The following is a 72,089-nucleotide window of genomic DNA, read 5'->3' as shown; positions in this document are numbered from 1 at the left end:
TGGAGTAGGAGAGCACGGGGGGAGGAGGAGACATGCAAACTAACCACATGTGTGGCTATTCCCCCCCCTTAAAACCTATAAGAACCTCCCCCCCTTAAGCTTGAGGGGAAATGAGGGATCATGGGGACAGCGTCGTGCTGCCCGCCAGAGAAGCTACCGTCACCATATTGCCGTCACAGGCCGTTGCCGCCAGGCCGCTGCTGCCACGCCACCTCGACCATCATCATCGTCATCATCATAATCATTATCCTCATCATCATCTCCTCCATCATTTCTTTCTCTCTCCACGTCATTCTGTGGAACAAAAGCTTGGAAGCTTCTTTAGAAGCTTCTAAACAAGGCTTCCATAAGCCTTATTCATCCACACCTCTCGGGTTTTTCAAAAATCGCGACTGTAAGGCCCATTCTTGCACAGAAGAAGGAAACCCCGGGCAGAAAGAGACTTGGACACGTTACAGTTGGTATCAAAGTGAACCAACGAGGATCTAATATTTTCAAGGAAACTTAATGAGGAGAAGAGAGCAAATGTTGCTGTTAAGAACATTTTCTTACCTTACTTATCGATGCTGGCCTGCAGAGTCGCAAAGCGTGGAACAAATTCTTAGTGTTCCAGGTTATGTTTATGACTGTGATGTGTGCTTCAGATTATCGATGAAAGCTAGGTATGATGAATATCCTAGACCGCATCTACAATCCTTCACCCCTGTACATGGAATGGAGATGGACGGGTGATTTAGGAATTTATTACATAGCTGCCCACCGACTTGCGTACCTTCGAACCAACTTGAAGAGAATCAAGTGGATGGAGGACTTAAAGATCGTGAAGCTGTTCATCTTTGTTGAAGCTCACGCAAACGCAACCCTACATGTCAGCGGTCGAAAGATCAAGAAGAACAAGTATGTGTATGAGGAAGAACAAGTATGTGTATGAGGAAGGCCAATGAATTCCCATTTCATTTGGGGAATGCCAACACCAACAACTGTCAAAGAAATACGTAGTTTTCTTGGATTGACAGGATGGTACAGGGTCTTTATCAAAAACTATGCCTTGATTGCAACTCCTCTGACCAATCTACTGAAGAAGCAAGTATTAATTGTACGGTCACCTGCTGAACAATCGAACTTTGATAAACTAAAGTAAAGCTTGGTATCAGCACCTATCCTGAAACTTCCAGGCCTTAGTAAGGAGTTTGAAGTGATAACTAATGCTAGCACACTTGCCTTAGGATGTGTGCTTATGCAAGAAGATCATCCTGTAGCATACTCTTCAAGGAAATTGAAGAGCCATGAAAGGAACTATGCTACCCATGATCTGGAGCTGTTAGCTATCATCCATGCTCTCAAGCTTTGGAGACACTACTTGTTGGATAATAAGTTCACCTTAGTGTTAGATCATAAAAGTCTTAAATGGATTTTTACCCAGAATGAGCTCAATATGAGGGAATGTCGATGGATCGAAGTGCTGGAGGAATATGATTTTGAAATCAAATACCGGCCTGGAAAGGAGAATATAGTTGTCGATGCACTCAGTTCGCAAAGCATTTCTAAATTCTCTGATTTTGCAAGATCCATCAAAACAGCAAGATCTCTAGCCACAAAGGTATCCATGCCAAACAACCCAATCCTTGACCTAGCTAAAGAAGAGGCATGCCATGATCCAACCTATCAAAAATTGCTAAGGGAGATCCCTATCAAGGATCAAGACCCGAAGCTACAAACAAAGTATCTAGAATTCTCTATCAATAGTAGACTTGTCTACTACAGGATAAGATTATGTATACCGGCAAGCCAGTCACTTAAACAGAAGATACTTTGGGAAGCCCATGACTCCTCTTTCTCAGGACATCCTGGCTATGCCAAGACCCTTAATGCGGTCAGAAAGAGCTATTATTGGGAGAGGCTTAAAGGTGACGTTCTCAAATATGTCACGGAATGTTTGTCTTGTCAACGCATTAAGGCCGAACATGTCAAAATGCTTGGGAAATTGCAACCACTTGACATTCCCCAAATGAAATGGGAATTCATTAGTATGGACTTTGTTATTGGCCTGCCCCAAGTTCAGGGAGGATACAACTCCATTATGGTTGTGGTAGATATGCTTACCAAGGTTGCACATCTTATCCCTGTTAATACAAACTATAAAGCCTCAGACATTTCAAGGTTATTCATTAAGGAGATATTCCAAGTGCATGGGTTACCCAGAAGAATCATCAGTGATCGTGACTCTCTCTTCACATCACACTTCTGGAGGGCCATCTTCGAGGCCATTGGGACTCAACTCTGTTTCAGTACAGCTTACCATCCCCAAACCGATGATCAAATGGAGCAAGTCAACCAAGTCATTGAGGATATGCTAAGGGTACACTACTGTCGCGAACCCAAAAAGTGGATTCAATATTTCCCTACACCGCTGGTTGAGTTTGCCCACAATGCTTCCTACCAACAAAGCATCCAGATTGTTACAACTATATATATCATCTCTCACTTGACTTGGGTCTCACCTATATATACTAACTCTACATCAATATGAATCATTCTTTGGGAGCATGTCTTGTGTATCTCTCTCGTACTCTCTCTCTCTCTCTCTCAACATGGTATCAGAGCTATGGATGCGTAGCAACAACAAGGAAGATAAGTTGTTTCATTCTTTATACTTGATTGAATTCTTTGCACAAGTGATGATTTGATACATAAACTTGTTCAAATTAGAAGTATTAGTTAATTTTGTCTTTTTAAAAAAAACCAGGTGCGTAGCTCTCGTCGTGCTCTCGAATCCTGTCAAAATCGCTTGTCAATCGGAGTTCTGGACCAAAAGTTATGACAGTTCAGGATTCAAGACAGCAATTCTGCTCGAATCTACGATTGTTTATTTAAAACTGTATTTCTAATTACCGTTCGTTAATCCCCAATTACAGTTTATTAATCGCTCGTCTTCGTTAATGATATTGATTACGACAAGCAAACATCTTGCTATTTTTAGCGATGTTTTATTATCGTTCACGTTCTTTGCTCGACCGAAATAGCACTTTTCTTATATGCGTCATCTCGTCTTGCACGTTACGCCTCTCTATTTCGGGCTTTCTTTTTAGTCACTCAATACTTTTCGTTGTTCTTACGTGCATATCCCTATTTTGATTGTCATGCATCTCAACTACGCTCGTCTTGATCATGGTTTGTAGATTCTGTGATCTCATCTTATTTGTTTTCTCTCGACATACAGGCATGGCCAATTGCATAATTGTTAATGGATATCCATCTGGCCAGCGTTCGGTTCCCTTCTTCCAAGGACAAGGCTTTTCTGGGTAGAAAGCAAAGATGATGCTAATTCTTGAAGATGACGAATTATTTGATATTGTTTTGGGCGACCTGTCTTGCCCAGTTCAACCTATTGATGTGATGAATAACAATTCTGTGATTACTGATGGTCCATTATTTGAACAATGGAAAATTGATCATACTGATTGGATTCATCCTGACAAAGCAGCTCGTCGTTATATATTGTCTGCACTTCCTGACTCACTTATGTTGGATGTCTTTCATCTGGAAACCTCTCATGCTGTTTGGGAGTATCTTATCTCAACGTTTGAGAAGAAATCGGTCACCGAAATTTTATATCTCCAAACTTGTTTGAAGAATCTTCAATATAAGGTTGGTATTTCTATGCACTCTCATATCGAGGCTTTTAAAGACATTATCAATCAGCTTGGTGCTGCTGGCACTCCTGTTGCTAAAAATCAGATTGTTACTCAACTTCTTCATACCATCAAAGATCCTTTATATGACAATATCATCACTATTTTGTCTAACAAGGATGATATCCACTTTGACAAAGCATGTATATCTCTTATTGAATATTCTCAACGTCATGAGCATCATTTGGAAAAATCTGATGCTGTTTTGGTCACTCGCGAACAAAGGGATTTTGATGCTGCTTTTGTTGCTCGCAAGCGTCCTGCTTCACGTTTTCAGCAGGGTGGACGCCCTAATCCAGGTAGTAGATCTTCTCGTCTTGCTTATCCTAACAAGCATTGTTCTTATTGTGATAAGAAAGGTCATGTGGCTTCTGATTGCTGGGCATGTCAATATGATGAGGAGCATGGAGTTACTACAAAGCAACCTCGCTTGTCCAAAAGTTTTCCTACGTGTGATTATTGTGCACATACAGATCATCCATCTCGCCGTTGTTATAAACGCAGATATGATGAAGAACGTTCTCGAGCTTATATTGTTCAACAAACTATAACTGATGATGATATACTCATCAGGAGCTCAATTTCGTCCATTATGATATCTCTCCAGAAAAGGTACTTCATGTTCATGATGGTTCTCTATTCATCGTTGATTCAGGTGCCACTGGAAACATGGCATACCAATCACAGTGGCTTCACAATTATCATTCTCTTCCTGTCAAGAAGTTTATTTACCTTGCGGATGATACGACTTGTCAAGTCAAAGGAGTGGGTGATTTATATCTGGGGACTATTTCATCCACTAGAATATTAAGAGGAGTTCTTCATGTTCTAGATTTGCAAAGAAATCTTCTTTCTGTTGCTCGTCTAGTTGATCTTGGTTTGTTTGTTGGCTTTGATCATAATCAATGTCGTATAGAGAAAGACGGGCATACTATAGCAGTGGCTCCTTGACATGGTAATCTATTTGAGCTATCATTGAACGATACAGTTGCATATTTGAGCTATCATTGAACAATACAGTTGCAAATGTTGTTACTGCCCCTAGAGATGCAGATTGCAAATTATGGCATCAACGATTTGCACACTCCGATTTTGCCAAAATTCTTGATCTTCATCGTCATGGTCTTGTGCAAGGTATGGATCTTAAATCTCATCCACGTATGGGAATATGTGAGTATTGTACACTTGGAAGACACCATCGTTCGCCTTTCCACACTTCTACTTCATCACATTCCTGTGCTCTCTTGGATTTGGTTCATACCGATATTTGCGGTCCTTTTCCTGCCTCAAAGTCTCAATATCGATATTTTATAACTTTCATTGATGATTTCTCACGGTACACACATGTCTATCTTCTTCGACATAAGTCTGAGGCTTTAACTATATTTAAACAATACAAGATAAGTGTGGAGCTTCAAACTGGATTCTCTATAAAGACACTTCGCAGTGACAATGGCGGTGAATATGTATCCAATCTATTTGATGACTTCTGTAAGGATCAAGGTATTCATCATGATTTTACAGTTCCTTATTCTTCTCAGCAAAATGGTGTTGCTGAGCGCAAAAATCGCACGATTCTTAATGCTATACGTTGCATGCTTATACACTCTGGTTTGTCTCGAAAGTTTTGGACTGAAGCACTTCTAACAGCTGTTTTTATTCAAAATCATCTTACAACTACTGCACCTGCTTCCTATAACAATTTGGACAAGGAAGACACCTTCAGTCTCTCACTTTCGCACATTTGGCTGCATTGCTTACATTCATGTGCCCAAGGATACTCGATATAAGTTGGATCCTCCAGGTTTGAAGGTTATTTTTCTTGGTTATTCAGATCATTCCAAAGGTTACAAATTTTATGATCCTTCTTCTCAAAAGGTTATCATTAGTCGTGATGCTATATTTGATGAGAAGACTATGGGTGGCACATGGTCGTCAGATGTTTTAGATGATACACAGTCTTTGCTTAGTGCATTTCCTTACTTGCTTTGTGATTCTACTAATTCTGATGATCATAAACCTCCTTCACCTCCAAAGAAGATTGATGAAAATTTGGAGATCTATGTTGATCTTCCTATTGAGATAGAACATGGATTCTATTCTATTGAATATGATGTCTTTGATGATGCTATGTCTGTCCAAGAGGATCCAATATCGTATATGGAAGCTATCAATTCGTCTCAAAGGGATCAATGGCAAGAAGCTATGCAAGCTGAGTACGATTCTTTAATCTCCAAAGGTACATGGATTCTTGCTGAACTCCCCCCAAATCGTGTTCCTATCAAATGTAAATGGGTTTATAAAACCAAGACCAAAGCTGATGGTTCGTTTGATAAGTTCAAAGCACGACTTGTTGCAAAAGGTTGCTCACAGGTTGCAGGAGTAGATTATCAAGAAACATTTTCTCCCGTTGTGCGCTCCACAACTGTTTGTATGATTTTGGCTTTTGCAACACTATTTGATCTAGAAATTCACCAAATGGATGTTAAAACGGCTTTTCTCAATGGAGATCTTGAAGAAGAAATCTATATGGAGCAACCTGAAGGTTTTATGATTGCAGGAAAGGAGCATCTTGTATGCCAGCTTCATCGTGCATTATATGGATTGAAGCAAGCCTCTTGTGCTTGGTATATTAAGATTGATCAGTTCCTCACATCTAAAGGTTTTGTTGCATGTTTTGCTGACCCAAATCTTTACATCAAAAGGGAGGATAAATATTTTATTATTCTTGCTCTATATGTTGATGATACTATTCTTGTGTCAAATAATATTGCTTTTTTGGATGCTATGAAGAAGCTTTTATCGACTGCATTTGAAATTGTGGATCTTGGTGAGATACATTCTTGTTTGGGTATTCAAGTTCAACGACACCGACAACAAGGCATTCTTCTTCTTCGCCAAACAAAGTTTATTGATGATATTGTTAAGAAGTTTGGGTTGACAAATGCGCACTCTGCCAACACTCCCATTCTTTCAAGCTCTACCAAGGGTACATCTACAACACGCAATGAACAATCAGCCATTCATCAACCTTTTGCTAATCTTGTTGGTTGTCTTCAATTTATTGGTTTAAACACAAGACCAGATATTTTATTTGTAGCTAATTTTTTGGGACAGTATCTTTCTTCCCCTTCCACTATTCATTGGAGTACTGTAAAACGTATTCTTAAGTACCTCAAGGGTACTAAGGAATTTGGTCTTATTTATCGTCGTCGAGAGGATTCTTCTTTATCTTCTTCAACTTCTCTTGGCCTTATTGGATATACAGACGCTGATTGGGCAAGTTCACACTTATCCATGCGATCTACAAGTGGGAATTGTTTCTTTGTAAATGGATGTTTGGTTTCTTGGTCCAGCAAGAAACAACAATGTGTTGCGGTTTCTACAACTGAAGCCGAATATGTTGCTGCATCATTAGCAGCTCGCGAGCTAGTTTGGCTTCGACAACTACTTGTAGATTTGGGACATCCTTCATCATCTAGTACACCTCTTCGATGCGATAACCAAAGTGCTATTAGTCTTACCAAAGACTATATACAACATAGTAAATCAAAGCATATTGCTATTCATTATCATTATGTTTGACATGAAGTCAAGAAAGGTTCCATTATGGTGGAGCATTGTCCCAGTGATCAAATGGTTGTAGACATCTTCACAAAAGCTCTTAGTGAAGCTCGCTTTAGCTCATTAAGACATGCACTTGGTATTGTTCCAAGTTCTTGTCTCACTGATTGAGGCATGTATCATTGTATTTAAGAAAACTTTATAGTAAATCATTTTTGTATTGTAGGTATGTGTAGGGGCTCGGGTTTTTCCCTTGTTCTCCCTAAGGGTTTTTTCACTCGCAGCCAGAGACCTTTGTTTGAGTGAGGATGTTACAACTATATATATCATCTCTCACTTGACTTGGGTCTTACCTATATATACTAACTCTACATCAATATGAATCATTCTTTGGGAGCATGTCTTGTGGACGTCTCTCGTACTCTCTCTCTCTCTCAACACAGATGACCCCTTTTCAAGCATTGTATGGGCACAACTACCGTAGTCCTTTAAACTTTTCGGATCCAACCTTGAGGGTTGAAGCTTCAAAGCAGATGCTGGAAGACATGGATGACCAAATCAAGTCAATAAGACAAGACATCCAAGCCGCCAAGGACAGACAGAAGGCTTACGCGGACCTGAAACATCAAGACAGATCCTTCGTTGATGGTGATATGGTCTTCATTCGCGTACGTCCAAAGAAGAGTTCCCTATCCTTGGGGGAATGTAAAAAGCTAAGTCCAAGGTATTGTGGACCCTACAAGATCCTCAAGTGCCTAGGGCCTAATGCTTACAGACTGCAACTCCCTAAAAACCTAAAAGTCCATAATGTATTCCATATCAGCCTACTGAAGAAGTATGTGCCTAACCCTAGTCACGTACTTGATGATCAACAAATTGTAATGCCTAGCCAAGGAGTCCTTGAGCTACGGCCTGATAGGATCTTAGATGTTAGGGAGAGGCAATTGAGATCCAGAACCTTGAGAGAATACCTCGTCCAGTGGAAAGATTATCCTGAAGAGGATGCCACTTGGATGGATGAAATTACTCTCAACCAACAATACCCCCAGTTATTCTCGAGATGAGGAAATCTCGATTCCTCTAAGGGGGAGAGAATGTAATATTTCCACATGAAATATTTATCAACCCTAAACCCCGCACACCCCGCGCAAAAATGCAACCCAAAGTAATCTCCCGCATCGTAAAATGTTGGTGGCTAAGTGCTTACTCCACGCGCATTAATAAACTCCAGCTCCCTGTCGTGTATGGAAGACCGTGGCATGAAACCGCAAGCCCACGCAGGAACACCCTTCATAGGAAAGGAAAAAGGATAATGGATAATTTAGTGCAAATTTTTTTATTAATAACCCCCTCCCCTTCAGCCATTGCATGGTGGGGGAGAGGGAGTGGAGAAGAGTGGGTGTGGAGTAGGAGAGCACGGGGGGAGGAGGAGGCATGAAAACTAACCACATGTGTGGCTATTCCTCCCCCCCCCCCCCCCCCCTAAAGCCTATAAGAACCCCTCCCCTTAAGATTGAGGGGGGAGGAGGGATCATGGGGACTGCGGCGTGCTGCCCGCCAGAGAAGCTGCCGTCGCCATATTGCCACCACGGGCCGCTGCTGCCATGCCATTGCTACCGCGCCACCTCCATCATCATCATCATCATCATCATCATAATCATTATCCTCATCATCATCTCCTCCATCATATCTTTCTCTCTTCACATCATTCTGTGGAACAGAAGCTTGGAAGCTTCTTTAGAAGCTTCTAAACAAGGCTTCCATAAGCCTTATTCATCCACACCTCTCGAATTTTTCAAAAACTGTGACTGTAAGGCCCATTCCTGCGCAAAAGAAGGGAACCCCGGGCAGAAAGAGACTTCGAAACGCGTATGAAGCCAGGGGAAAGTTCACTACGCCAAAAATCTACTGCGTCAATGGCTCCGAAGCTAAAGGCAAGAGGAGCACACGCAGGAGCTTCTACCCTGAGCACACTTATGGACAACACCTCGAACCTCAATGCCTAGGTTCTTCTTTAAAAAAAATTCCGCATGAAAGGGATGCATTAGGCACGTTTAATTTTCGTGGGGAAGTTATGAATGCATTTATTCATTCATCTTACAAGATTTAGCTGCATGTCGTGCATTTGAAATTGTTTGCACTTTCATGATCAGGTTGCAATCTTCTTGAACGTATAATGCATAACTTAGAAGATGATATCGTGCCAAGAAGGATAGAGCTTCTGTCATATGATGCATGTATGAATTAAAGTCATGGACGTGTCCAAATCGTTGCAATGCATGGAAAGGAATTGTGAACTTGCAAATTGCATGCGGGGATGGTTACATTTTAGGTCGGTTAAGTGCTAAAGGACAGGTTAAATCATAAATGGTCTCATGGCATTTGCTCATGCATGGAGTTCTTTTATCGAAGTTTGTATTTAGGAAAGGATGCATTTTCATGTTAAAGCTTGAATTCAATGCATTAAACAAAGGGTTTATAGGCATAGTTCTTGATGAAAATCAACGTAGGGTTTATACAGGTAGCTCTAAATTGTCAATCATTATAGTTTAGGCAAGGAAAAGTAACGATCATTGTAGATCTTATAGCTGCATAGAAGGAAAAAGTCTAAGAATCGCATATTTGCATGGAAAGTTATATCTTGCAATTATTTACATCTTTTGGGAAAAGTATTTACATCTCTAAGGAAATATCACCTCTTGTTGCAAGACAATTAGATCAATTAGGTAAATCACTTGTAATGGTGTAACTCAAATGATGATCACCTCAATGCGCTAGGTAGAGCTAAGCCGCGATAAAATTCTACCTAGTATCGCACTCGAAAAATTGACTTAATATTTCCAACCTCAAAGGTCCTATCCACATTCACGGAATGTTTGGGTTAGTTAAACGCCCATGCAAGAACGATCTAGGGTTTTTACCCTAAGGATAAATTGACCAAATACTAGACTTCTGTATGAATTTTAGAAACCCTAAGGTCAAAACGACTATTGGTCTAGCAGGGTTAAGGTTTGGGTTGGGTCAAGAGGACTCCCAAACCCTACATCTTGACCAGAGTATTCTTGACCCAGGAATACCGTGTGATGGGAGAAATAATCCCACAAGTTAGGTGCGACGCTTGTCTCGTGCAACAAGTTGCAACATCGCATGGTTTTGTGTCTAAATCACAAAGTAGAATTGCCATTCCTTAGGACAAGGTTGGCGAGTTCTAAGTACAAGCCTAATTTTCTAGAGGATGAGTAGACATCCTGCTACATCACCCTTCTTTGAGGCTGATTTGCCAAGTTAGGGTAATTATGAATTGCCTAGCAAGCAATTGACCAATCAAGTTAGGGTGACGAGGTTGCCTAGGAATTATTGTCTTTAATTTAAGAAAACGTCAGGTGGAAACAATTTGGGTTAACTGGGTATAAACCCTAACCCAAGGAAAAAAGGGTAAACAAGCAATGAAACCCTGGGGATCTTGCCAAGTCGCAATTAATCCCAGATCGAATGCTAAATGTATTCGAAGAGAAGGATTCACACCTTAGCAGTTGGCCGTATAAACGACCACTCGAATGCTTGTGTTTGTACACTTAGGAGCACTGTTTGTAGTTCTTTGCTCAAGGAACTAAAGCTGGAAAAATAATTAATGCTTCAGGGTGAAGGCCTAGAGGGAGAGGCAGCATTAGTTACCCCCGACTGTCTGCCTGACCCTATCCAAGGGGGTTGTTAGCCATGCCGGATACGTGGACCGAACTCGTTGCAAGAGGTCTCTCCGTGGGTGCTACTTGGAGCAGGAGGACGCTTGGGTGCCAGGGGGGCTCTGGCCGTAAATCCCTTGCCTCCAAGTCCTACACAAGAGGCCGACGTGACTCGAGATTGGATCTCGAGGCCCACATACTAGTCTACGGGTGGAAACTTGGAATAGCAATCCCTGAGGATTGCTAGAATTGCCTTCGGGTGGATTATGAATTAGCCTACGAGCAGATTATGGATTAGCCTTCAGGCTGGATTATATGATGTATTCCAAAGACTGATAAATAAGATCAATTGTTGAAAAGGAACTTGTTTGACATTGTTTTTCTATGTCAGTGCTTAAGTTACCTGAAGGAACCAGTGATTAATTAGCTAATTAAGGAAGTTGTTTTTGCTTGTCAAACTAAATGTGGTAGGTAATTAGATAACTGAAGCAACCTGAGGAAAGTGAGGTGGATGTGACCATGGGTCCGTCCTACAGAAGGGTGGTCCCAGTTGGCCGAGAACTTTTCTCAATGGAATTGACAACAAGGTAACGAAGACCTAGAATCTAGAAAGCTAGATTCCCGATTTATATTGTTTTAGGGAAACAGAATGGGACTATGCCTTACGGGCTGAGAGGTCGAGCTTCGCATCCCTCTCGTTTTCCATTCTCCTTGAACCAAGTGCAGTATAAATCCACTTCGACCCTGATGTTTCTGCGTAAAGTAGTTCATTTGGGGTTCGAATCTAGTTATCTTCTAGGAACTTGACCATTAGGAAAACCCTGATTTAGGTCGGTCCTAAGTGGGAATGGCCGGAATGCTTCCGCTTCGTGGCAGACTTGGAAAGACCTAGATCGCAAACCCCGTGACATTCCATGGGAGTGCCAAGTGGCACTTTCTGGACTCTCTTCCCGATGGGTTGCTAAGACGTGTCCTACCAGCAAACAGGTGGACACGTTACAATTTTTCAAGTCCTACTTTTAATGAATGTCTTACTTTTGTGAATGAAAGAGAGCATTATGTTTATGTTTATCTTTAAAGGGCACTTTGTATGTTACAAATGTGAGATCACACATCTTGAGAGCTTAAATAATGAATATAAGCTATGTGGCTCTTAGGAGATTTGGATTTCACCTCTATCTTTTCTAGCATACTAACAAAAGATGATGTTGTATGGTGGTGGAAACATCAAGTAGGCTTAACTAGTATATACCTAGGAAATTTCCAAGTTTAATGTAAGAATACAAAGGTTTGAAGGAGTGGAGAGAGAACTTAGAATACAAGAGCCTTAAACATTATATGAAAATATGTTATCATGGCCAAAATTTATAATGTTATGGATTTGAAGATATTATAATATGAGTTTTTTCTTTTAAATATAGCATAATTTAAAGTGGCATGTATAAGTTTCATGAACTATGACCTTAAAAGAGTCACCACTAACTAGTTGTGGTTTAATAACTTGATCTAATACCATATAGAAATAAGTTTGGATAACCTATGATGTGATAGTTCTTTTTTTTGTGTAAACCAATAGACACAAGTATATTAAATAATTACTCACCCCATTTACATTTTCTGTATGTATATGCATGATATATAAATATCTTTTGTTCAAAATTTCTATCTATCTTGACAATATATGGACAAGATGGATATTGGCTTTGGCCAAAATCAACTAGCTTCGCACTTTGACTAGCTAAATGAACTTTCATATCATAAAATAAAGATTTATATACCAAGCTAGAAGTTTATTATTTTTCTAAGACCAAAGATTTAACCTTTGATACTACAAGATATAGACCTTATACCGACGTTTAAAGCGACGAAAATACAAACAACAAAATTTGCCCCCGTCATCGCAAAAAGTATCGTTATTGACGACGCCATAGAAATGTCACTATTGGCGACGCAACCAGTAAATTTGCGATGCTCATAGTGAGGCCAATAGCAACACGAGCAGTAAATTTGCGATGTAAATAGCGACGGTAACAGGGGAAAAAAATTTGTGGCAGGGCAGCTGTGTGCTGTATAAGAGCCATACAAAATAGTTTCTGTACTACTGCATACAAAGCGCATGCAAACAAAAAGAATGTATACTGAAATCATAAAACTGATACATGAAATAAATACATGTTCGCATAAAATGCAATTGGTACAATCATGAAAGGATATCACTAATACATAGAAAATGTCTACATAGATCAGGCGACTAAAAACTAAAGGTGTGTGAGCTCCAAGGATCCAAGGGCGAGCTAGAAATCCTCGTCCCCCGGAAGCTCGTCCCGCCGCAAAGGAGCATCGAACGGATTCTGCAGAAAAAGAAACAACAATATATCAATCCGCCATACAATAATGCATTCAAATATCTCATGGTAACTACGGACAAGAAAGATGAGTGACTTACAGGGCCGCCGCGTCTATACAATCGGTCAATCAATGCATTGAGACCGTGCCTCTCTGCATATCGAGTCTCAAGGCCTTGCGGATTGCGATTTGTAATGGAGTGCTGCAAAGAAAACAAAATGCTAACTGTTAGAAACATGATTGTTAGTACAAAGAATATTTTAAAAAAACAAATAAGCGAAACAAAAGAGAAACTTACAAAGTCCTCCAAATATGTCCTGTGGCCGCCACTCCCAAGATGATGCACCACTCTGGCCTCGAGTCGTATCCTCGCCGCCTCCCGCTGCTGACTCCAACGTCCTGGCAAATCTGTAGCCTCCTCCCTCAGTCGGCGCCAGTCGTTTACATCTAACCACTCGGGCTTTGCAGCCCCACTCTTGATTGCCTTGCGTGCGTCGGATCGTCTATGTGACATGTATGCATGCATGCAATCCATCATCCAGCCCGTAGAGAATCTATCTACTACGGCTGGCACCGGAAACTCCTCGTCCAAGGATGCTACTATGTAGTCCTTGCTCCCCTCCGGTATGTTCTTCCAATGATCCAGGACGTTGTGTCGAAAAACTTGTTGGCACAACTCCCTCATGTGAGCCATCACCCTCCTCCCCTCATCATTCATGATGATGGCTCCTGACCTACTATCAACTAGGTATCCATAACCCCTAAGAGTCTGCCTAAGATGGGTCCTCTCCCATCTCCGTCCACGCTCCTAGGCATATCCAAGAGACCCCTGTACATCTGGTGTACCGACGGGGGTACTCTCACTCGAAGTGCCACTCAAAGGGGTGCCACCAAAGGGGGTGCCACCAAAAGGGGTGCCACTTGCTGACGGCTGCGCAAAAGCCGGAGTAACTGGAGTAGACGTCCCCACAAGTGTGACAAATCCTGGAGGTGACGCAGCTCCAGCTGAACGACGAGACGGAGACACCACGTCGGTGTCTCCACAGCAGCACCCCCTAATCCCGATGCAGTCCCTCCCTCTGGCCTAAGTCATGATTATCGAGATCGTCTGCTCGAAGCTGAAGCATCTGATCGCGCTAAAGCAGATCTAGCAGAGCGCCCTGACAAAAAACGAGACAGCTCTTGGTCTGTCATCTCTCTGAATCTCGCGAGCTAATCTGGAAACATGCGTGCCATCATGTCCTGAAACTCCTCATCGCTCATCCCTCGACTCATCCTGAAAATATCACCTGCACAGATAAAAAATGGTGTTAGAATAATCAATTTAAACTATACAAAGCACAGTAATATAAATCATTTTTGAAATATCCCTCTTAAAATGCATATCTTATGTACCTTTATGGAAGATCTAAACAACGAATTGAGTAATACAATTCTCCAAGAATGAAGTCTTCTATGGTCCCATATTAATCTCCTGACACAACTCTGCATATACTGGAAGGTCGATAGACATGTCACCACAAAAGAACAAGTTTGCCTCGTTCTCAAAAAATTCTTGGACTTCTGTATTTCCATCATTGTTAGCCGATGCGGGCTCCAAACTTGTGGTGGCCTCCACCCCTTGTAATATCGACCCCTCTATTTGCATATTTTCTTCATCTATGCCTGGATCATCGCTTTGATCATATACTCTCGCACTTCGAGGAGTTGAAGAACATACCACCATCGAGGTTGTCGGAGGTTTGGATAGAAGATTACCTGCTCACAAACACGTACAAAGCAAGTTCAAACCATTGTGACATAAACCATGTCGTATTACAATTAGCAAGCAAATGACTCTTTGCACTTGTTCACAATGGGTCGGCAACATAAAGGTGTCACACAAATCCGTCCATTTTTTTTCGGAATCTATTTCGAGAAATCCAGATGGACCTCGTCGAACTGTTGCTCCAGCTCCTCCAAGTACCACTTTGAACCACTACACATCGAATAGTATCATGGAGAAGCTACGGTAATCCATCGTAATAATACTTTGCAAGTTCCCAAAATACTCCATCTCATCCACAACCATGTTCGGATCCGTTGCTCGTCGCCAGCTCTCTTGCTCAAACCTTGCCATGACACCACAGTCCATTGTGGAGCACATTTTGTCAATACGCTCCACGTGAAAATGCCGTCCGCGCAACAACGCTGCACTATATATTTTGTACTGTACATTGAAACACTCAAATTAGATGTAACAAGCAAATTTAGATACGACATATTCTAAACCCCTCATCACCTTTGGACTACATCCCTTCGAGAACTCCCACTCCTCCATTGAGACCTCTATCCCTTCGCTGGATGCTGCGGTCAAGGCTCCATGCAACCATCGTGTTGACATAAACCGCGGCATCTCCTCCATGCCTTCGGGATATCGAATCAGTCGGTGACGCATACTGCATCGGAATTCAGCTCGCGCTTCCTCTCGATCTTGCCTTGCAATCTGGTACTTGGCGAGCCACATCTCCATGGAGGCATGGTGCAACATACAAAAGCGATTCACCTTCTCTTCCATTGAGGCATCCATTCTTTTTTCTACCCCATTTCCAACCACCACATCTCCAGTCAGTCTATCATCGTCCTTCAGCATCCATAGCATTTCATTGTCTGGTTCCACCGTTGGTAGCCATTGTGAGATATGCACTAACGCCTCTGACACCAACCAACCTTCTGCCATGCTACCTTCTGGACGAGCTCGTTGTCACACAAAGCCTTTGAGGGTTTTCATGAAGCATTCCAGGAAGAACATCCATCGCGTATGGACAGGTCCAGCAATCTCCACTTCGTCCACAAGATGCACAAGAAGGTGAACTTGTATCATGAGCATGCTAGTGGGCAGGTATTTCTCAAAGAGACAGACCGTCTCAACTACTCCCCGCCTTGCGGATTCAATAGAGGATGTCTTAATCTCTTTCTGTGAGATCCATTGCACCAAAGTCGACAACTTGTAAATGGCCCCACGAATTTCTGGAGTAAGGCATCCTGCGATCGCGATCGGTAGGACAAACTACCACAAATGAGAAAGCATTATGAATAATGGCCACTTTTCAAATTGCAAAATGCCCACGCTAATTACAATCTATTCTGTTCACAAACCTGACATATCTTATGCCAATCATGGGATTTTAGCCCCGACAATTGGTCATCTTTAGAAAATGCGGACCTGAGAGAACACATCATACCCATCAGAGTGCCGATAGACTTGATTACTTGCTTCACAATGCGCTCTTCTTTGGTAGACAAAACCCAGGGAGCGCGAGGAAGCTGCACTCCCCCTTCAGCACTCGACTGCGGCCAAAGCGCCTCCATCTTACCTACCTCCTTCAAATCCATTTGTAACCCTATAGTGTCTCTCTTTCCTGTGATGTGCTCCCATAGCAAGCTGCCCACATTCTTGAAAATATGCATAGGATCCAACAAGTGGTTGACCTGTAAGTGGGTCCAATATGGCAACTCGTAGAAAACTGAGAACTGTCGCATTCCATTTGGATGTGATTCCGGGTTTACCATTTTCAGCTCATACCAGCTTGTAGCGTTCATACGTGCTAGAGGTCGTCCAAGAAAACCTTCCCTGAGTTCATGATCCTCCAGCAAGAAAGTGGTGTGTCCTTGATATACCATCTTCTTCATGGTTCGTGACCTTCGGGGGTCTAAGTGTGGTCCACACAATGGACATGCATGATAACCTGAGGTAACCAGACCTGTAAGGTGAGCCACGACCTAGTGAATACTTGATTGAATGAAATAAAATATAGATATTACCAGCGAGAACGGAGGTCTGTTCACTTGAGCACTCTCCCAATCCCGGAAAGTCGTGCATCATCCACATGAGAATGGCTCGAATGTTGGCTGACCGTCGACCATCGCGCCTGCTCATATCTTGCACAGTGACCCCCTCCTCCCACAAAATCTTAAGCTCATCGACTAATGGACGAAGATACACGTCCATATTTTTTACTTTCTAGCGGCCCGGGATGAGCAAGCGAAGTATGAGATGTCCTTTCTTCGTAGAAAGCCATGGAGGGACGTTGTAGTTGACAAGCACTATAGGCCACACACCGTAAGAAGTCAAGCGCAGACCGAATGGGTTCACACCATCCATGGCGAGACCGAGCCAAAGATTCCTTGGCTCTCGCGCAAAGCCTAGGAAGGCAGAGTCAATGTGGCTCCATGCGCGTGAATCCGCTGATATTCATTGAACTCCATCCGTGGACCTATTCTGCACATGCCACGTTGTCAAGCTTACCATGCCAGACGTACGAAACATGTGGTTTATGCGGGGGATGAGCAGAAAGTGTCTGAGAACTTTTTGAGGGATGGCTTCCCCTTGCAAGTCCTGTCAATACCTGTGAGCACCACACTTTGGACATGTCTCCATAGTCTCGTATTCATCTCGAAACAGTATGCAGTCGTTGATACATGCATGGATGTTATTGTAGTCCATGCCAAGCTTCCGTAAAACATGTCATGCATCATCACGAGACTCAGGCATGGTATTTGCAGGTGGTAATATATGATATTTCAATAACTTGAAAAAAAATCATAAAACACCTTGAAAAAGCACAAATGTTTGCAATAATACTGTTTTAAAAAAAATCAATGAAGCCTATGTGCAAGGTACCTGAATAACTCAGTCACACTCGTATCGCTCCAATCATATTTTGCTTGCACACTTAAGAGTGCAAGCAATGTCTTCAACCAAGATACTCGGCACCCATCATATAATCGTATGGATGCTTCCTCTCTAAGCGGGTCAGATATCTCAACATCCATGGGAATCAATGCATCGATCATTGCCTCCATCTCAGGCTCCAAGATTGTAGGTAGGTCGGGAAGGTTGTCTGTATCCTCTGGCATTGACGGTATAGATGGGCCTTGCGAGTGGTAGATTGGCTCCTGCAATCCATCCATCGCACGTCCACGAACTCTTCTAATTGGCCGCAAAGAGTGCACTCCCCCTTGGGTCGAGACATCACCCCCTGGATAGAAAATTTGCCAACAAGACCCAATCTTATTGTGTATGGTTTTCAATTAGCTTGCGAGTACAATGCATGATTAATATTAACTTCAAATTACCATTTGCTGAAAATCCGCAATTGCCTGATCAATGATCTCAGATTGAAACTCGCCAAATCGTCGTGCGTGTTCTATAGACAATCGACATTTTCGTCTAATTGCCAACTTGCATTGAGAGCAAGGACATGGGACACGCTGATTAAGATACGTCTCGCGGTCTTGAACAATAAGACCTTCTTCGTTTTCCATATTATCTACATTACAGCAAACGAAGCTTAAATGGATAGCTTTATGGAGATGTACGTCAAGTTGCAAGTTGACCATAAATCTTGCATTGTACATAGTAGTTGAGAGATTTTCCGATGTTATATCTCAGCCTTGTATCATGCTCTGTCCCGGTAGATAATTATTCGTTATTGTAAAAAACTGCACTAGAGGGCTTTGAGTATAAGTAATCCATTTTGAGCATCATTGAGGATCTCTTAGTCTAATAATAAATCAATCTCAACAAAAAGCATCTTAGAAATGTGGTTTTTTTGTCCTAGGATCGCGTGTTAAAATTAATGCCATCTATGAAATTTATCAACTATAGTAATAAAATTTATTTCAATCAATTCTACTCATAGTCATAAGACTTGAGAGAAAATATCATATACTCAATTTAAGGGATTCTTCTTCTATAACAATACTTTTGGGTTCATTTTGATGAAGTACCGTAATGACCATTAGCTAGGGTATCATTTTCTTTTAGTCCTTCCGTTGACTAGTTGGCATGATTTCTAATTTGTTATGCCTATAAAGTTAATACAAAAACAGTGAATTATGCATATCACAATTAGATCCCCTACTTGGACATTATGAAGGACATGACCAATTTTAAGCCATCTTAAAGAGTCACCAATGTACGTGGCCCATGGCAAAGCACATTGCATACCATTATTGATAAGTCTATTATCTTAAATTTCCTTCCCCTCCCTCTCCCTCTCTTTCTCTCCCTCTCTCTCCCTCTCCCTCTCTTTCTCTCTTTCTCTCTCATTTCCTCTCCTAAACAAGCAAAAAAGAAAGTGATTCAAACATTAAACAAGCAAGAGGGAGAGTGAGAGAGAGAATGCACTCTCTCTCCCTCTCCCTCTCCCTCACCCTCACCCTCACCCTCTCCCTCTCCCTCTCCCTCTCCCTCTCTTTCTCTCCCTCTCCCTCTCTCATTTCCTTCCCCTCCCTCTCCCTCTCCCTCTCCCTCTCCCTCTCTTTCTCTCCCTCTCTATCTCTCTTTCTCTCTCATTTCCTAAACAAGCAAAAAATAAAGTGATTTAAACATTAAACAAGCAAAAGGGAGAGGGAGAGAGACAATGCACTCTTCCTCTCTTTCTCTTTCTCTCCCTCTCTCATTTCCTTCCTCTCCCTCTCCCTCTCCCTCTCTTTCTCTCCCTCTCTTTCTCTCTCATTTCCTCTCCTAAACAAGCAAAAAATAAAGTGATTTAAACATTAAACAAGCAAAAGGGAGAGGGAGAGAGAGAATGCACTCTCCCTCCCTCTCCCTCTCTTTCTCTTTCTCTCCCTCTCTCATTTCCTTCCCCTCCCTCTCCCTCTCCCTCTCTTTCTCTTTCTCTTTCTCTCTCTCTCTCTCCCTCTCCCTCTCCCTCTCCCTCTCTTTCTCTCTTACTCTCTCGTTTCCTCTCCTAAACAAGCAAAAAAGAAAGTGATTTAAACATTAAACAAGCAAAAGGGAGAGGGAGAGAGAGAATGCACTCTCCCTCTCCCTCCCTCTCCCTCTCTTTCTCTTTCTCTCCCTCTCCCTCTCCCTCTCCCTCTCCCTCTCCCTCTCTTTCTCTTTCTCTTTCATTTCCTCTCCTAAACAAGCAAAAGAAAGAGAGAGGGAGACTCACCGATGAGATATGGCGAGCGTGGGGCGGCTCCTCTTTGCGATGAAGGCTCCTCCTCTCCTTCGCGAACAACGGCGACGGCGGCGGCGGCAAGTCTTCTTCCTCTCCTTCTCTCATGACGGTCGCTCTCTCCCTCGCTCTCGCTCTCAAAACTCACAATGGAGCAAATGCAAAATGAAAACTGCACTCGGTTTCGGCCACGTTTTTTCCCTACGGCCCGTCGCTATTTGCGTCGCTAGCGACGCTATTAGCAACGCAAATAGCGACGCCAATAGCGACGCCGCTATCCATCGTCGCTAATCGGCATCACTACTAGCTCAAATCCTTGTAGTGTGACCAATGGTTTGTGTTTCCCAAGAAATAGACATAAATTTTATTATTAATTAAGACTTATTTGTTAGCTAAGACATAAAGTACAAAATTAAACTTAAACCACTTTATAAGAAATTTCAACACAATTAGCTAATGTTATTGAAAGACTAAAAAACATTAAGTAGATTCTCTCATTGATATTGGTGGTGTTTAAAATCACCAAGGTAACTACATAAAACACTTTAAATTTTTAACAAGCATATATTTTATAGCCATGCAAAAGCCCTTAATGTAAGGGATATATTTACTATGGAAGTCAAAATTAGTCCATATAGAGTCACTGCCTTGTTGCATCATGTATATTGGAAAAATACAACTTTTGTAGATAGCTGCACTACCATTTATGAAATGTTTGTGATATCCTAACTCATGAGCAAGTTGCATTGCTTCCATATCTTTCAAAGTAGACACTAAAGGAATCTGTTTCAAACTTGTATAATTGTGAGTTGTTCAATGTAAGTGACAGACGACGTGAGACATTTGTTGAGTATGTTTGTATAATAGATGGTCATAAAGTATAAAATAGGTTTTAAACCACTTTATAAGAAATTTCAACACAATTAGCTAATGTTATTGAAAGAATAAAAAACATTGAGTAAATTCTCTCATTGATATTGGTGGTGTTTAGAAACACTAACTTTAAATTTCTAACAAGCATATATTTCATAGCCATGCAAAAGCCTTTAATGTAAGGGATATATTTATTATGAAAGTCAAAATTAGTCCATATAGAGTCACCGCCTTGTTACATCGTGTATATTAGAAAAATACAACTTTTGTAGATTTTGTATAAAACGTTTAGTTGCACTACCATTTATGAAATGTTTGTGATATCCTAACTCATGAACAAGTTGTATTGCTTCCACATCTTTCAAAGTAGAGAGTAAAGGAGTATGCTTCAACATGGATAATTGTGAGTTGTTTAATGTAAGAGAGAGATGACATGAGGCATTTGTTGAGGATGTTTGTATAACAGATGGTCTCTTGAAGCAAAAAGTAATTGAAGGTTGAACATATATATCATCTTTATCAATCATGGTCTCTTGCGATGTTGATGATGAAGATGAAATACCATCATTCTCTGCTCTAGTCCATTCATCAATGACAACCTTGAATTGAGCATACAATTCATGTCCATATTGAACTAGAACATGTCCATATCGATCAAACTTGATGACTTCATGTGCATCATGGTATTTTCTTAAGCGAGTCAAGTATGGTAGAAGTTCTTTGATCAAGATAGAGTCTTCGTGATCAATATCAAATGTTTATGGATAAATGCAATTCTCAACAGGATTTAGATATCCTTTGTAAGGACTATCATCTATGAGAATAGTCTTGGTATGCTGACAAACATCTCCATATTGATCCCATAAATACTTCAGAGGCTTGAACATTGCTACTCCTATCTTATTTGGCCTATATATGATTTTGAGTCGATGTCTATGACATTGTTCTTGGCCCCAAATCATGAAGAAAGAATGCTTCCTTTTTGCATGGATCTCCAAGCACTTCATAATTTCCATGACATTCTTATGTAAAGTTGTTGACCAAACTCCCACTTGGAATCATGCAAATAAGGCTTCAAGAAAATCCATACATCATGGTCAAAGAACAAGCCATTGCTTTCCCATTTGAAAGCTTTGAAACTTTTTAGACTTAGCAAACCATCGTTGTAAAATAAGACCATTGAGATCAAGTATTACACATAATTGTGTTGCATTTCTTATCAAGGACACATCAATCACATCATTGTGCTCTACTGTTGTTGAATCTGTTAGATATCCAACTATAGATATCTTAGTTGAAGTTACAAAGAAGAAAAAGAGGCACATTAGATTAATTTACTTCCTCATCATTCTACTTAATGTTTGAGCTATAAACTGGCATAGAACACTAAAGCAATTTAACTTCACATTGACAAATACATACATAGGTACTACTTAATAAATGATGTCTTAAGAAAAGAGATATTTGACCATGTGAATAAATCTAAACAAGTGTAATATCATGAGGTGAAAAAAATATATATGATGATTTCTTTGAAGTAAAATCTATTCTAATAAAGTCATTTTTTCATACCCACTTTTTATCGCTAATTATAAGTATACTTGAGATACTAACAATAGATTCTTGTAATTAGTTGTAAAATTTATAATATTAATCATACTCAAATTCTAAAAAGGCCTTCAAAATGCCATGTACAAAGAAGGTGTTTATTAGTCCTAATTATTAAAAGAAAATTTAAACATGATACTTTTGACCATGTGACCAAAACTATGTCACATATAAGTGACACATGATAATTTAATTGAGATAAGTTATACTCTACTTGGATAAGTTTTTATGGTTTCTTCTTAAGGACTAACCATTCTATTTTTGAACTAGTTATATTCCATAGATATTTAAACTCATGAATTGTAACAAGAATTTTACCTTAATATTCCATATACACATCTCAAAAGATACATTGGAGTGAAATCTTTGTTGCAATATTTGATACTTAAGTAAAACTCCTTTGGGAGGTGCAATGAATCTTTTTTGGGGTGTGCAATATATTGTTGGCTCTCTTATCCTAAGGTACATGCATAGACATACACTAGTGATGTAGTAAAAGAGGCTATAAGAGATAAGAGATTTGACCATGTGGACAAATCTAACCAAAAATAACATGACAAGATCATTACACAACACATATAAGAGTTTAATTGAAGTAAGATCTAAAATAGACTTAAGTGAATTTTTCATAGCTAGCTCAAACTTTTCATTATGATAAGTATTCTTACACACTAGATTACAATTAAACAGTTATCCTTACAAAGGATGATAAATTTTAATGAGCTCTTTAATACTATTTTAGCAAAATATTTACTTAAATAGATTTTGTAAACCAAACATGCTTGGTACCTTTTGTAAAAAATTTAAAAACTAAAGGCATAGTTTCTTTAAGTAATATCACCGAAGAAAGAAAATATTGCAAATGCTAATGAAAGTAACTTCTCAAGAAAAAAATCAAAATTACATCAATCTGTCTTCCTTGATGAAAGGAGAAGGAATGGAGTTTAAACACCTGAAGTAGCCTTTAATTTCTCTTTCATAATTAGACTTGCTATATCTTAGCTTGATTCTTCTATGCCCTCGGGTGGTACTTCAAGAACTTGAACTTCAGTAGGAGGAACCTCTTAGGAGTTTGAATTTTATTTGGTACTCTCATGGACCCTCCACAATTGTGCTTCAACCTCTCTTTGCTCTTGAGTGTTGCAAACCACTGCAATTGTCTTCATATAATTTACCAATGCCACCTTAGATATAAGTCCACTTGCATATACATCAAATACAACAACCCCATGTGCTACATCTAGAACAACAACCCCAACGGTAATTGGATCTCTGTAAACATTATGTATAAGATCAAAGGTTTATAGATTGCATCCAACAACATATACACACCAAGGGGAAGTAGTGGAGGATTGAAGAGGATTTTGCTTTTTTTTCAATCACGACGTTCACAATATCTTTTGCTCCATTTGGTAGGGACCCTACATCAGCTCCACGTGTGAGCTTCTTTGATACCCAATCATTACAAATACCTAAAATATTTGTGTAAACTTCATCATTGATATTATAATCATCAACAAGCTTTTTGAAACTGAAGCATTGAAAAGAGTGACTAATTCCTCCTTTAGGACCCTATCTTGCTTGATTTGCTTAGCCCTTGTTTCCATGTCAATCATATCTTCCTTATCCCATTTGTTTCTAAGAAAAAGAATATGACCTTCATTAATCTCCTCTTTTAGTGTAAGGATGTCTCCATCATTTAAACCCATAAGGCAACGAAATGCAGCAGGAGAAGGTTTCCTTCCCTTTTTTCTCGAACTCTCCTCTTAGGATATAAGCTCACCTCTAGAGTATCTCTTCATGATTTTGATCCAATTATCAAATATTTCTTGGGAGCTAACAATCATATGGCAATCTCTAGATGCACAATTTTCTCCAACATATGCCACAAATCTCTGCAAAAAAAAAGATAAAAATAGTGAGCATAGAACAAAAGAAAGAGCATCACACTAATCTTCACAAAAAGAGAAGGTAAGCTTATATGTGATTACTCACAATTTTCTCCAATGTATGCCACAAATCTCTGCAAAAAAAAGATAAAAATAGTGAGCATAGAACAAAAGAAAGAGCATCACACTAATCTTCACAAAAAGAGAAGGTAAGCTTATATGTGATTACTTGCCATGGTACTCTTTGAGAGCTTGTCTTAGAAAGCCCTTGTTGGGGTTTTGGTGGAGAACCAAATGCTAGCCACTGATCTCTTAATTGTTGAAGTTGCTCAACATAAGGGGCATCTTTCATAACATTCTGTGATTCCATATTTGTCATTCGTGAAAGCTCAATACACATTATTGTAGCATTTCTTGTGGTGTATAAATGCTTGGTTGCTAGACAACGTGTAGTATTACTCTGAATATATATCTTTGCTGCATGAATTGAGTAAAGCCCCGATATAATCCAATAACTATAAGTGTCCAACTTATTAGCATCCACCTCATCACAATGCATGGGTCTCTTCTCATTGTTGTCTTGTACAAAAAGCATAATATATGCTATTGTTGTTGGATTCATGGGATTCTTTATGAAAGACGTGGTTAGCTTCTCTACATAATCCCAACACTAATCCCAGCACAGTGACCTATAAGCATATAAAGGAGGTGCCTAATAATACCTATCAACGAGAATAGGAAATTGTGTTGTTGGACCAAATGGAAAGAATTTTTCAAACATGTGAAATCTTGGTTCTTCATTCTTTCCCTTCTTCTTAACTATCTTAAGAAAATCGAATGTTCTTTCTACTCCCTTGACCTCAAGAGAAATTATTGGCTTTGCATGTGTAACTTCTAGCATGGAAGGTAAAGTGGCATCATTCTCAATAGTGTTAGCAGCCATACTAACAACAAGAGCTTGTGACAAGGAACTTTGTTGAGGTGATTTTGACTTTGAGCTTGTGGGATTCGGTGAATTATTTTCTTCTTGAGGAGAAGGTGAAGATCTCAAGTCTATTTGTTTATCTTGGAGCTTCATTCTTTTGTTGGGGCGATCACCTTTTCTTGATAGGAAAAGTAGCTCACTATTTTGGACAGCTTAGAATGCTAATATAATGTCTTCTGTGCCCTTTACCTCCTCAAATAAGATCCATCCCATTGTTTTCAAAGAGTATTCTTCATCCTCTTTAATACGGGCAAAGTGAAATGACAAAGATTCAAGTTTGTATACTACATTTTTCCTCTTGATCTTAACAAGATAACATGGTATTCCCTCTTTCCCAGTACATCCATCTATTATCTTCTCTATGACACCATCTTGTTGAAAAAAATGCAATATCACTCTTTAGCGTAAATAAGAGAACATTGTCAACTATTTTTCCTTGACTATCATAAACATCCACATACCATGGATACACAAAATCACCACTAGCTCCATCAATGGTTTGGGTCTCCTTTTTGGATGTGCTATCTTTCTTTGCCATTGAATAGTTCTACAAAGAGAAAAAGTTGTCAGACAAAAGTGGATTTAAAAATATTCAAAATTCACAAAACCCAAAAAAATGTATAAGATTTCTAGGTTGAAAATTGAAAACACAACAACACAAGATTTTATGAAATACAAGACAAATGTACTCCAAAGGGACTCTTCCATAAAATGAAATATTGAAATTTGAGATTAAGTGTGGTATGAGATATCCAACCATAAATTTATGTGCTCATGTATCAAATCTCATGGATTATTCTGGCCCTAAGTTAGCATTAATTATGTTTCTCTTGCAAGAATCATATATTAAAAACTTTGCCATGGACTTCGGTGAGAAGATCAAATTCTATTAATAGTGAGACTTGACCATGGACTTAACCAAATGGTCAAGTGATAATGAAATATTGAGTGTGAGTGTGGTATGAGATATAGTGAAATATCATTGTGATTATGTAGAAAATGTCATGGATGATTTTGTCCCTAAGTTAACATAGGATTTCTTCTCCATGTAAGTTTCCTATGCAAGGATCATACTCTAGAAACTTTACTAAGATTTTTTGCCATGTGGTCAAATCCTATTTAATCAAAGAATGAGATTTATTCCAATATGAGATCCACCCATATATCAATGTGGTTATGTAGCAATCTCATGATCCCATTTGGCCCAAAGTTAACATTTTAATTAGTGCACATGTAAGTTTTCCTTGAAAGGAGCTATATTATAAAAACATTGTCATTGGTTTTAGCCATGTGGTCAAATCCTATTTAGTCATAAGACTTATATATAAGATTAGAAACTTTGCCATGGTTTTTTACCATATGGTTTTTGAAGGCTAGTTAAAGAGAGGATGCGGTTTATTGTGATATGAGATTCACATATAAACAAATATGGCTATGTAGCAAATCCCATAGATATCAATATAAGGTAATGTGAAAAACACTTGAAAGGTGTAGATTTGACCTCATGGTGAAACCTACAAGATAAGACGATTTCTATAAACTGATTTTAACCATATTGCCAAATCTAATTTCATAACCATATGAAGAAAGGGATTCATTTGTTGTAACATGTTGTGAAATTGGATTTGACTATATAGCCAAATATTGTTTTATAGTGGAATGAAAAAGTGGTCTCATGGTTTGCAAGAGGTATGAGATTAGATTTGATCATATGGCCGAACGAAACAAGAATGGGGGATTCTTGGATGCTAGCATTCATAAACAAAATGAAAGATTTGACCATATGGCCAATTTTTATTTTGTACTAGAATGGAAAAAGTTGCTAATTTATGGTAAAATGATATGATATTTATATATGAACATATAGATAGGAAGTTATAAAAATCTGAAATTAAAGAAATGGTTTATGAAAACAAAGTGGTTTGTTTGTTGCACGGCAAGTTTTGACCACAAGGCAAAACTTCCTATAAATATAGTAGGTAATCAAGGACTTTCAAGTAGAACATGGTCTTCCTTTTTAGAGATAATATAGAATATGTTTTTCTTAGAAGATTTTGCCATACAGCCAAATCTAGCATACCCAAAATTTGTGTGATCGAAAACCCACCATAGATTTAGTCTTAAATTTTCAGGATCAATTTCCAAAAAAGTGGTTTGTTTGTTGCAATACAAGATTTGACCACATGGCCAAATTATAGAAAGTAGGGAATACTAAGTAAAAACTAGCCTTTCCTTTTGGAAGTAAGTAAGAGTTGATAATATAAGAAAACATTTGACCAAATGGAAAAATATCATTCTTGTAGTAAAATGAACAAAGTGGTTGATTTGTTGCAAGATATTGTGATACTATAAGAGTCCTTATTTTGGCCAAGAGATAGCTTAAGGAGAAGATTTTGCCGCATGGTGAAATCTCATAGTATATTGGGAAAAATAACATAAATTACATCTTATATTATAAGAAAATATTTGACCTCATGGACAAATCTCAGATTGTATTGAATAAAATAACAAAAAGTACTTATATTGTTAGAAAATTTTTTACCATATGGTCTAATCTATAGATTGATGAAATATTATGATATGTGTTGTTAGAAGATCAAATTACATCCTATGGAAAAATCATATTGAGTATTGGTAAGTATTGTATAGCCATATGCTTATTGCAAAATTATAAAGAATTTAACCATAATATCTCATGGTAATGCTTTTACTATGAAAATATAGTATAATGGAAAGTTCTATATAGTAAAGTATAATATGATGTATAAGAACTTGATAAAATGCTCTAATATTACTGAAGGATACAAGAAATATAAGGCTAGATTTAGCCTTGAGGCGAAACCTTAAGGTATATAGCATCACAGAATATAAAGAAAGGTTAGTATTTTGAAAGCACTCATTGATAAAAGCATTACACGAACCATTTATTTCATATTCACATCTAAGAGAGTTTTTTCAACATTACACAAATCATATATTTCATATTCACAGCAAAAAGAGTATTTTCAACAGTGCAAGAAATCATGTTTTTCATATTCACAACAAAGAAACTATCATTTGCAAGGTAGTGGACATCAAAAAAGACAGGTGCTCCAGGAGATCAATCAAGCAATCGAGAATAAGAAGAAGACATTGAATTCTCAAGAGTAAGTGCCTAATCTCATTGCTATAGAAATAAATATTACATTTAATTTTCATACATGATTCTTAAAAAATGTTTTTGGTGTTTGATCTTAATATTATTCAATACTAATCATACAAAAGAGTAGTAGTGTGATTTGTAGTAATTGTATGGATTGAAATTATCAAAATCAATGTAGTTTAACTCAAAATTAGAAATGAAGTAGGGAAGAGTTGAAAACATGTTGTAATTAGTAGAAGTCAGTAATGTGTGTTAATGTAACAAAAATCACCCATGAAGTAGAGCAGACACATTGTGGAGTGGCGATCATTCACTGCCCTATTGAATTGCTGAAGCCTTGGAGAAGATTTCTGATTTGAAGACGCAGATAGTTTTGGTCATAATACCCTGATTTGAACCAAAATTTCCACTACACAATCTATTTCAATTTGAGAAAATGAAACAGTGGAGAGTAGTCAAACAAGAGCACGACACCAAAGATTAGAGCCGCAAAACCTACAGTAAGAGAGGGGCGACAGGAGCAGAGATAAAAATACATAGGATCAGAGATGCAAAAACTGCAATTGTAAAAATGCAACAGAGAAAACACTTAGGTTAGAGATTTGTGTGGAAGAGAGAGGGAGAGGAAGAGAAACTCATTTTGAAAAACATCATGATTACTTGTAAAGACGGACCTCATAAAAGGGATCATTTAATGTATCATGCTATTTGAATAACCATAACTTGTTACGAAATACGAGTAGATTTAGATCTTATTTTTGTATTTATTTTTTAATTTTATTAAATATTTTAAGTCTTATTTTTTTCAAAAATCATGTAATGGCTATACCGTCACCCTTCTCTAGGGTCTACCAACAGCCCCTGGACCCCACCATTGGGGGCGTTGCTCCCAAACCCCTGTCGGGGGCGTTGCCCTTGGACCCCCACTATGGGCATTGCCCCCAAATCCCCACCAGGGGGCGTTGCTCCTTGGACGCCCTGTTGGGGACGTTGCCCCCAAACCCCCATTAGGGGCACTATCCCCAACCCCCTACTAGGGGTGTTGCCCGCAAACCCCCACCAAGGGGCGCTACCCCTCGAAACCCCCATTGGTAGCATTGCCCCCAAATCCTTACAAGGGGTGGTACCCCTCAAAACCCCCATTAAGAGCATTGCCCCCAAATCCTTACAAGGGGCGCTATCCCTAAACCCCAACTGGGGGCATTGCTCCCAAACCTCCACCGAGGAGGACGTTGCCCTCAAACTCTCACCAGGGGCATTTCTCCTAGACCCACTCCTTCCCCCTCGCCCCTCCTTAAGAACCCACCATTGGGATATTGCCCCTATTTCCATAGCTAGAGATTTTGCCTAAAATATACTCTCTATCCTACCCTGCTAGAGATTCTACTCTCGAACTATCAAGGCGGCTTCAAAATCCTCAATGATATTACACATTACATATTAGATACATTAAATATACATAATCTTACAAAATATGATTTAATATATTTTAATTATATTTATTAATTATTACTAAATTATATATATATATATATATATATATATATATCGATACCATATTTCATAATATGCACATAGTACGATATACTAATATAACATGATTTAGACTAAAATAGTATAACTTAAAAATAAAATGTAATATGATACATTTTACTATTATCAACAAGTAGGCAGTATAAGATTTATAAATATTTAACCATGATAAAAATTATCATTCCTTCTCAAATAGCTTCTAATTGATGCTGAAATTTTCTCAATCTTTATAACTTTGTGTCATAGGGAATGAAATCTCCTATTCTTTAGAGGTCATTGTGGTTTCAACATTTAAGCACGAGGTCAAAGTTTCTTATAAAATATATTTATCCTTGTTGTCATGTGGAATACATGAAATAAAGATTTTGATCATTTGATCAAATATTTTCTAATGGAGATCACAGAGATTATTTATCATTGTCGACATACGATAAAGGCTTTGACCATTTGGCTAAATCTTGTTCTATGGACTTCACAAACAATCATTATCCTTGGTATCATCTAGATTACATACAATACATGTTTTGATCATATGGCTAAATCTTTTCTTGTGGACATCACAAAGAATTTTAATCCTAAGTCTTGTGTAAAATAGTTGCAATAGAGGTTTTAACCATCTAGCTAAATCTTTTTTCATAAAGATCACAATAAACTTTTATTCTTGTTGTATGTATTTTGCTTGAGGTTTTGACCATCTGGCTGAATATTTTTCTATGGAGACCACTATGAACTTTTATCCTTTTTGTCATGTGAAATACATACAACAAAGGTTTCAATCATTTAACTATGTTTTCTCCTATAATGGGGATCATAAATAATTTTTATATTTGCTATGGTATGGAATACATACAACATATTTTTGACCAAGTGGCTAAATCTTTTCCTATACACATTATAAATAATTTTAATCATTGTTCTCATGTTGAATAGATATAGTACAAGTTTTGAACATCTGCTATATCTTTTCCCAATGAGAACACACAAAGAATTTTTTGCTTACTCAAAGAGTAGCTAATAAAATAAAGTAAAACCAAGGGAAACTAAAAATAATAGAAAAAACTTTTCTTATTTACTTTAGGGCATAGTTCATGAGAAAGTTTATTTTTTGCCATATGGTCAAATCCATCCCCTTTCTGTATGATGTTTCCATTAATACTTTCTATTATGGAAGTTGGACTCATTCTATCTAATGTTTAAGTGCTTTTTTCATTTCAATGAAATTTGATACTTCATTGTATTTAGCAATTTCATTACTATTTTCCTCTTTCTGAGAGGTGACAATATACAAATGATAAAATCTCCATTTTCTCACTTGTACAGGTATCATGAATAACAAATTCTATTTTGGAGAAACTGTGAATTTGCTAGTTGATCATGAGATTGTTGTACTTGGTAGAGTGCATGCAATACTACATCCAAATGAGACATGCCATTGAGAAACACTTGAAGATGGATATATTTTAGTGGCTATTGATAAATGTTTAAATGTAGCAGCATATTTACCATTCCCAACAATTTATGCAATGAAGGTTCATGAAGCTATAGGTGGTTTTGCAAAATGGGGAAAGAAAGATGTGGTTGTTGTTTCAAACTCAATAACAATTCATGACGGAGGAGATGATTACGAATCAAACCATTTCCTATCTTCTCAGGATATTGATGTGCTTAGCATTCATGAAAGTTGGAGAGAACGTAGAGTGATGCTATGGACAGAAGGCAACACTCTATGTGTTGGGACAGGGGTTATATTATTGGCTTTTCCATATGGTGTGATAAACTTTGAATTGTTAGGAAAAGAGGATGTTGTTGTGGTGGTAGATAAAGCCCTTGATCAAACCACAGGGACATACATAGATGGCAACCTCCACTGTGTCACTTTGGAAGCATGGCCTATTAAACAAGTCACCTTTGATGATGGAACATTGCTGTTACAACAACAATCATACATGCAATTTGTCTCTACAAATGCTTGTGCCGAAAAAATGGAAGATACCAATGAAGATTATGTTTCTACAAAAAAAACAATTTTTGTTTAGAAGAGATCATATTGTATGGTCAATAGAAAGCCTCGAATTAGTGCCCCTAAAGGTGCAAACTTGAGGACTTCTATGAACTCCATTTCACAGGTTTCCATGATTGGTTGTTGCCAAGAAAAGTGTTGCCAATTTGCTGATAGAGAAGCAAAGCAACAATTACATAAATACTTTTGGGGATTGCAATTTGAAGACTGCACAAACTATGTTTATGACAAGTTTGAATCATCATGCAGGATTGATTACTTAGGAACAAGGAAGTACAACTTCATCTTCAATGGACAAGTGGTATGTGGAAGGGCATGGTATGAGATTCATGGAATCCCAAAGACATCTTTTTATAGGTACAAAATACAATTTGAGCATGGTGTGAGGAGAGCAATGCATGGAAACAAGGGGGCTATAAGAGCAGCTTGGGATAACACAGAGATGGGAAGAGCCATCCTTAGAGACTTTGTTAAGAAGAATGCAGATCAAATGCCACACAAGAGCAGAACAATGAAAGATGGATCAAGGGAGACACAATTGGTTATCCTAGATGTTTACAAGCAGGTAGATATATGGGCAGAAGTAAATACAACATTGAGTGGTATTAGATGTAAGCAAATGTCCTTGCCCACCTTCAATTGTATTTGGAACACAGAGTTCAAGCATGTAACCTTAGCAAAGACAAGTGAGTTCTCCAAATGTAGTATTTGCTCAAAGATCAAAGAGAATTTTGCAGCAACAAAGTGTCTTCAAGAGTGAAATGTGCTTCTAAAGAAGTGTCAATGTCACATGCTACAACAACAAAGTTGTCAGAACATATACTACAGTTGGCGCTTGGCCTCAGCATTAGATCCATATAAAAACTTGTGCATCATACATGATAAAATGGACGAAGCTATCCCTAGGTTAAGGCTTCGATCAAAAGAGACTAAAATATCTACTCAACTACCAGTTTCTTTAATAGGCATGATTACACATGGACATAGAGAAGGTAGATATGGACATTTCTCACTCAATCTATGGCCTCACGATCCTAACTTCATAATTGCCTCATTGACATTTTGCTTTAGGAACTTGGAGTGACTACACAATCGTGCAAATGGTGATCTACAAGTAGATGGAATGCCAAGATCAACCTCTGTGCTACTAAATGCCCTCAACTCGAAAAAAGCACTAGATCACCATCAAGGTGTTGCACAAAATAAATCATACATGGAAGATAATACACCACAAGATGGCCATCATCATTTCAAACGATTGCCAGAGAACTTACTACTTCAACTTGATAATTGCGGATCAGAAAAAAAAAATCGCTATCTCTTTGCATATTTATCATTGCTTGTTGCACGAGGAGCATTCAAGATGATCCAGCTTGGGTTTCTCATGGTGGGTCATACACATGAAGACATCGATGCAATGTTCAGCAAATTTTCAAAGAAGCTAAGGATGAGCATGACCTTCACTTTTCCTCATCTTATACAACATTTTCAATCATGCCAGATGATAAGTCATACACATTTCTTATTGACACATGTGTGTGACTTTAAGAGATACATTGAGGGATACTTGTGTGATTCCAAAGATACACTTGTTGGTCACTCAAAATCTCTTTAATTTTGGTTTTATATGCAAGGAGATACAACTGTCATGCAATACAAGATGCATCCAAAGTCCCCAGACTGGTTAGCAAGAGAAGGTGGCATTGAATTATGGAAGAGAGACCTTGGAGGAAAGCCTACTCTTCCAAAGGTTGTTCCAATGTTACTGCCCATGTTTGAGTACGTTAAGAATCATCAAGAAGTAGGAAGTGGAGTTAAAGATTATTTGAAGTATTGGGAAAGATGGTCAAATGTACAAGGATTTGAAGCAGAGTTCACAAAGTTTATAGCACCAATGATTGATTATTGGAAACATATGATCTACGCTCTTCAAACTCCAAATGTCTAAGAAGATTTACTTTTCATAGATTTTTGGCCAAGAACACAAAGTGATGTAACCAATATAGATGTAGATAATGCAGATGAGTTTATTGGATTGGAAAAGTTGAAAGATCACTATTGTGGTCCTCTGAGCAAACGACCCAAACATGTATTTGAACCAATGCTTTGATGTTAAGAAAGATGACTTTGTGCTTGTTAGACCTTCAGATCCAGTATATCCAATATAGCTTGGTGTTGCACAAAGTGAGGTCGATACAAATAGAAATTCCAAAAACTTCAACAAGGTACATATACAATATTGGGCACTAGTTTGTAGTCGTCAAAATGCTACAGATGCAGAGGTGAATTTTAATTATTGGGATAAATATTGGATGTGCAACAAAAAAGATCCTGAACAATGGGAAACAATAGATAGCATTGTCTTCTCTTGGATGAAGAAAGGTACAAAATCTCCCAAAATTTTTAAAATTCCCCTAAAGGTTGTATTGAAGGCCAAAGAAGGTCTACAAGAATCCATCGACTGAAGATTTTCCTTGAATATTTTCAAGGAGATTAAAACTAAGGTGTTTATTAACACCACCTTTTTGAGTTTTTTTCAATCTCTTGGAAAAAACCATAAGCAGTATTATGTTCAATTGCACCAAATTCCAAATTAATGAAATTCCCAAAATTCGTGAAATCCATTTTGATTTGGTTTTCCCATATTGATGGGAAACTCCCAAAATCCTGAATATGGAGTTCCATCTCTTGATGCTTCAATAATAAAGCCATTCATTCTCCAATAATAAACATCCTAGTACATAGGCTAAAGGGGCTAGTAGTTGAACAATTAAGAAACAATGGCTTCATCTCATGATTTGTAGCAAGAGACTATGCTTTCCCCCTCAACACATGATCATGAGATGAAAGCACATTGCCAAAACAAATTTTCACCTATGCGATTATCATTTAGTTAGTCAATTGGCCAAATTTTAAATTCATATATGTAAAACAATTTACCTTTTTATTGTAGATAATTAAAGGTGATTTAAAATCACACACGCTCCAATAATAATATAAGGGTTTGAATCCATGCCCATGCACAATCCACAATGATGTAATTAGTTGAGAAAAAATGCCTTCGATATATCAATGGTTATAGTATAGAATACTAATGCTAATAATGATGTTTGTTATAGGAAAAAAACAAGTGGTGGTAGGGCTTTACAACTTTGCCACCCTTCTAGCAACATTGGACTAACAACCAAGTCTTCCCATTATTATAGTTGAGTGTCCCAATTACTAAAATTTTAGAGACTACATTACTCGACACATTGCAAACACTTGAATAAAAGAAAATACAAGACACGTTGATAGAAATTTGTAGAATGTGTACATGTCGACCATTGTCAATAGCCAAAAATGTATGTACAATCATATTGTAGATAATGGGTAAATCAACCATAAGACACACACAAAATAAACATTAGTCAACATACAATATATAAGCCACATACAATGAACATCATTATCATCATCTCATAAGTGATGATGACCCAAAAAGAAACAACAGCATAAACATAAGGCCTCACATTATGAAGGGGAGAGGATAGAACACAATGAAAAAAATAAGGGAGTGCATGAGGTAGTTACACTCCAAAAATATCTAGCAAGGGACTGCAAGGCGGCTCATTGTAATGCAACAACTCCTCAAAAGGGTTTTGATAACACAATCAATCATTAATGCAAAGTTAGACTATACATTTGCTAGACTATCAAAACAGACATGTCCAACCAATGCGCCACACACATTAAACTTACCAATGAGAGTGGTCATACCATGCTACATTTCCTAATATTTTTTTTCGAGCCTACTGGATTGCCAATCTATAATGGAATATTGCACCAAAGAACATTTTAAAACACTATTAGAACCACATCAATACTATAAAGCAATATGGAAAAGAGTGAATGTCCAATATTAAAATAACTTGAGATTACAAAATCTTTCAAATAGATAGACCAACCACTAATGCTAATGTGATGCACAATTCTACCCTCCAACTAATCCTCTATCTTATTAATTGTGCATCACCTTAGCAATAGCAACCTAGTGGAACAATCCTAATAATATAAGCCTTATTGAATCCAAGAGTGTATGATGAAGTATATATAGAAATATCCTATGTAGCAGGTGTATCCTCATGAGTGTGACCTACAAATGGTCGAGCAAATCTAGGCATCCTAGGGAAGGTATTTCTTATGGGCATGGACAATGTAGATAACCCTAAAACGTTCTATCGATGAGAAGAGGTCATAACAACTATGTCCTCGTAGTATACCAAGGTAGAACATGATGAAACCTTGCGGCCATTAAATGGAGGTCAAATTGGCTCTGATCAATGAACAGACACTTACGTTAGATTCTTGGCATCAAAATGCATCTAGAAAAACTCTAGCTCCTTAGGTCCATGCTCGTTCTATTTTGCACCAAAAATGTCTCTTTTATGGGTCTTGAGCTATCTTTGCAGTTGGATTTCAACTTTAAAATCCACTCTCATTGGTGACCACGAGATAGGGCAACTCAGTCCGTCAAACCCATAAACTGATTTTCACATAGATGATTTTTCATGGAAAATTTGGGCTTATCCCATTAAGCTGAAATCCGATGTCTTGGTTGTGTTTTAGAGATGGCTTGCATTGGTTGAGAACCAGTCTGGGTATAGGCTAAAATGCCTAAGGACAGATAATGGGGGTGAGTATGTCTCACGTGCTTTTGAGTAGTTATGTGATGAGAGGGGTATTAAGCGTTAGTTAACCACCCCCTACACCCCCCCAGAATGGTTTGGCTGAGCGGATGAATAGAACCATCCAGGAGCGTGTACGTAGTATGCTTAGCCATGTAGGCCTACCACAGAGCTTTTGGGCTGAGGCAGTTAGTACAGTTGTGTATGTCATAAACAGATCACCCTCTAGTGGTTTGGATTTCCAGGTTGGAGAGGAGGTATGGACTAGAAAACCTCCCTCTTATGCACATCTCCGTGTCTTTGGATGTGAGGAATTTTTCCATGTGCCCAGGGACAAGAAAAATAAGCTGGATCCCAAGAGTGTCAATTGCATTTTCCTTGGTTATGGGGATGCAAGCGAGATGGGTTATCATCTCTGGGATCTGCAAGTGCGGAAAGTCATCCGCAGTCATGATGTAGTCTTCCATGAAGACAAAATGAATAGGCAGCCTGAGAGAGTTGTTGAGATCCGCAGGGTCATATTTCAGGAGGAGCCGAGAGCTCCCGCACAGCCAGTTGGACAGCCTACAGCTGTAGCAGATGCTCATGGTCAGGGTGTTGAACAGGCAGCTGGACAAGCAATAGAGCCTGCCGTGAGACGGTCTACTAGAGACAGACATCCACCTGATGGATTTCAGCCCTCGATGCATTATGTCTTGGTTACATATGCAGAAGAGCCTTTCACTTATGATGAGGCTATGTGCAGGGGTGACAGTCACTCTTGGGAGAGGGCTATGCAGTCTGATATAGACTCCTTGCATAAGAATGAAACTTGGGATTTGGTTTCTTTGCCTATGGGCAAGAAGGCTTTGCCATGCAAGTGGGTGTACAAGCTGAAAAGTACCCCTGGACACCCCAAGCCGGCATACAAGGCTAGATTGGTAGCAAAGGGTTTTAAGTAGGAACATGGTGTGGACTTTGATGAGGTCTTTTCTCCTATGGTTAACATGACCACCCTACTCTTAGTCTTGGCTTTGGTTGCTCAGCTTGACTTGGATTTATACCAGATGGATGTCAAGACGGCTTTCTTACATGGGGACTTGTATGATGAGATTTATATGGAGCAGCCTAAGGGCTTTGCAGAACCTGGCAGGGAGCACCTAGTGTGCAAATTGAAGAAAAGTCTTTATGGCTTGAAACAGGCACCTAGGGAGTGGTATAAGTTTGATGCCTTTATGCAATCACATGGCTATAGCAGGAGTGCTATGGATCCCTGTCTTTACACGAAGAAAGCTCGTGATGGTTCTTTATTGATTTTGGTACTCTATGTGGATGATGTGCTAATAGCAGGGAAAGCTCATGATGAGCTAGATGCTCTTAAGGCTCAGGTCAAGAAGAGCTTTGAGATGAAAGATCTGGGACAGGCCACTCACATACTTGGTATACGCATTAGACGCGACAGGCATCAAGGACTCCTCTACTTGTCACAGAGGGAGTACATTCATAAAGTCCTTGAGCGCTTCCGCATGCAGGACGTAAAGCCTATTGGTTGTCCATTGCCTTCTTATGTGAAAGTATCACAAGCTGATTATCCACAGACAGATGCCGAGATGGCCAAGAATCCCTATGCATCCACAGTGGGCAGTCTTATGTATGCCATAATAGCCACTCGTCCAGATATTGCCTTTGCAGTTGGTGTTGTGGCACGCTATATGGCTACACCTGGCAAGAAGCATTGGGATGCTGTGATGAAGGGTATCATGAGGTACCTGAAGGGTACTGCAGATATGTGCATATGCAATGGCAGCGAGGATACAGGAGTCATGGGGTACACTGACTCTGATTATGCACGACATGAAAATAGTAGGAAGTCCACTTCCAGCTCTGTATTCACCTATGCTAGAGGTGCTGTTTCTTGGATATCCATGGTACAGAATTGCACGGCCCTTTCTACTACGAAGGTCGAGTATGTTGCAGTCTCACTGAGGCTTGCAAGAAGGCCATTTGGTTGGGTCCTTTAGTTGCTGATCTTGGTATTGATGCTATCCCTACACTGCATTCAGATTCTATGAGTGCTATTCAGTTAGCCAAGAATCCGGTCTTCCATGCGAAGACAAAACACATTGAGGTGAGGTATCACTTCATACGTGGAGTCGTTGAGGACAAGTCTATTGATCTTGTCAAGATCTCGAGCTGACCAGAATCCTGCAGATCTGTTGTTCACGAAAAGCCTCTCTACAGAGTGCTTTGCCTTCCTCAAGAGGTTGATGGGCGTGGGATGAGATTACGACTTTCCTCATCCTGTTGTACATGTGTACAAGTTGTACTATCTTTTTTCTTTTTCTTTTCACTCCTCACTGGGGCAGATTCGCCTTTAAGTGGGAGATTGTTGGGGGTAAAGGCGCCTCAGCCTAGCCGCCCGTATATTATTACACTGACAGTCATCGCCACTGCACACTGCAGGTGGCGAGCACCTGTCACCGTCACTTTATTCTTTATTCTTTTAGTGACAGTTTGAATAAAGGAAGGCCCGGTCACACATTGTGACTATTGGAGTTTCCATTTCTAGTCTCTCCCTTTCTTGCTCTTGCTCTCCCACCATAGCTCTTGAGTCCAACCTTCAATCTGTTGCTCCCTTTCACCCATTCCATTCAACATAAATGGAATTACTCACCATAGCAAAGTTGATCCAGAGTTACGTACTTCACATCAACCATGCACAATATCTGCATGTTACAAAAACATATCACTTCAATGAAAATTGAAATAACTAATTATTCATATGAATTCTAGTAACAAAAAAGATAAAAAATATATCTATAAAATAGAATATCTAAATTTCTTTCTATTGATTATTGCTAGAACAATTGATTCTAAAGTCATGATCATCAAAACATATTGAATAGAAGATGGAATCTATGCTCTACTCTATGTTGATTGCTGCAACAACAACTAATTCTAAAGTTAGAACCAACATCAACCCTATTGTAAAAATAGAAAAAAAGAGAATAGGCACATGTGCGTACGTGTGTGCACATGAGCGCGCATGCGCGCGTACGCACACACACACACACACATGCACACACACACCCACAAGCACATATGCAATCTTGCCCAAAATAATCCTTTCAAGAAGACAATAGCAATAGTTAGAACCTACATGAAGCTCTATTGGAAAAATTTGTAGAAAAGAGAAAACACACACACACACACACACACACACACAAAAAGAGAAACCACAACAACAAAAAAAAAAAACAGAGAGATGAGCACCTATGCCTCTTGCCCAAAATAATATCTACAAGACGACAACAGGACTTAGAACCAATATCAAACTCCAATTCCTAAATAACAGAAAAGAGAAATGAGATATATATATATGAATGAGCACATATGCCTCTTGCCTAAAATAATATGTATAAGAAAGTATCATAAAGAATTAGAATCGACATCAAATCCTACTAAAAAACAACAAAACAGAGAAATCATAGAGAGAGATGGGCACCTATGTTTTGCCCAAATTCTACAGCTATATGGAGAGGAAATTGTAGAGGGAAGTGGAAGGATTAAAACCCAATTCGCTCGTACTACAAAGCTTCAACAGCCACAAAAATTCATTGGAATGGAGAAGAGAAGGAAAGGAGTCCGATATTCAAGCTCTAGGTTAAACTAATTTTGTGGGAGGAAGAAAAAGTGAAATTGAAAAATGGACAAAAAAGGGGAGGGGGGAGTATGAGAATAGAGTAACTCAAAAATTGTGCACTATTCATTCCCCTTCCTTTTTTAATCCTCCACTACCCTTTTTTTAAAATTAAAAAGTAGAGATTTGGAGAGAGAAGATTCACCCTCCATCAATGTCAACATTCTACCTTCCAATTGGATAGTCCAAAAGGCCCACCTTTTAAACTATAATATTTGTAAGGGCCCAAAGAGAGTCCATTTTTTCTCTAGTGAATGAATGAGTTGCCATCTTACTTGTTCCATGTTGATGAGTTTAGTGACATACATAATGTGATAAAATAATATAATTGGTTTGGATAGCTAGAAGATTTTTGCAATCATTTAAGGATCGTGATCTATACCATTTGCTTAAGAAATTGTTGAATGAGTAGACAGATCAAAGTGAGAAATCGTCAAGCATGATGTTATCCATAGGGACTCTTCCAAGGGCAAGGCCCCTAATAGTGCTGATGAAGCTAACATGAAAGTATTACAAGAGATGCTAGGTCTTACAAAAGAAATACCCATAGTAGTAGCATTCAATTTAGACTTTAGTCCCTTGTAAATAAGTGTTCTAAGGCCATAAGCTCCATACATTAGCACATTGAGGAGGATGGAGGATATGTTACTTGTTCAACTATTAGCATATAAACTCGAGGGGTTCACTATATATAAACCCTCTAATCACGTGTGTTCAAGGCTTATTTAAAAATATCCATATCTATGGATTTTTTACACATCCCTTTTCTATCCAGTCTGTGAGTAACCCCTTTATATGTTATCCTTTTGTGTGGAAAAAACATGTAAAAATGGTATTGTTAAAATCCCCTATTTGGAACCTATGTGACATACACACATATTTCTGAGTGGTCCCCCCCAAACATATAAAGAAACCATAATTAAGCCACATACCAAAGTGAGCTTCTAAAGCAACTCCAATAGGCACATAATAAATTTATATTGATTTTACGAAGCCAAATAGGGAGGCTTTATGGATTTTGATGCTCATTGAATAGCATTAATGCCTTCATGTAATCTCAACTTTCCTGATTCAAGCCTAACATATATTGTTGTGTTGTTGCAATGTCTCATGTCCTTAAATGTTAGCATGATTCACTCTGTTTTCATAGCAATTCATGGAGAATTTGACACACCAAAGTGATATTTTGGCCCAAAGGCAATGGAGCTAATAGAGTCACTAAAAAAGAAACCTCTTAAAGGCCTTCAATGGAAAACAAAGTCATGCAGGTAATGAATGGCAAGCTTTTGGGGTCAATGTTGGAGATTATCTTGACAAAAGACATATCCATGAGAAGGTATGGACCGAATATGAATGTGTTAGAAAATGTCCTAGGCTAGTACTAGGGTAAACGGGCCAATAAAGTGATGCCCCCCCAAAAAAAACACATCCCACCCCAATTGAGTGGCAATTTTGTATTTTTTTTTTTAAATGCTCTTTTAGTCACTTAACATTATGATATGAACTTTTAAAAATTATAGATGAGGTTAATGAAAGTCAAACAACCGAGCCATGTAAATATTTTTTTCATATCTTAAGATTACATATAAGATTACTACAAGTCAAACTATCGAGCCAAGTAAGTTTATTTCATATTTTAGGATTTTGTAAAACCTTAAAGAAGCGCATCCTTGAGTGTCACTCTATTGACCCACTCTTTTATAAACCCTTCATTTATAACCGGATCCAAAAAACATCAAAATGACTCGATATTTTTAATTTAAACTCTATATGATATGAACAGTTTAATTATTAAAAAACATTTAACAAACTCAGTTGGAAGAAAAAATTTACAATGGAAGACTGTTAAAAGACACTGTAATGACCCCTTTACGCTAAGCAGCAGTAGAGCAATTTAGAAGGAGCTAAACGACAAAATTGGACCGTGGTGTGACGGAAGCTGGGGAGGTGGAACTCGTCTACCAAGACGATCTGAAGCTCGGTCAGGACTCAGCAGTCAGCAGGCCGGCCGGGCTTGCTAGTGCTCGCCAAGGCGAACTTGAGAAGGTTCGGTCTGGAGATGCCACTGATCGTGGGCTGACTGGGCCGTGGCAAAGTCGACTCGCAGGCTTTTCTTCTGTAGTTTGACAAATTGCAATCAAAGACTTTACGTGGTGTGAGAATCGAAGGTCTTTCCTGATCAGACCTCGTCAGACAGGGAAATGCCGTCCCAACACTCGATATGATAAATGGCGGGGCGTATTCTTCTTGCATAAACATTACCAACCCGCCTGTCGTCTTACTATTAGCTTCTTTGCCTCCTCCTCCTCCTGCTGCTGCATAGGATACCATTGATGATGGCTTCCCACGTTCACCGCGTTATAATTACCTGTAGCCCTCGCAACTCTACTCCTGTCGCTTCCTTGATATTCTCGATCGCCCTCAGCATGCTCATCATACAGCACTGCGTAACCGGCACCTCGGTGGCCGCAGCTGCCTGCGTGGCGCAGGACCGGGCGGCTCTTCTGGCCGTCAAGGGGGCCGTGGCCAAGGACCCGTCTCAGAAGCTGGCGGCGTGGACGGCGTCCATGTCCGACTGCTGCTCCTGGGAGGGCGTCACCTGCGAGGCCAGCAGCGGCCGCGTGGTGCAGCTGGACCTCTCGGGGGGCAGGCTGCAGGGGGTGCTGTCGCCCCTGCTGGGCTCCCTGTCGGAGCTGCAGCTGCTCAAGCTGCAGGAGAACAGCTTCCAGGGTAGCATCCCTCCGTCTCTGGGCAAGCTCACCAAGCTCCAGCAGCTGTCGCTAGCCAACATGATGACCGACAGCGGCAGCGGGGGGGGCCTCACGGGAGCCATCCCGGAGTCCTTGGGGCAGCTCAGCGGCCTCCGGGAGCTCGACCTGTCCTACAACGCGCTCTCGGGTGGCATCCCGGAGTCCTTCGACCAGTTGACCAGCCTCCGGGTGCTCGACCTGTCCCACAACATGCTCAGCGGCCCGCTGCCCAGCGCCATCGGGGGCATGGCCAGCCTGCAGCACATCCGCATCGCCAACAACCTCATCAGCGGGTCCATCCCGCCCTCCTTCGGCCTCCTCTCCAACCTCTTCACCGCCGACCTGGCCCTCAACAACCTCTCGGGCGTGGTCCCGGCCGCCTTCACCACCAACCTCACCAACCTCTTCGTCCTGTACCTGGACCACAACGCAATCGGGGGCCTGCCCGAGGACATGAGCAACCTCCACAGCCTGCAGGTCGTGCGCCTGGACGGCAACCCGCTGGGCGACATCAGCAGCGCCTCGTCGGCGGCCATATCGGGCCTCTCCACCCTGCCCAAGCTCCGGGAGCTCCACCTCAGCTCCTGCGGCCTGTCGGGTCCCTTCCCGCAGTGGGTGGCCAACCTCAAGAAGCTTCAGGGAGCCGACGACAACTCCAACGAGGTCACTCCTCTCATCGACCTCTCACACAACGCCCTCACAGGCACCATCCCGCCCAAGCTCGGCTCCATCGCCAACCTGCAGAGCCTGAATCTCTCATACAACGCCCTAACGGGGGTCATCCCATCCGAGCTCGGCTCCCTCGCCAACCTGCAGAGCCTGGACCTCTCATACAACAACCTCTCCGGGGCCATCCCAACCGAGCTCGGCTCCCACGCCAACCTGCAGAGCCTGGACCTCTCATACAACGCCCTAACGGGGGTCATCCCATCCGAGCTCGGCTCCCTCGCCAACCTGCAGAGCCTGGACCTCTCATACAACAACCTCTTCGGGGCCATCCCAGCCGAGCTCGGCTCCCACGCCAACCTGCAGAGCCTGGACCTCTCATACAACGCCCTAACGGGGGTCATCCCAGCCGAGCTCGGCTCCCTCGCCAACCTGCAGAGCCTGGACCTCTCCTACAACAACCTCTCCGGGGCCATCCCGACAGAGCTGGCCAATCTCGGTAACTCCCTCCGCTTCCTGTCGCTGCAGGACAACCAACTGTCCGGCAACATCCCTGTCGCCTTCGCGACGCACCTCCAAGGCCTGGCCTCCTTCAACGTCTCCGACAATCAGCTGGCCGGTCCCATCCCGCCGCAGCAGCCCTTCAACACCTTCCCTGTGTCCTCCTACCGCCCTGGCAATCCTGCCCTCTGCGGAACCCCGCTCCCCGCATGTACCAGGCGGCGCCTAATGCGCTAGCAGTATACAGCATAGTGTTAAAAGTACATCCTCCTTCGAAGTAAATCCATTATCCATTCTGCATTAATCCAGTACTGCACAAGATCGTGAGATGAAAGCCCATTGCCAAAACAAAACCACATCGGGCAAGATTCCATTGTCAAGCCTCTCTCTCCTAAAGCCATCCAAAAAAACAATCCCTATTAGGCCTAAAATTTGAAGGTTGCAACACCCTTCAAAGGGGGTTTTGCCCTTCTAGAGAGGGGTGATACATATATTACCCTTCAAAAGAAAGGTAAGAATTTTAGAAAAATAATTATATGCCCTTCCAAACTCTTTAAAAAGAAAAGGAGAGGTCTTCTAAGACCTTCTAAATGAAAAGTTGGGTAGCCCTTCAAATTTGAGGGCTGAGATTCCCTATGATAAAGTTGTAGAAATACTCTACCTTGTCTCAATATAACTTTCACACTTCCATTTTCTTAAACAAAAGACTCAAAACAAAATTTCAACTAGGCCATTAGCATTTAGTTTGTTAACGTGTCGAAAATGTCAAAATTTCACCTCTTTTTTTTTGTAATGCGTGGTCATATATTACCAAAAGAGTAAAAAGTGTTTACAAAATGTAAATATGCATCGAAGCCTCGGGCTTGAGAAGGTAACTTTTTCCCAAAATAGTCTATAGATCCAATGTTGGAACTTCAAAGGGTAAAGAACTGACAGTAGCTCTTGTTTAAGAAGCTGGGATAGACAAGCACCTAGTTTCCAATGTATTGGGTGTGGATTGCACATCATAAGATGTGGATAAAGAGGAAGCATGGGAATACATGTGGTCAGATGTGTTTTTGGATTATAACATTGTTTGAAGAGACATGCATTCCTACTTAACCAAAAAAATCTCAAGGTTACATCGCAAATTAGACCGAGTGATCTCCATTTAGCTTCATCAAAATTAGCTTGATCACCAAAGAAGGCAGCTGCCATCCCAAAGTTATCCTACCGGTTGGTAGCTCTCACCAACACCATATTAGAGATTTCAGGAATTTCTATAATATTAGAGATTTCAGGATTTCAGGAATTAATCGACTCTAAACCCCGCACACCCTGCGCAAAAATGCAACCCAAAGTAATCTCCCGCATTGTAAAATGTTGGTGGCTAAGTGCTTATTCCACGCGCATTAATAAACTCCAGCTCCGTGTCGTGTATGAAAGACCGTGGCTTGAAACTGCAAGTCCACACGGGAACACCCTTCACGGGAAAGGCAAAATGATAATGGATAATTTAGTGCAATTTTTTTTATTAATAACCCCCTCCCCTTCAGTCGTTGCACGGCGGGGGAGAGGGAGTGGAGAAGAGTGGGTATGGAGTAGGAGAGCACGGGGGGAGGAGGAGACATGCAAACTAACCACATGTGTGGCTATTCCCCCCCCTTAAAACCTATAAGAACCTCCCCCCCTTAAGCTTGAGGGGAAATGAGGGATCATGGGGACAGCGTCGTGCTGCCCGCCAGAGAAGCTACCGTCACCATATTGCCGTCACAGGCCGTTGCCGCCAGGCCGCTGCTGCCACGCCACCTCGACCATCATCATCGTCATCATCATAATCATTATCCTCATCATCATCTCCTCCATCATTTCTTTCTCTCTCCACGTCATTCTGTGGAACAAAAGCTTGGAAGCTTCTTTAGAAGCTTCTAAACAAGGCTTCCATAAGCCTTATTCATCCACACCTCTCGGGTTTTTCAAAAATCGCGACTGTAAGGCCCATTCTTGCACAGAAGAAGGAAACCCCGGGCAGAAAGAGACTTGGACACGTTACAGTTGGTATCAAAGTGAACCAACGAGGATCTAATATTTTCAAGGAAACTTAATGAGGAGAAGAGAGCAAATGTTGCTGTTAAGAACATTTTCTTACCTTACTTATCGATGCTGGCCTGCAGAGTCGCAAAGCGTGGAACAAATTCTTAGTGTTCCAGGTTATGTTTATGACTGTGATGTGTGCTTCAGATTATCGATGAAAGCTAGGTATGATGAATATCCTAGACCGCATCTACAATCCTTCACCCCTGTACATGGAATGGAGATGGACGGGTGATTTAGGAATTTATTACATAGCTGCCCACCGACTTGCGTACCTTCGAACCAACTTGAAGAGAATCAAGTGGATGGAGGACTTAAAGATCGTGAAGCTGTTCATCTTTGTTGAAGCTCACGCAAACGCAACCCTACATGTCAGCGGTCGAAAGATCAAGAAGAACAAGTATGTGTATGAGGAAGAACAAGTATGTGTATGAGGAAGGCCAATGAATTCCCATTTCATTTGGGGAATGCCAACACCAACAACTGTCAAAGAAATACGTAGTTTTCTTGGATTGACAGGATGGTACAGGGTCTTTATCAAAAACTATGCCTTGATTGCAACTCCTCTGACCAATCTACTGAAGAAGCAAGTATTAATTGTACGGTCACCTGCTGAACAATCGAACTTTGATAAACTAAAGTAAAGCTTGGTATCAGCACCTATCCTGAAACTTCCAGGCCTTAGTAAGGAGTTTGAAGTGATAACTAATGCTAGCACACTTGCCTTAGGATGTGTGCTTATGCAAGAAGATCATCCTGTAGCATACTCTTCAAGGAAATTGAAGAGCCATGAAAGGAACTATGCTACCCATGATCTGGAGCTGTTAGCTATCATCCATGCTCTCAAGCTTTGGAGACACTACTTGTTGGATAATAAGTTCACCTTAGTGTTAGATCATAAAAGTCTTAAATGGATTTTTACCCAGAATGAGCTCAATATGAGGGAATGTCGATGGATCGAAGTGCTGGAGGAATATGATTTTGAAATCAAATACCGGCCTGGAAAGGAGAATATAGTTGTCGATGCACTCAGTTCGCAAAGCATTTCTAAATTCTCTGATTTTGCAAGATCCATCAAAACAGCAAGATCTCTAGCCACAAAGGTATCCATGCCAAACAACCCAATCCTTGACCTAGCTAAAGAAGAGGCATGCCATGATCCAACCTATCAAAAATTGCTAAGGGAGATCCCTATCAAGGATCAAGACCCGAAGCTACAAACAAAGTATCTAGAATTCTCTATCAATAGTAGACTTGTCTACTACAGGATAAGATTATGTATACCGGCAAGCCAGTCACTTAAACAGAAGATACTTTGGGAAGCCCATGACTCCTCTTTCTCAGGACATCCTGGCTATGCCAAGACCCTTAATGCGGTCAGAAAGAGCTATTATTGGGAGAGGCTTAAAGGTGACGTTCTCAAATATGTCACGGAATGTTTGTCTTGTCAACGCATTAAGGCCGAACATGTCAAAATGCTTGGGAAATTGCAACCACTTGACATTCCCCAAATGAAATGGGAATTCATTAGTATGGACTTTGTTATTGGCCTGCCCCAAGTTCAGGGAGGATACAACTCCATTATGGTTGTGGTAGATATGCTTACCAAGGTTGCACATCTTATCCCTGTTAATACAAACTATAAAGCCTCAGACATTTCAAGGTTATTCATCAAGGAGATATTCCAAGTGCATGGGTTACCCAGAAGAATCATCAGTGATCGTGACTCTCTCTTCACATCACACTTCTGGAGGGCCATCTTCGAGGCCATTGGGACTCAACTCTGTTTCAGTACAGCTTACCATCCCCAAACCGATGATCAAATGGAGCAAGTCAACCAAGTCATTGAGGATATGCTAAGGGTACACTACTGTCGCGAACCCAAAAAGTGGATTCAATATTTCCCTACACCGCTGGTTGAGTTTGCCCACAATGCTTCCTACCAACAAAGCATCCAGATTGTTACAACTATATATATCATCTCTCACTTGACTTGGGTCTCACCTATATATACTAACTCTACATCAATATGAATCATTCTTTGGGAGCATGTCTTGTGTATCTCTCTCGTACTCTCTCTCTCTCTCTCTCAACATGGTATCAGAGCTATGGATGCGTAGCAACAACAAGGAAGATAAGTTGTTTCATTCTTTATACTTGATTGAATTCTTTGCACAAGTGATGATTTGATACATAAACTTGTTCAAATTAGAAGTATTAGTTAATTTTGTCTTTTTAAAAAAAACCAGGTGCGTAGCTCTCGTCGTGCTCTCGAATCCTGTCAAAATCGCTTGTCAATCGGAGTTCTGGACCAAAAGTTATGACAGTTCAGGATTCAAGACAGCAATTCTGCTCGAATCTACGATTGTTTATTTAAAACTGTATTTCTAATTACCGTTCGTTAATCCCCAATTACAGTTTATTAATCGCTCGTCTTCGTTAATGATATTGATTACGACAAGCAAACATCTTGCTATTTTTAGCGATGTTTTATTATCGTTCACGTTCTTTGCTCGACCGAAATAGCACTTTTCTTATATGCGTCATCTCGTCTTGCACGTTACGCCTCTCTATTTCGGGCTTTCTTTTTAGTCACTCAATACTTTTCGTTGTTCTTACGTGCATATCCCTATTTTGATTGTCATGCATCTCAACTACGCTCGTCTTGATCATGGTTTGTAGATTCTGTGATCTCATCTTATTTGTTTTCTCTCGACATACAGGCATGGCCAATTGCATAATTGTTAATGGATATCCATCTGGCCAGCGTTCGGTTCCCTTCTTCCAAGGACAAGGCTTTTCTGGGTAGAAAGCAAAGATGATGCTAATTCTTGAAGATGACGAATTATTTGATATTGTTTTGGGCGACCTGTCTTGCCCAGTTCAACCTATTGATGTGATGAATAACAATTCTGTGATTACTGATGGTCCATTATTTGAACAATGGAAAATTGATCATACTGATTGGATTCATCCTGACAAAGCAGCTCGTCGTTATATATTGTCTGCACTTCCTGACTCACTTATGTTGGATGTCTTTCATCTGGAAACCTCTCATGCTGTTTGGGAGTATCTTATCTCAACGTTTGAGAAGAAATCGGTCACCGAAATTTTATATCTCCAAACTTGTTTGAAGAATCTTCAATATAAGGTTGGTATTTCTATGCACTCTCATATCGAGGCTTTTAAAGACATTATCAATCAGCTTGGTGCTGCCGGCACTCCTGTTGCTAAAAATCAGATTGTTACTCAACTTCTTCATACCATCAAAGATCCTTTATATGACAATATCATCACTATTTTGTCTAACAAGGATGATATCCACTTTGACAAAGCATGTATATCTCTTATTGAATATTCTCAACGTCATGAGCATCATTTGGAAAAATCTGATGCTGTTTTGGTCACTCGCGAACAAAGGGATTTTGATGCTGCTTTTGTTGCTCACAAGCGTCCTGCTTCACGTTTTCAGCAGGGTGGACGCCCTAATCCAGGTAGTAGATCTTCTCGTCTTGCTTATCCTAACAAGCATTGTTCTTATTGTGATAAGAAAGGTCATGTGGCTTCTGATTGCTGGGCATGTCAATATGATGAGGAGCATGGAGTTACTACAAAGCAACCTCGCTTGTCCAAAAGTTTTCCTACGTGTGATTATTGTGCACATACAGATCATCCATCTCGCCGTTGTTATAAACGCAGATATGATGAAGAACGTTCTCGAGCTTATATTGTTCAACAAACTATAACTGATGATGATATACTCATCAGGAGCTCAATTTCGTCCATTATGATATCTCTCCAGAAAAGGTACTTCATGTTCATGATGGTTCTCTATTCATCGTTGATTCAGGTGCCACTGGAAACATGACATACCAATCACAGTGGCTTCACAATTATCATTCTCTTCCTGTCAAGAAGTTTATTTACCTTGCGGATGATACGACTTGTCAAGTCAAAGGAGTGGGTGATTTATATCTGGGGACTGTTTCATCCACTAGAATATTAAGAGGAGTTCTTCATGTTCTAGATTTGCAAAGAAATCTTCTTTCTGTTGCTCGTCTAGTTGATCTTGGTTTGTTTGTTGGCTTTGATCATAATCAATGTCGTATAGAGAAAGACGGGCATACTATAGCAGTGGCTCCTTGACATGGTAATCTATTTGAGCTATCATTGAACGATACAGTTGCATATTTGAGCTATCATTGAACAATACAGTTGCAAATGTTGTTACTGCCCCTAGAGATGCAGATTGCAAATTATGGCATCAACGATTTGCACACTCCGATTTTGCCAAAATTCTTGATCTTCATCGTCATGGTCTTGTGCAAGGTATGGATCTTAAAACTCATCCACGTATGGGAATATGTGAGTATTGTACACTTGGAAGACACCATCGTTCGCCTTTCCACACTTCTACTTCATCACATTCCTGTGCTCTCTTGGATTTGGTTCATACCGATATTTGCGGTCATTTTCCTGCCTCAAAGTCTCAATATCGATATTTTATAACTTTCATTGATGATTTCTCACGGTACACACATGTCTATCTTCTTCGACATAAGTCTGAGGCTTTAACTATATTTAAACAATACAAGATAAGTGTGGAGCTTCAAACTGGATTCTCTATAAAGACACTTCGCAGTGACAATGGCGGTGAATATGTATCCAATCTATTTGATGACTTCTGTAAGGATCAAGGTATTCATCATGATTTTACAGTTCCTTATTCTCCTCAGCAAAATGGTGTTGCTGAGCGCAAAAATCGCACGATTCTTAATGCTATACGTTGCATGCTTATACACTCTGGTTTGTCTCGAAAGTTTTGGACTGAAGCACTTCTAACAGCTGTTTTTATTCAAAATCATCTTACAACTACTGCACCTGCTTCCTATAACAATTTGGACAAGGAAGACACCTTCAGTCTCTCACTTTCGCACATTTGGCTGCATTGCTTACATTCATGTGCCCAAGGATACTCGATATAAGTTGGATCCTCCAGGTTTGAAGGTTATTTTTCTTGGTTATTCAGATCATTCCAAAGGTTACAAATTTTATGATCCTTCTTCTCAAAAGGTTATCATTAGTCGTGATGCTATATTTGATGAGAAGACTATGGGTGGCACATGGTCGTCAGATGTTTTAGATGATACACAGTCTTTGCTTAGTGCATTTCCTTACTTGCTTTGTGATTCTACTAATTCTGATGATCATAAACCTCCTTCACCTCCAAAGAAGATTGATGAAAATTTGGAGATCTATGTTGATCTTCCTATTGAGATAGAACATGGATTCTATTCTATTGAATATGATGTCTTTGATGATGCTATGTCTGTCCAAGAGGATCCAATATCGTATATGGAAGCTATCAATTCGTCTCAAAGGGATCAATGGCAAGAAGCTATGCAAGCTGAGTACGATTCTTTAATCTCCAAAGGTACATGGATTCTTGCTGAACTCCCCCCAAATCGTGTTCCTATCAAATGTAAATGGGTTTATAAAACCAAGACCAAAGCTGATGGTTCGTTTGATAAGTTCAAAGCACGACTTGTTGCAAAAGGTTGCTCACAGGTTGCAGGAGTAGATTATCAAGAAACATTTTCTCCCGTTGTGCGCTCCACAACTGTTTGTATGATTTTGGCTTTTGCAACACTATTTGATCTAGAAATTCACCAAATGGATGTTAAAACGGCTTTTCTCAATGGAGATCTTGAAGAAGAAATCTATATGGAGCAACCTGAAGGTTTTATGATTGCAGGAAAGGAGCATCTTGTATGCCAGCTTCATCGTGCATTATATGGATTGAAGCAAGCCTCTTGTGCTTGGTATATTAAGATTGATCAGTTCCTCACATCTAAAGGTTTTGTTGCATGTTTTGCTTACCCAAATCTTTACATCAAAAGGGAGGATAAATATTTTATTATTCTTGCTCTATATGTTGATGATACTATTCTTGTGTCAAATAATATTGCTTTTTTGGATGCTATGAAGAAGCTTTTATCGACTGCATTTGAAATTGTGGATCTTGGTGAGATACATTCTTGTTTGGGTATTCAAGTTCAACGACACCGACAACAAGGCATTCTTCTTCTTCGCCAAACAAAGTTTATTGATGATATTGTTAAGAAGTTTGGGTTGACAAATGCGCACTCTGCCAACACTCCCATTCTTTCAAGCTCTACCAAGGGTACATCTACAACACGCAATGAACAATCAGCCATTCATCAACCTTTTGCTAATCTTGTTGGTTGTCTTCAATTTATTGGTTTAAACACAAGACCAGATATTTTATTTGTAGCTAATTTTTTGGGACAGTATCTTTCTTCCCCTTCCACTATTCATTGGAGTGCTGTAAAACGTATTCTTAAGTACCTCAAGGGTACTAAGGAATTTGGTCTTATTTATCGTCGTCGAGAGGATTCTTCTTTATCTTCTTCAACTTCTCTTGGCCTTATTGGATATACAGACGCTGATTGGGCAAGTTCACACTTATCCATGCGATCTACAAGTGGGAATTGTTTCTTTGTAAATGGATGTTTGGTTTCTTGGTCCAGCAAGAAACAACAATGTGTTGCGGTTTCTACAACTGAAGCCGAATATGTTGCTGCATCATTAGCAGCTCGCGAGCTAGTTTGGCTTCGACAACTACTTGTAGATTTGGGACATCCTTCATCATCTAGTACACCTCTTCGATGCGATAACCAAAGTGCTATTAGTCTTACCAAAGACTATATACAACATAGTAAATCAAAGCATATTGCTATTCATTATCATTATGTTTGACATGAAGTCAAGAAAGGTTCCATTATGGTGGAGCATTGTCCCAGTGATCAAATGGTTGCAGACATCTTCACAAAAGCTCTTAGTGAAGCTCGCTTTAGCTCATTAAGACATGCACTTGGTATTGTTCCAAGTTCTTGTCTCACTGATTGAGGCATGTATCATTGTATTTAAGAAAACTTTATAGTAAATCATTTTTGTATTGTAGGTATGTGTAGGGGCTCGGGTTTTTCCCTTGTTCTCCCTAAGGGTTTTTTCACTCGCAGCCAGAGACCTTTGTTTGAGTGAGGATGTTACAACTATATATATCATCTCTCACTTGACTTGGGTCTTACCTATATATACTAACTCTACATCAATATGAATCATTCTTTGGGAGCATGTCTTGTGGACGTCTCTCGTACTCTCTCTCTCTCTCTCAACACAGATGACCCCTTTTCAAGCATTGTATGGGCACAACTACCGTAGTCCTTTAAACTTTTCGGATCCAACCTTGAGGGTTGAAGCTTCAAAGCAGATGCTGGAAGACATGGATGACCAAATCAAGTCAATAAGACAAGACATCCAAGCCGCCAAGGACAGACAGAAGGCTTACGCGGACCTGAAACATCAAGACAGATCCTTCGTTGATGGTGATATGGTCTTCATTCGCGTACGTCCAAAGAAGAGTTCCCTATCCTTGGGGGAATGTAAAAAGCTAAGTCCAAGGTATTGTGGACCCTACAAGATCCTCAAGTGCCTAGGGCCTAATGCTTACAGACTGCAACTCCCTAAAAACCTAAAAGTCCATAATGTATTCCATATCAGCCTACTGAAGAAGTATGTGCCTAACCCTAGTCACGTACTTGATGATCAACAAATTGTAATGCCTAGCCAAGGAGTCCTTGAGCTACGGCCTGACAGGATCTTAGATGTTAGGGAGAGGCAATTGAGATCCAGAACCTTGAGAGAATACCTCGTCCAGTGGAAAGATTATCCTGAAGAGGATGCCACTTGGATGGATGAAATTACTCTCAACCAACAATACCCCCAGTTATTCTCGAGATGAGGAAATCTCGATTCCTCTAAGGGGGAGAGAATGTAATATTTCCACATGAAATATTTATCAACCCTAAACCCCGCACACCCCGCGCAAAAATGCAACCCAAAGTAATCTCCCGCATCGTAAAATGTTGGTGGCTAAGTGCTTACTCCACGCGCATTAATAAACTCCAGCTCCCTGTCGTGTATGGAAGACCGTGGCATGAAACCGCAAGCCCACGCAGGAACACCCTTCATAGGAAAGGAAAAAGGATAATGGATAATTTAGTGCAAATTTTTTTATTAATAACCCCCTCCCCTTCAGCCATTGCATGGTGGGGGAGAGGGAGTGGAGAAGAGTGGGTGTGGAGTAGGAGAGCACGGGGGGAGGAGGAGGCATGAAAACTAACCACATGTGTGGCTATTCCTCCCCCCCCCCCCCCCCCCTAAAGCCTATAAGAACCCCTCCCCTTAAGATTGAGGGGGGAGGAGGGATCATGGGGACTGCGGCGTGCTGCCCGCCAGAGAAGCTGCCGTCGCCATATTGCCACCACGGGCCGCTGCTGCCATGCCATTGCTACCGCGCCACCTCCATCATCATCATCATCATCATCATCATAATCATTATCCTCATCATCATCTCCTCCATCATATCTTTCTCTCTTCACATCATTCTGTGGAACAGAAGCTTGGAAGCTTCTTTAGAAGCTTCTAAACAAGGCTTCCATAAGCCTTATTCATCCACACCTCTCGAATTTTTCAAAAACTGTGACTGTAAGGCCCATTCCTGCGCAAAAGAAGGGAACCCCGGGCAGAAAGAGACTTCGAAACGCGTATGAAGCCAGGGGAAAGTTCACTACGCCAAAAATCTACTGCGTCAATGGCTCCGAAGCTTAAGGCAAGAGGAGCACACGCAGGAGCTTCTACCCTGAGCACACTTATGGACAACACCTCGAACCTCAATGCCTAGGTTCTTCTTTAAAAAAAATTCCGCATGAAAGGGATGCATTAGGCACGTTTAATTTTCGTGGGGAAGTTATGAATGCATTTATTCATTCATCTTACAAGATTTAGCTGCATGTCGTGCATTTGAAATTGTTTGCACTTTCATGATCAGGTTGCAATCTTCTTGAACGTATAATGCATAACTTAGAAGATGATATCGTGCCAAGAAGGATAGAGCTTCTGTCATATGATGCATGTATGAATTAAAGTCATGGACGTGTCCAAATCGTTGCAATGCATGGAAAGGAATTGTGAACTTGCAAATTGCATGCGGGGATGGTTACATTTTAGGTCGGTTAAGTGCTAAAGGACAGGTTAAATCATAAATGGTCTCATGGCATTTGCTCATGCATGGAGTTCTTTTATCGAAGTTTGTATTTAGGAAAGGATGCATTTTCATGTTAAAGCTTGAATTCAATGCATTAAACAAAGGGTTTATAGGCATAGTTCTTGATGAAAATCAACGTAGGGTTTATACAGGTAGCTCTAAATTGTCAATCATTATAGTTTAGGCAAGGAAAAGTAACGATCATTGTAGATCTTATAGCTGCATAGAAGGAAAAAGTCTAAGAATCGCATATTTGCATGGAAAGTTATATCTTGCAATTATTTACATCTTTTGGGAAAAGTATTTACATCTCTAAGGAAATATCACCTCTTGTTGCAAGACAATTAGATCAATTAGGTAAATCACTTGTAATGGTGTAACTCAAATGATGATCACCTCAATGCGCTAGGTAGAGCTAAGCCGCGATAAAATTCTACCTAGTATCGCACTCGAAAAATTGACTTAATATTTCCAACCTCAAAGGTCCTATCCACATTCACGGAATGTTTGGGTTAGTTAAACGCCCATGCAAGAACGATCTAGGGTTTTTACCCTAAGGATAAATTGACCAAATACTAGACTTCTGTATGAATTTTAGAAACCCTAAGGTCAAAACGACTATTGGTCTAGCAGGGTTAAGGTTTGGGTTGGGTCAAGAGGACTCCCAAACCCTACATCTTGACCAGAGTATTCTTGACCCTGGAATACCGTGTGATGGGAGAAATAATCCCACAAGTTAGGTGCGACGCTTGTCTCGTGCAACAAGTTGCAACATCGCATGGTTTTGTGTCTAAATCACAAAGTAGAATTGCCATTCCTTAGGACAAGGTTGGCGAGTTCTAAGTACAAGCCTAATTTTCTAGAGGATGAGTAGACATCCTGCTACATCACCCTTCTTTGAGGCTGATTTGCCAAGTTAGGGTAATTATGAATTGCCTAGCAAGCAATTGACCAATCAAGTTAGGGTGACGAGGTTGCCTAGGAATTATTGTCTTTAATTTAAGAAAACGTCAGGTGGAAACAATTTGGGTTAACTGGGTATAAACCCTAACCCAAGGAAAAAAGGGTAAACAAGCAATGAAACCCTGGGGATCTTGCCAAGTCGCAATTAATCCCAGATCGAATGCTAAATGTATTCGAAGAGAAGGATTCACACCTTAGCAGTTGGCCGTATAAACGACCACTCGAATGCTTGTGTTTGTACACTTAGGAGCACTGTTTGTAGTTCTTTGCTCAAGGAACTAAAGCTGGAAAAATAATTAATGCTTCAGGGTGAAGGCCTAGAGGGAGAGGCAGCATTAGTTACCCCCGACTGTCTGCCTGACCCTATCCAAGGGGGTTGTTAGCCATGCCGGATACGTGGACCGAACTCGTTGCAAGAGGTCTCTCCGTGGGTGCTACTTGGAGCAGGAGGACGCTTGGGTGCCAGGGGGGCTCTGGCCGTAAATCCCTTGCCTCCAAGTCCTACACAAGAGGCCGACGTGACTCGAGATTGGATCTCGAGGCCCACATACTAGTCTACGGGTGGAAACTTGGAATAGCAATCCCTGAGGATTGCTAGAATTGCCTTCGGGTGGATTATGAATTAGCCTACGAGCAGATTATGGATTAGCCTTCAGGCTGGATTATATGATGTATTCCAAAGACTGATAAATAAGATCAATTGTTGAAAAGGAACTTGTTTGACATTGTTTTTCTATGTCAGTGCTTAAGTTACCTGAAGGAACCAGTGATTAATTAGCTAATTAAGGAAGTTGTTTTTGCTTGTCAAACTAAATGTGGTAGGTAATTAGATAACTGAAGCAACCTGAGGAAAGTGAGGTGGATGTGACCATGGGTCCGTCCTACAGAAGGGTGGTCCCAGTTGGCCGAGAACTTTTCTCAATGGAATTGACAACAAGGTAACGAAGACCTAGAATCTAGAAAGCTAGATTCCCGATTTATATTGTTTTAGGGAAACAGAATGGGACTATGCCTTACGGGCTGAGAGGTCGAGCTTCGCATCCCTCTCGTTTTCCATTCTCCTTGAACCAAGTGCAGTATAAATCCACTTCGACCCTGATGTTTCTGCGTAAAGTAGTTCATTTGGGGTTCGAATCTAGTTATCTTCTAGGAACTTGACCATTAGGAAAACCCTGATTTAGGTCGGTCCTAAGTGGGAATGGCCGGAATGCTTCCGCTTCGTGGCAGACTTGGGAAGACCTAGATCGCAAACCCCGTGACATTCCATGGGAGTGCCAAGTGGCACTTTCTGGACTCTCTTCCCGATGGGTTGCTAAGACGTGTCCTACCAGCAAACAGGTGGACACGTTACAATTTTTCAAGTCCTACTTTTAATGAATGTCTTACTTTTGTGAATGAAAGAGAGCATTATGTTTATGTTTATCTTTAAAGGGCACTTTGTATGTTACAAATGTGAGATCACACATCTTGAGAGCTTAAATAATGAATATAAGCTATGTGGCTCTTAGGAGATTTGGATTTCACCTCTATCTTTTCTAGCATACTAACAAAAGATGATGTTGTATGGTGGTGGAAACATCAAGTAGGCTTAACTAGTATATACCTAGGAAATTTCCAAGTTTAATGTAAGAATACAAAGGTTTGAAGGAGTGGAGAGAGAACTTAGAATACAAGAGCCTTAAACATTATATGAAAATATGTTATCATGGCCAAAATTTATAATGTTATGGATTTGAAGATATTATAATATGAGTTTTTTCTTTTAAATATAGCATAATTTAAAGTGGCATGTATAAGTTTCATGAACTATGACCTTAAAAGAGTCACCACTAACTAGTTGTGGTTTAATAACTTGATCTAATACCATATAGAAATAAGTTTGGATAACCTATGATGTGATAGTTCTTTTTTTTGTGTAAACCAATAGACACAAGTATATTAAATAATTACTCACCCCATTTTCATTTTCTGTATGTATATGCATGATATATAAATATCTTTTGTTCAAAATTTCTATCTATCTTGACAATATATGGACAAGATGGATATTGGCTTTGGCCAAAATCAACTAGCTTCGCACTTTGACTAGCTAAATGAACTTTCATATCATAAAATAAAGATTTATATACCAAGCTAGAAGTTTATTATTTTTCTAAGACCAAAGATTTAACCTTTGATACTACAAGATATAGACCTTATACCGACGTTTAAAGCGACGAAAATACAAACAACAAAATTTGCCCCCGTCATCGCAAAAAGTATCGTTATTGACGACGCCATAGAAATGTCACTATTGGCGACGCAACCAGTAAATTTGCGATGCTCATAGTGAGGCCAATAGCAACACGAGCAGTAAATTTGCGATGTAAATAGCGACGGTAACAGGGGAAAAAAATTTGTGGCAGGGCAGCTGTGTGCTGTATAAGAGCCATACAAAATAGTTTCTGTACTACTGCATACAAAGCGCATGCAAACAAAAAGAATGTATACTGAAATCATAAAACTGATACATGAAATAAATACATGTTCGCATAAAATGCAATTGGTACAATCATGAAAGGATATCACTAATACATAGAAAATGTCTACATAGATCAGGCGACTAAAAACTAAAGGTGTGTGAGCTCCAAGGATCCAAGGGCGAGCTAGAAATCCTCGTCCCCCGGAAGCTCGTCCCGCCGCAAAGGAGCATCGAACGGATTCTGCAGAAAAAGAAACAACAATATATCAATCCGCCATACAATAATGCATTCAAATATCTCATGGTAACTACGGACAAGAAAGATGAGTGACTTACAGGGCCGCCGCGTCTATACAATCGGTCAATCAATGCATTGAGACCGTGCCTCTCTGCATATCGAGTCTCAAGGCCTTGCGGATTGCGATTTGTAATGGAGTGCTGCAAAGAAAACAAAATGCTAACTGTTAGAAACATGATTGTTAGTACAAAGAATATTTTTAAAAAACAAATAAGCGAAACAAAAGAGAAACTTACAAAGTCCTCCAAATATGTCCTGTGGCCGCCACTCCCAAGATGATGCACCACTCTGGCCTCGAGTCGTATCCTCGCCGCCTCCCGCTGCTGACTCCAACGTCCTGGCAAATCTGTAGCCTCCTCCCTCAGTCGGCGCCAGTCGTTTACATCTAACCACTCGGGCTTTGCAGCCCCACTCTTGATTGCCTTGCGTGCGTCGGATCGTCTATGTGACATGTATGCATGCATGCAATCCATCATCCAGCCCGTAGAGAATCTATCTACTACGGCTGGCACCGGAAACTCCTCGTCCAAGGATGCTACTATGTAGTCCTTGCTCCCCTCCGGTATGTTCTTCCAATGATCCAGGACGTTGTGTCGAAAAACTTGTTGGCACAACTCCCTCATGTGAGCCATCACCCTCCTCCCCTCATCATTCATGATGATGGCTCCTGACCTACTATCAACTAGGTATCCATAACCCCTAAGAGTCTGCCTAAGATGGGTCCTCTCCCATCTCCGTCCACGCTCCTAGGCATATCCAAGAGACCCCTGTACATCTGGTGTACCGACGGGGGTACTCTCACTCGAAGTGCCACTCAAAGGGGTGCCACCAAAGGGGGTGCCACCAAAAGGGGTGCCACTTGCTGACGGCTGCGCAAAAGCCGGAGTAACTGGAGTAGACGTCCCCACAAGTGTGACAAATCCTGGAGGTGACGCAGCTCCAGCTGAACGACGAGACGGAGACACCACGTCGGTGTCTCCACAGCAGCACCCCCTAATCCCGATGCAGTCCCTCCCTCTGGCCCAAGTCATGATTATCGAGATCGTCTGCTCGAAGCTGAAGCATCTGATCGCGCTAAAGCAGATCTAGCAGAGCGCCCTGACAAAAAACGAGACAGCTCTTGGTCTGTCATCTCTCTGAATCTCGCGAGCTAATCTGGAAACATGCGTGCCATCATGTCCTGAAACTCCTCATCGCTCATCCCTCGACTCATCCTGAAAATATCACCTGCACAGATAAAAAATGGTGTTAGAATAATCAATTTAAACTATACAAAGCACAGTAATATAAATCATTTTTGAAATATCCCTCTTAAAATGCATATCTTATGTACCTTTATGGAAGATCTAAACAACGAATTGAGTAATACAATTCTCCAAGAATGAAGTCTTCTATGGTCCCATATTAATCTCCTGACACAACTCTGCATATACTGGAAGGTCGATAGACATGTCACCACAAAAGAACAAGTCTGCCTCGTTCTCAAAAAATTCTTGGACTTCTGTATTTCCATCATTGTTAGCCGATGCGGGCTCCAAACTTGTGGTGGCCTCCACCCCTTGTAATATCGACCCCTCTATTTGCATATTTTCTTCATCTATGCCTGGATCATCGCTTTGATCATATACTCTCGCACTTCGAGGAGTTGAAGAACATACCACCATCGAGGTTGTCGGAGGTTTGGATAGAAGATTACCTGCTCACAAACACGTACAAAGCAAGTTCAAACCATTGTGACATAAACCATGTCGTATTACAATTAGCAAGCAAATGACTCTTTGCACTTGTTCACAATGGGTCGGCAACATAAAGGTGTCACACAAATCCGTCCATTTTTTTTCGGAATCTATTTCGAGAAATCCAGATGGACCTCGTCGAACTGTTGCTCCAGCTCCTCCAAGTACCACTTTGAACCACTACACATCGAATAGTATCATGGAGAAGCTACGGTAATCCATCGTAATAATACTTTGCAAGTTCCCAAAATACTCCATCTCATCCACAACCATGTTCGGATCCGTTGCTCGTCGCCAGCTCTCTTGCTCAAACCTTGCCATGACACCACAGTCCATTGTGGAGCACATTTTGTCAATACGCTCCACGTGAAAATGCCGTCCGCGCAACAACGCTGCACTATATATTTTGTACTGTACATTGAAACACTCAAATTAGATGTAACAAGCAAATTTAGATACGACATATTCTAAACCCCTCATCACCTTTGGACTACATCCCTTCGAGAACTCCCACTCCTCCATTGAGACCTCTATCCCTTCGCTGGATGCTGCGGTCAAGGCTCCATGCAACCATCGTGTTGACATAAACCGCGGCATCTCCTCCATGCCTTCAGGATATCGAATCAGTCGGTGACGCATACTGCATCGGAATTCAGCTCGCGCTTCCTCTCGATCTTGCCTTGCAATCTGGTACTTGGCGAGCCACATCTCCATGGAGGCATGGTGCAACATACAAAAGCGATTCACCTTCTCTTCCATTGAGGCATCCATTCTTTTTTCTACCCCATTTCCAACCACCACATCTCCAGTCAGTCTATCATCGTCCTTCAGCATCCATAGCATTTCATTGTCTGGTTCCACCGTTGGTAGCCATTGTGAGATATGCACTAACGCCTCTGACACCAACCAACCTTCTGCCATGCTACCTTCTGGACGAGCTCGTTGTCACACAAAGCCTTTGAGGGTTTTCATGAAGCATTCCAGGAAGAACATCCATCGCGTATGGACAGGTCCAGCAATCTCCACTTCGTCCACAAGATGCACAAGAAGGTGAACTTGTATCATGAGCATGCTAGTGGGCAGGTATTTCTCAAAGAGACAGACCGTCTCAACTACTCCCCGCCTTGCGGATTCAATAGAGGATGTCTTAATCTCTTTCTGTGAGATCCATTGCACCAAAGTCGACAACTTGTAAATGGCCCCGCGAATTTCTGGAGTAAGGCATCCTGCGATCGCGATCGGTAGGACAAACTACCACAAATGAGAAAGCATTATGAATAATGGCCACTTTTCAAATTGCAAAATGCCCACGCTAATTACAATCTATTCTGTTCACAAACCTGACATATCTTATGCCAATCATGGGATTTTAGCCCCGACAATTGGTCATCTTTAGAAAATGCGGACCTGAGAGAACACATCATACCCATCAGAGTGCCGATAGACTTGATTACTTGCTTCACAATGCGCTCTTCTTTGGTAGACAAAACCCAGGGAGCGCGAGGAAGCTGCACTCCCCCTTCAGCACTCGACTGCGGCCAAAGCGCCTCCATCTTACCTACCTCCTTCAAATCCATTCGTAACCCTATAGTGTCTCTCTTTCCTGTGATGTGCTCCCATAGCAAGCTGCCCACATTCTTGAAAATATGCATAGGATCCAACAAGTGGTTGACCTGTAAGTGGGTCCAATATGGCAACTCGTAGAAAACTGAGAACTGTCGCATTCCATTTGGATGTGATTCCGGGTTTACCATTTTCAGCTCATACCAGCTTGTAGCGTTCATACGTGCTAGAGGTCGTCCAAGAAAACCTTCCCTGAGTTCATGATCCTCCAGCAAGAAAGTGGTGTGTCCTTGATATACCATCTTCTTCATGGTTCGTGACCTTCGGGGGTCTAAGTGTGGTCCACACAATGGACATGCATGATAACCTGAGGTAACCAGACCTGTAAGGTGAGCCACGACCTAGTGAATACTTGATTGAATGAAATAAAATATAGATATTACCAGCGAGAACGGAGGTCTGTTCACTTGAGCACTCTCCCAATCCCGGAAAGTCGTGCATCATCCACATGAGAATGGCTCGAATGTTGGCTGACCGTCGACCATCGCGCCTGCTCATATCTTGCACAGTGACCCCCTCCTCCCACAAAATCTTAAGCTCATCGACTAATGGACGAAGATACACGTCCATATTTTTTACTTTCTAGCGGCCCGGGATGAGCAAGCGAAGTATGAGATGTCCTTTCTTCGTAGAAAGCCATGGAGGGACGTTGTAGTTGACAAGCACTATAGGCCACACACCGTAAGAAGTCAAGCGCAGACCGAATGGGTTCACACCATCCATGGCGAGACCGAGCCAAAGATTCCTTGGCTCTCGCGCAAAGCCTAGGAAGGCAGAGTCAATGTGGCTCCATGCGCGTGAATCCGCTGATATTCATTGAACTCCATCCGTGGACCTATTCTGCACATGCCACGTTGTCAAGCTTACCATGCCAGACGTACGAAACATGTGGTTTATGCGGGGGATGAGCAGAAAGTGTCTGAGAACTTTTTGAGGGATGGCTTCCCCTTGCAAGTCCTGTCAATACCTGTGAGCACCACACTTTGGACATGTCTCCATAGTCTCGTATTCATCTCGAAACAGTATGCAGTCGTTGATACATGCATGGATGTTATTGTAGTCCATGCCAAGCTTCCGTAAAACATGTCATGCATCATCACGAGACTCAGGCATGGTATTTGCAGGTGGTAATATATGATATTTCAATAACTTGAAAAAAAATCATAAAACACCTTGAAAAAGCACAAATGTTTGCAATAATACTGTTTTAAAAAAAATCAATGAAGCCTATGTGCAAGGTACCTGAATAACTCAGTCACACTCGTATCGCTCCAATCATATTTTGCTTGCACACTTAAGAGTGCAAGCAATGTCTTCAACCGAGATACTCGGCACCCATCATATAATCGTATGGATGCTTCCTCTCTAAGCGGGTCAGATATCTCAACATCCATGGGAATCAATGCATCGATCATTGCCTCCATCTCAGGCTCCAAGATTGTAGGTAGGTCGGGAAGGTTGTCTGTATCCTCTGGCATTGACGGTATAGATGGGCCTTGCGAGTGGTAGATTGGCTCCTGCAATCCATCCATCGCACGTCCACGAACTCTTCTAATTGGCCGCAAAGAGTGCACTCCCCCTTGGGTCGAGACATCACCCCCTGGATAGAAAATTTGCCAACAAGACCCAATCTTATTGTGTATGGTTTTCAATTAGCTTGCGAGTACAATGCATGATTAATATTAACTTCAAATTACCATTTGCTGAAAATCCGCAATTGCCTGATCAATGATCTCAGATTGAAACTCGCCAAATCGTCGTGCGTGTTCTATAGACAATCGACATTTTCGTCTAATTGCCAACTTGCATTGAGAGCAAGGACATGGGACACGCTGATTAAGATACGTCTCGCGGTCTTGAACAATAAGACCTTCTTCGTTTTCCATATTATCTACATTACAGCAAACGAAGCTTAAATGGATAGCTTTATGGAGATGTACGTCAAGTTGCAAGTTGACCATAAATCTTGCATTGTACATAGTAGTTGAGAGATTTTCCGATGTTATATCTCAGCCTTGTATCATGCTCTGTCCCGGTAGATAATTATTCGTTATTGTAAAAAACTGCACTAGAGGGCTTTGAGTATAAGTAATCCATTTTGAGCATCATTGAGGATCTCTTAGTCTAATAATAAATCAATCTCAACAAAAAGCATCTTAGAAATGTGGTTTTTTTGTCCTAGGATCGCGTGTTAAAATTAATGCCATCTATGAAATTTATCAACTATAGTAATAAAATTTATTTCAATCAATTCTACTCATAGTCATAAGACTTGAGAGAAAATATCATATACTCAATTTAAGGGATTCTTCTTCTATAACAATACTTTTGGGTTCATTTTGATGAAGTACCGTAATGACCATTAGCTAGGGTATCATTTTCTTTTAGTCCTTCCGTTGACTAGTTGGCATGATTTCTAATTTGTTATGCCTATAAAGTTAATACAAAAACAGTGAATTATGCATATCACAATTAGATCCCCTACTTGGACATTATGAAGGACATGACCAATTTTAAGCCATCTTAAAGAGTCACCAATGTACGTGGCCCATGGCAAAGCACATTGCATACCATTATTGATAAGTCTATTATCTTAAATTTCCTTCCCCTCCCTCTCCCTCTCTTTCTCTCCCTCTCTCTCCCTCTCCCTCTCTTTCTCTCTTTCTCTCTCATTTCCTCTCCTAAACAAGCAAAAAAGAAAGTGATTCAAACATTAAACAAGCAAGAGGGAGAGTGAGAGAGAGAATGCACTCTCTCTCCCTCTCCCTCTCCCTCACCCTCACCCTCACCCTCTCCCTCTCCCTCTCCCTCTCCCTCTCTTTCTCTCCCTCTCCCTCTCTCATTTCCTTCCCCTCCCTCTCCCTCTCCCTCTCCCTCTCCCTCTCTTTCTCTCCCTCTCTATCTCTCTTTCTCTCTCATTTCCTAAACAAGCAAAAAATAAAGTGATTTAAACATTAAACAAGCAAAAGGGAGAGGGAGAGAGACAATGCACTCTTCCTCTCTTTCTCTTTCTCTCCCTCTCTCATTTCCTTCCTCTCCCTCTCCCTCTCCCTCTCTTTCTCTCCCTCTCTTTCTCTCTCATTTCCTCTCCTAAACAAGCAAAAAATAAAGTGATTTAAACATTAAACAAGCAAAAGGGAGAGGGAGAGAGAGAATGCACTCTCCCTCCCTCTCCCTCTCTTTCTCTTTCTCTCCCTCTCTCATTTCCTTCCCCTCCCTCTCCCTCTCCCTCTCTTTCTCTTTCTCTTTCTCTTTCTCTTTCTCTCTCTCCCTCTCCCTCTCCCTCTCCCTCTCTTTCTCTCTTACTCTCTCGTTTCCTCTCCTAAACAAGCAAAAAAGAAAGTGATTTAAACATTAAACAAGCAAAAGGGAGAGGGAGAGAGAGAATGCACTCTCCCTCTCCCTCCCTCTCCCTCTCTTTCTCTTTCTCTCCCTCTCCCTCTCCCTCTCTTTCTCTTTCTCTTTCATTTCCTCTCCTAAACAAGCAAAAGAAAGAGAGAGGGAGACTCACCGATGAGATATGGCGAGCGTGGGGCGGCTCCTCTTTGCGATGAAGGCTCCTCCTCTCCTTCGCGAACAACGGCGACGGCGGCGGCGGCAAGTCTTCTTCCTCTCCTTCTCTCATGACGGTCGCTCTCTCCCTCGCTCTCGCTCTCAAAACTCACAATGGAGCAAATGCAAAATGAAAACTGCACTCGGTTTCGGCCACGTTTTTTCCCTACGGCCCGTCGCTATTTGCGTCGCTAGCGACGCTATTAGCAACGCAAATAGCGACGCCAATAGCGACGCCGCTATCCATCGTCGCTAATCGGCATCACTACTAGCTCAAATCCTTGTAGTGTGACCAATGGTTTGTGTTTCCCAAGAAATAGACATAAATTTTATTATTAATTAAGACTTATTTGTTAGCTAAGACATAAAGTACAAAATTAAACTTAAACCACTTTATAAGAAATTTCAACACAATTAGCTAATGTTATTGAAAGACTAAAAAACATTAAGTAGATTCTCTCATTGATATTGGTGGTGTTTAAAATCACCAAGGTAACTACATAAAACACTTTAAATTTTTAACAAGCATATATTTTATAGCCATGCAAAAGCCCTTAATGTAAGGGATATATTTACTATGGAAGTCAAAATTAGTCCATATAGAGTCACTGCCTTGTTGCATCATGTATATTGGAAAAATACAACTTTTGTAGATAGCTGCACTACCATTTATGAAATGTTTGTGATATCCTAACTCATGAGCAAGTTGCATTGCTTCCATATCTTTCAAAGTAGACACTAAAGGAATCTGTTTCAAACTTGTATAATTGTGAGTTGTTCAATGTAAGTGACAGACGACGTGAGACATTTGTTGAGTATGTTTGTATAATAGATGGTCATAAAGTATAAAATAGGTTTTAAACCACTTTATAAGAAATTTCAACACAATTAGCTAATGTTATTGAAAGAATAAAAAACATTGAGTAAATTCTCTCATTGATATTGGTGGTGTTTAGAAACACTAACTTTAAATTTCTAACAAGCATATATTTCATAGCCATGCAAAAGCCTTTAATGTAAGGGATATATTTATTATGAAAGTCAAAATTAGTCCATATAGAGTCACCGCCTTGTTACATCGTGTATATTAGAAAAATACAACTTTTGTAGATTTTGTATAAAACGTTTAGTTGCACTACCATTTATGAAATGTTTGTGATATCCTAACTCATGAACAAGTTGTATTGCTTCCACATCTTTCAAAGTAGAGAGTAAAGGAGTATGCTTCAACATGGATAATTGTGAGTTGTTTAATGTAAGAGAGAGATGACATGAGGCATTTGTTGAGGATGTTTGTATAATAGATGGTCTCTTGAAGCAAAAAGTAATTGAAGGTTGAACATATATATCATCTTTATCAATCATGGTCTCTTGCGATGTTGATGATGAAGATGAAATACCATCATTCTCTGCTCTAGTCCATTCATCAATGACAACCTTGAATTGAGCATACAGTTCATGTCCATATTGAACTAGAACATGTCCATATCGATCAAACTTGATGACTTCATGTGCATCATGGTATTTTCTTAAGCGAGTCAAGTATGGTAGAAGTTCTTTGATCAAGATAGAGTCTTCGTGATCAATATCAAATGTTTATGGATAAATGCAATTCTCAACAGGATTTAGATATCCTTTGTAAGGACTATCATCTATGAGAATAGTCTTGGTATGCTGACAAACATCTCCATATTGATCCCATAAATACTTCAGAGGCTTGAACATTGCTACTCCTATCTTATTTGGCCTATATATGATTTTGAGTCGATGTCTATGACATTGTTCTTGGCCCCAAATCATGAAGAAAGAATGCTTCCTTTTTGCATGGATCTCCAAGCACTTCATAATTTCCATGACATTCTTATGTAAAGTTGTTGACCAAACTCCCACTTGGAATCATGCAAATAAGGCTTCAAGAAAATCCATACATCATGGTCAAAGAACAAGCCATTGCTTTCCCATTTGAAAGCTTTGAAACTTTTTAGACTTAGCAAACCATCGTTGTAAAATAAGACCATTGAGATCAAGTATTACACATAATTGTGTTGCATTTCTTATCAAGGACACATCAATCACATCATTGTGCTCTACTGTTGTTGAATCTGTTAGATATCCAACTATAGATATCTTAGTTGAAGTTACAAAGAAGAAAAAGAGGCACATTAGATTAATTTACTTCCTCATCATTCTACTTAATGTTTGAGCTATAAACTGGCATAGAACACTAAAGCAATTTAACTTCACATTGACAAATACATACATAGGTACTACTTAATAAATGATGTCTTAAGAAAAGAGATATTTGACCATGTGAATAAATCTAAACAAGTGTAATATCATGAGGTGAAAAAAATATATATGATGATTTCTTTGAAGTAAAATCTATTCTAATAAAGTCATTTTTTCATACCCACTTTTTATCGCTAATTATAAGTATACTTGAGATACTAACAATAGATTCTTGTAATTAGTTGTAAAATTTATAATATTAATCATACTCAAATTCTAAAAAGGCCTTCAAAATGCCATGTACAAAGAAGGTGTTTATTAGTCCTAATTATTAAAAGAAAATTTAAACATGATACTTTTGACCATGTGACCAAAACTATGTCACATATAAGTGACACATGATAATTTAATTGAGATAAGTTATACTCTACTTGGATAAGTTTTTATGGTTTCTTCTTAAGGACTAACCATTCTATTTTTGAACTAGTTATATTCCATAGATATTTAAACTCATGAATTGTAACAAGAATTTTACCTTAATATTCCATATACACATCTCAAAAGATACATTGGAGTGAAATCTTTGTTGCAATATTTGATACTTAAGTAAAACTCCTTTGGGAGGTGCAATGAATCTTTTTTGGGGTGTGCAATATATTGTTGGCTCTCTTATCCTAAGGTACATGCATAGACATACACTAGTGATGTAGTAAAAGAGGCTATAAGAGATAAGAGATTTGACCATGTGGACAAATCTAACCAAAAATAACATGACAAGATCATTACACAACACATATAAGAGTTTAATTGAAGTAAGATCTAAAATAGACTTAAGTGAATTTTTCATAGCTAGCTCAAACTTTTCATTATGATAAGTATTCTTACACACTAGATTACAATTAAACAGTTATCCTTACAAAGGATGATAAATTTTAATGAGCTCTTTAATACTATTTTAGCAAAATATTTACTTAAATAGATTTTGTAAACCAAACATGCTTGGTACCTTTTGTAAAAAATTTAAAAACTAAAGGCATAGTTTCTTTAAGTAATATCACCGAAGAAAGAAAATATTGCAAATGCTAATGAAAGTAACTTCTCAAGAAAAAAATCAAAATTACATCAATCTGTCTTCCTTGATGAAAGGAGAAGGAATGGAGTTTAAACACCTGAAGTAGCCTTTAATTTCTCTTTCATAATTAGACTTGCTATATCTTAGCTTGATTCTTCTATGCCCTCGGGTGGTACTTCAAGAACTTGAACTTCAGTAGGAGGAACCTCTTAGGAGTTTGAATTTTATTTGGTACTCTCATGGACCCTCCACAATTGTGCTTCAACCTCTCTTTGCTCTTGAGTGTTGCAAACCACTGCAATTGTCTTCATATAATTTACCAATGCCACCTTAGATATAAGTCCACTTGCATATACATCAAATACAACAACCCCATGTGCTACATCTAGAACAACAACCCCAACGGTAATTGGATCTCTGTAAACATTATGTATAAGATCAAAGGTTTATAGATTGCATCCAACAACATATACACACCAAGGGGAAGTAGTGGAGGATTGAAGAGGATTTTGCTTTTTTTTCAATCACGACGTTCACAATATCTTTTGCTCCATTTGGTAGGGACCCTACATCAGCTCCACGTGTGAGCTTCTTTGATACCCAATCATTACAAATACCTAAAATATTTGTGTAAACTTCATCATTGATATTATAATCATCAACAAGCTTTTTGAAACTGAAGCATTGAAAAGAGTGACTAATTCCTCCTTTAGGACCCTATCTTGCTTGATTTGCTTAGCCCTTGTTTCCATGTCAATCATATCTTCCTTATCCCATTTGTTTCTAAGAAAAAGAATATGACCTTCATTAATCTCCTCTTTTAGTGTAAGGATGTCTCCATCATTTAAACCCATAAGGCAACGAAATGCAGCAGGAGAAGGTTTCCTTCCCTTTTTTCTCGAACTCTCCTCTTAGGATATAAGCTCACCTCTAGAGTATCTCTTCATGATTTTGATCCAATTATCAAATATTTCTTGGGAGCTAACAATCATATGGCAATCTCTAGATGCACAATTTTCTCCAACATATGCCACAAATCTCTGCAAAAAAAAAGATAAAAATAGTGAGCATAGAACAAAAGAAAGAGCATCACACTAATCTTCACAAAAAGAGAAGGTAAGCTTATATGTGATTACTTGCCATGGTACTCTTTGAGAGCTTGTCTTAGAAAGCCCTTGTTGGGGTTTTGGTGGAGAACCAAATGCTAGCCACTGATCTCTTAATTGTTGAAGTTGCTCAACATAAGGGGCATCTTTCATAACATTCTGTGATTCCATATTTGTCATTCGTGAAAGCTCAATGCACATTATTGTAGCATTTCTTGTGGTGTATAAATGCTTGGTTGCTAGACAACGTGTAGTATTATTCTGAATATATATCTTTGCTGCATGAATTGAGTAAAGCCCCGATATAATCCAATAACTATAAGTGTCCAACTTATTAGCATCCACCTCATCACAATGCATGGGTCTCTTCTCATTGTTGTCTTGTACAAAAAGCATAATATATGCTATTGTTGTTGGATTCATGGGATTCTTTATGAAAGACGTGGTTAGCTTCTCTACATAATCCCAACACTAATCCCAGCACAGTGACCTATAAGCATATAAAGGAGGTGCCTAATAATACCTATCAACGAGAATAGGAAATTGTGTTGTTGGACCAAATGGAAAGAATTTTTCAAACATGTGAAATCTTGGTTCTTCATTCTTTCCCTTCTTCTTAACTATCTTAAGAAAATCGAATGTTCTTTCTACTCCCTTGACCTCAAGAGAAATTATTGGCTTTGCATGTGTAACTTCTAGCATGGAAGGTAAAGTGGCATCATTCTCAATAGTGTTAGCAGCCATACTAACAACAAGAGCTTGTGACAAGGAACTTTGTTGAGGTGATTTTGACTTTGAGCTTGTGGGATTCGGTGAATTATTTTCTTCTTGAGGAGAAGGTGAAGATCTCAAGTCTATTTGTTTATCTTGGAGCTTCATTCTTTTGTTGGGGCGATCACCTTTTCTTGATAGGAAAAGTAGCTCACTATTTTGGACAGCTTAGAATGCTAATATAATGTCTTCTGTGCCCTTTACCTCCTCAAATAAGATCCATCCCATTGTTTTCAAAGAGTATTCTTCATCCTCTTTAATACGGGCAAAGTGAAATGACAAAGATTCAAGTTTGTATACTACATTTTTCCTCTTGATCTTAACAAGATAACATGGTATTCCCTCTTTCCCAGTACATCCATCTATTATCTTCTCTATGACACCATCTTGTTGAAAAAAATGCAATATCACTCTTTAGCGTAAATAAGAGAACATTGTCAACTATTTTTCCTTGACTATCATAAACATCCACATACCATGGATACACAAAATCACCACTAGCTCCATCAATGGTTTGGGTCTCCTTT

General features: G+C 40.0%; 1 protein-coding gene across 1 annotated transcript; it reads left to right on the top strand.

The window, feature by feature from the left end:
• Positions 1-42,966: 42,966 nt before the first annotated feature.
• LOC148026405 (uncharacterized) lies at positions 42,967-44,785 on the top strand. The gene has a single exon (XM_087690288.1). The coding sequence runs from the start codon at positions 42,968-42,970 to the stop codon at positions 44,783-44,785; it is 1,818 nt and encodes a 605-aa protein (XP_087546414.1). The 5' UTR covers position 42,967.
• The last annotated feature ends 27,304 nt before the right edge of the window (positions 44,786-72,089 follow it).

This window comes from Lygodium microphyllum, chromosome 13, assembly GCF_053477565.2.
Source record: "Lygodium microphyllum isolate KBCC chromosome 13, Lygodium_microphyllum_v1.1.10, whole genome shotgun sequence".
NCBI lineage: Eukaryota > Viridiplantae > Streptophyta > Polypodiopsida > Schizaeales > Lygodiaceae > Lygodium > Lygodium microphyllum.
The sequence above is the reverse complement of the archived record's forward strand: the minus strand, read 5'-3'. Positions and strand labels throughout refer to the sequence as shown.

Bases quoted from the DNA above. Each gene is read 5' to 3' on its own strand.
- LOC148026405 (XM_087690288.1), top strand. From the start codon at position 42,968: ATGGCTTCCCACGTTCACCGCGTTATAATTACCTGTAGCCCTCGCAAC.